This window comes from Phyllostomus discolor, chromosome 8 (assembly GCF_004126475.2).
Source record: "Phyllostomus discolor isolate MPI-MPIP mPhyDis1 chromosome 8, mPhyDis1.pri.v3, whole genome shotgun sequence".
Lineage (NCBI taxonomy): Eukaryota > Metazoa > Chordata > Mammalia > Chiroptera > Phyllostomidae > Phyllostomus > Phyllostomus discolor.
Genome location: NC_040910.2, coordinates 37,927,135 through 37,982,582, shown reverse-complemented (window position 1 = coordinate 37,982,582; position 55,448 = coordinate 37,927,135). Strand labels below are relative to the sequence as shown.

General features: G+C 56.1%; 2 protein-coding genes and 1 long non-coding RNA gene across 4 annotated transcripts; 1 reads left to right on the top strand and 2 right to left on the bottom strand.

Moving 5' to 3' along the window:
* Positions 1 to 3,294: 3,294 nt before the first annotated feature.
* BTBD2 (BTB domain containing 2) lies at positions 3,295 to 21,765 on the top strand. Of its 2 annotated transcripts, none has more exons than XM_028520573.2 (9): positions 3,295 to 3,693; positions 12,969 to 13,088; positions 14,962 to 15,118; positions 16,108 to 16,213; positions 16,470 to 16,667; positions 18,850 to 19,042; positions 19,326 to 19,413; positions 19,745 to 19,891; positions 20,675 to 21,765. In XM_028520573.2, the coding sequence occupies exons 1-9, from the start codon at positions 3,320 to 3,322 to the stop codon at positions 20,834 to 20,836; spliced, it is 1,545 nt and encodes a 514-aa protein (XP_028376374.1). In that variant the 5' UTR covers positions 3,295 to 3,319; the 3' UTR covers positions 20,837 to 21,765. The 2 variants fall into 2 exon arrangements, with proteins under 2 accessions (XP_028376374.1, XP_035888052.1); XM_036032159.1 differs by having other exon boundaries at positions 3,315 to 3,628.
* Positions 21,766 to 28,223: 6,458 nt separating this feature from the next.
* Positions 28,224 to 29,562, bottom strand: LOC118501984. Its single transcript, XR_004904650.1, has 2 exons — positions 28,490 to 29,562; positions 28,224 to 28,435 (listed from the first exon to the last, which is right to left on the bottom strand). It is a non-coding gene; the product is annotated as an uncharacterized LOC118501984 (long non-coding RNA).
* A 94-nt stretch (positions 29,563 to 29,656) lies between these two features.
* Positions 29,657 to 53,644, bottom strand: CSNK1G2 (casein kinase 1 gamma 2). The gene is given in 16 exon segments (XM_028519469.2): positions 29,657 to 30,537; positions 30,655 to 30,761; positions 30,845 to 30,928; positions 31,326 to 31,474; positions 31,593 to 31,677; positions 31,753 to 31,838; positions 31,904 to 32,138; positions 32,261 to 32,383; positions 32,385 to 32,410; positions 32,522 to 32,549; positions 32,552 to 32,593; positions 32,727 to 32,752; positions 32,755 to 32,766; positions 39,074 to 39,508; positions 51,192 to 51,290; positions 53,414 to 53,644. Coding segments are annotated over 14 exon segments (1,500 nt in total). The 5' UTR covers positions 39,258 to 39,508; positions 51,192 to 51,290; positions 53,414 to 53,644; the 3' UTR covers positions 29,657 to 30,224.
* Positions 53,645 to 55,448: the final 1,804 nt, after the last annotated feature.

Below are 55,448 nucleotides of genomic sequence, written 5' to 3'. Positions count from 1 at the left end.
CCTAGAAGCTGTGAAAATGTGACCTTCCATGAAAAAAAAAAAAGAGACTTTGCGTACGGGATGAGGTTAAGGATCTGAGACAGGAAAATTTTCCTGGATTTCCCAGGGTACCCAGGATCATCGCAAGGGCCCATGTAAGAGGGAGGCAGGGTGGTCAGGAGTCAGAGATGTGATCCAGAGATCAGACCCAGGAATGCAGCTACCCTTAGAAGCCAGAAAAGGCAGGGAATTATTCTCTCTGGAGCCTGCAGAAGAAACCAGCCTGCCCAGGCCTGGATTTTAGCCAGATGAGACCCATTTCAGACCCCAGAATGGCGCAATAATAAATGTGCTGTTTTAAGCCACTAACTTTGTGGAATTTTGTTACAGCAGCCCTAGGAAACTGTTACACATCCCCAGACATTTCCCCCATGTCCCTCCAAGTCTTTATTTGTGCTTACAGATAACCGAAACTACTCACCAGGCAACTGTTTATATATATAACCACATAACATTAGAGATTATTATAAGGGAGGCAAGAACAAAGTTACTTCCCTGTCTGTCATTAGCAAGAGGTGTTCAAAGCGGCTAGCAGGGCCAGCTGCATCAGTTACATGCTCTCAGCCACAAGTAACAGAAAGCCTGACTCTACTTGCTTAACTTCATAGACGTTTATTAGCTCAGAGAACAAACGGCCCAAGCCAAGGCAGCCTCCAGGCCCAGCGCGGCCAGAGCAGTTCAGCCGTGTCATTTTGGAGGTGGATTCTTTCCATTGCCCTATTTTGCCATCCTAGGAGCTAGTCTACAGAAACTTTTTCTGGAATCCTCCACCACATAAACTCGTCCTCTCATCTCAGTGGCCACCAGCACTGGGCACAGGCCCAGGTCCTGGACTGATCTGCCAATTGGCCGGTCATTCATGCCATGACAGCTGCTGTGACCTTAGATCTTAATATTCAACCAGAAGTTCTTTTATTTTTAAAAGATTTTGTTTATTTACTTTTAGAGGGAGGGGGAGGGAGGGAGAATGAGAGGGAGAGAAACATCAGTGTGTGAGAGATACATCATTGAACATTGATCGGTTGCCTCTTGCACACCCCCCAACTGGGGACCTGGCGCACAATCCAGACATGTGCTCTGAACCGGAATTGAACCGGCAGCCTTTCAGTTCATAGGCCGGTGCTCAATCTTCTGAGCCACATCAGCCAGGGCAGAAGTTATTTTAGATACTGTTGATATGACTATTATGATGTGAACTTATATTCTATGTTGACAGATAAAACAAGTAAGAAATTTCACAAGTTATAATCATGATCTTAAGAAATTTATATGGTTTACCAAATGATGAAAGAAAAGTGTGAAATCATTTCTAAAAAAGGGGTCTGCTAAAAAAAAGAAGGGGTCTGCAAATATTTTCTGTAAAGGGCCACAGAATAAATATTCTTGACTTCACATGCCATATGACAACTACTCAAGATTCTTCTGGAAGCCAGGGAGCAGGTAGACAGAAAGCAAATGAATGAGTGTGTCTACATGACAATAAAACTTTACTTAGGGCCCTGGCAAGGTGGCTTGGTTGGTTGGGGTGCTGTTCCAATGTAGCAAGGTTGTGGGTTCATACAAGTCAGGGCACATACAAGAATCAACCAATGAATGCATAAATGAGTGGAACAACAAATCAGTGTTTCTCTCTCTTTCTTAAATCAATTTAAAATTTTAAAAATAACAGCTGGTGGGCCTGGTTGGTATAATTACTAAGGACACCTGTTAAGGAGTATTGTTAGAGTTACACTGGAAATAGCAATATGAACTCACAGTCTTTAAAACTTATCAATTTTACCTGAGCACTGAAGTAGCCTTTAAATGGTCTCCCACCAAAAGTCTGTGTGCAATGCTTGGAGAGGAGTCCCCAGTATTAAAAACGCAGTCTTCAATACTCTTTCCCACCCCAGGGAATGAGGGTTCTTATGGAAACATAATAGCTGCTTTTATGTTTCTGGGCAAGAAGGTACAATACGGGCTGGAATATCTTGTTGTCAGCAATCAAGGATGTTTCTCCAAATTCTGGGAGGTGTTGAAGGCACCCAGGAGCCCAGCTGAAGTTATCTTTCATCAGTAACAATTATAGGTAGCAAGCTCTGGCTGAGTGGCTCAGTTGATTGGAACGTAGGCCTGTACAACAAAAGGTTGCAGGTTCAATCCCCAGTCAGGGCACATACCTAGGTGGTGGATCCAATCCCTGGTTGGGGTGAGTAAGGGAGGTAGCTGATCATTGTTTTGTTTTTCTTTCTCTCTCTCTGCAGTTTTCTCTCTCTAACATCAATAAACATATCCTCAGTTGATAATTAAAAAAAGATGCTGCTCTTTGTAAAACACAAAACAAAACAAACATAAAAAAACAAATGCACTGGTTGTTTATGCATAATAGGATGATAAATGGTGTTAATTTTTCCTATATTTTTCTGGCATTTGCAAGTTCCCACCTTTTTCATACATGCATTATATAAGATGAGGCTGCAAGGTGTTGAGCTAGGAGCGCTGTAGGATCGATCCACAGGGACCTGGCCCAGAGCACCCAGAGCACGGTCCTGTATATCTGTCCAGTCTTGGATGCACAGAGCATCCAATACAGTAGCAGTCTGCCGCCCAGCCTCAGTTTGCCCCTCTGTACAGCCGAGGTTCCCTCCACTGGGCAGGCAGACCACCCAGGGCTGAGGGCTGGGGCCCAGGTTCCCAGGTCTGGGATATGGACTCTGGGGTCCAAGCTCTGAGGTGGGGTCTGGATTTGGGATTTGAGTACCTGGCAGGATCTGGGTCCCGAGACTGGGTTCAGTGTCGGGGCTTGGGGTGTGATGCTTGAGATCTGGAGCAAGTGTGGGATCTGGAGCAAGTGGGCTGAGGCCTGAGGTCTGGGATGTAGGATCTGGGGTGTGGGGACTGGGGTTCAGCCTAGGATCCGAGGTCTAAAGTCCGGGACCCAGGGTCCAGGATTCGGAATCCAGCGTCTGGAGTCTGAGGCTGGGGGTCTGAGGAGTGCGATCTAGAATCCGGGGCTGGGGTCTGAAGTGAAAGGTCTAGAGTCCGGGGTGCGAGTCCGAAGCAGATGTAGCTGGTGGGGTCCCTGTCTGAGGTCTGGGATGTGGAGCCCCGGATCTGAGGTGCCGATTCTCCACCAGCCCCCGCCGCTCTTTCCGTCCCTCCCTCTCCCTCCCCCACCTCTCTCCCCACGCCCCCTCCTCGGTCCCCCCCTCCCGTCGCCCCTCCCCTCCCCTCCCCCTCCCTGCGCCCGCCCCAGCCAGACAGGCCGGCCCCGCCCGCCCCGCGGCGCCGCACCGACAAGATGGCGGCGGGTGGGAGCGGCGGCCGCGCGTCGTGCCCGCCGGGTGTCGGTGCGGGCGCGGGGGGCGGCCCGGGTCCCAGCGCCAACGCTGCCCCGGCCCCCGGCAACGCGGCCGCCGCCGCCGCCTCGGCTCCCGCTGCCCCCGGGACGTCCCCTCCGGGCTCGGGGCCGGGCGCGCAGGCCGCGGCGGGCGGGGAGCGGGCGGCCGAGGAGCCGGGGGCGGCGGCGCTGCTGCGCGAGCCGGTGTACAACTGGCAGGCCACCAAGCCCACGGTGCAGGAGCGCTTCGCCTTCCTCTTCAACAACGAGGTGCTGTGCGACGTGCATTTCCTGGTGGGCAAGGGGCTCGGCGCGCAGCGCATCCCCGCGCACAGGTGGGCCGCGCCGCTCCGGGACCCGGATCCCGGACCCTGGGACCCACCATCCCCGAACCCGGGACCCCGGACCCCTCCTCCCAGGACCCCGGGACCCGCTATCTCCGGGACCCATCATCCCCGGGACTCCACCATCCCCGCACCCGCCACCCCGGGACCTTCCATTGCCATCTCCAGGACCCCGGATGGTCTATCCCCAGACCCTGCCATCCCAGACCCTGCCATCCCAGGACCTGCCATCCCAGGACCCTCCATGACCCCACCAGGGCCCCTAAGTCTCACCACTTGGACCCTAGGACCCTGCCAGATCGCCGTTATCCCACATGACCCCTCCAGGACCTCCCCTGCCTTCAGTCACCCTCTGCACGCCCCACCTTCACTGGGCCCTGTGACCCTGCCAGGCCCCCACCCAACCCGCAGCCCCCAGATACTAGCCCTTCCCTGTTTCCAGGATCCCCATCAGAAATTTGTGGCCCTATAACTAACTGCCCCCAACCCTACCACCCTGGCCAGGATTTCCAGGCCCTGCGACTCCTACCAGCTCCTCCACCTTTGGGACCTGCCATCCTGCCCCAGAGACCTCCTCCATGTCGTGGCCCCCAGAACTCCTCCAGACTCCCCCTCATAAACCCAGGACCCCCAGATTCCTAAACTATGTAGCCCCTTCCTGTGACCCCCAGCCCCCTGACTCCCCCAGTGTCCTGACCCTCCCTAGCTCCCTTACCACCCTCTAGCTCTGACCCCCCAATCCCAGGGCCCTTCCAGCCCCCTGACCCCAGTCCCTGGACCTCCCCAGCCCTTTGTCTCCCAACCCCCAGGCCTCCTCTCTGGAAAAGGAGGCCTTGTTGGTCCAGGCCCCATCCCTCTGCCAGTTTCAGGGTGCAGCCCTCAAACTCCTGGGCTGGGTGGGCTAATGTCAGACACAGTCCTGCCCACTCCTGTCCCTCTGACCTTGCTTCCCATCACACCTCAGGGACCCCGGTGGGGAAGGCTCACTGGGGGACCCATGGGGGAAGGGGGATTGGGGGCTTTCTTGCCTCTCCTCTGGCGGTGTCCCCCAACCTGCTGCGAGGGTCCTCTGCCTCTCTGGAGCGTGGTCTGTAACCTGTGCCTTCGAGAATCTTGTTGGCTTCTTCTTGGTTACTTGTGCACAACTGAGCCTGGATTCCTGTCCTCAGAATGTTCCAGGCCTGTGGTCAGGTCCCCAGGACCTATCCTGGCTTCTCCCTGGTGTGTGTGCGGCCCTCTCTCCTGTCACCCATGTGGACTGCCCCTCTAAGCTTGGAGTAGGGGCGGGGGGCATGGTCCGTTTGCCACCTGTGATTCCCTCCTGGACCCCTGGCCGTCTTCATGCCCCTCCTGCTCCTAAATACTACCTAGTCCAGTCTAGGCTGTCCTGCCCACCTGACCCTCCTAGAGCCCTCCGGGGAGGGGCAGGTCAGTGCAGCTGGAAGCCGTACCCCCTGAGGGGACCTCAGGGTTTTGCTTGAGGGCAGTGAGGGGGTGGGGGGCCCCTACTCTGAGTGCTTGCTGACCTTGGAACATGTGTTAAGTTGTGCTTGAAGGTCTGTTGGCTGGTGGCAAAATGGGGACAAGAAAGGTGGGCACAGGGACCCCTGGAGAGAAGCAGAAGAGAGGCCTGGCTGGTGGCCCTGGAGCCTGGGCTCTGGTGGGAGAGGGAAGTGAGGAGGGACAGGTGTGACAGGTAGTGACACTTTTTGAGAGCAGGAGGCAGACACAAGGGCCCGGGCGTGATGATAGGCTGCCCTGCTCCAGGGTGGACACCCCTGAGCAAGTGGTGCTGAGCGGGACAGGAAGGAACGCGTAGGGCTCCGGGCTCAGGGAGATGAGGCCTGGAAATCAGAGGGGCCCCCAGCCCACTTGGGAGCCTAAGCAAAGCCTGAGCAGAGGGAGCAAGAAGCACCCTGGGCCACTGTGACCGCATCTGCTTTGAAGGGTAGAGTGGGCCACAGACACCATGGGAGACAACTGGCTTGATGGGGGCAGCAGACGGGGGACACAAAGGGTAGGGTTCGGCGTCTCTTCGGGGGAGGCATGTTCCTGTGGGGTGCTGAGGGGTAGCTTGGCAGCTGAGGAAGCGTGGGGGCCTTGGTGGGGTTTCCCGGACTCATGGCCTGAGCACCCCAGGGGAGGGCAGGCATGGAGGCCCACGCTGTGTCAGAGGGACGAGGCACCGCCGAAAGACAGCCAGAGGCAGTGGGACCGGAGCAGTGTGCCTTTGGGGTCTGTGGTTTGCAAGGGCCCATCATGACAGGAGTGGACGGGTCGGCCTGGGGACAGTGTGTGGATGGAGAAGGAGGGGTGCTTAGGAATGGCGGCAAGGAGCCACCCTGAAAGTGGGGTCCTAGGTGCAGCCTCTTCTGGGTGTGGGGGCGCATGCTTGCATCCCAGTGTTCATCAGACTGTCCTGCCCCCTGGACCTGTCACTTTCTTGGGGCACTTGCTTCACAAGTTTCATGTCACTGTGGGCTCTCTGCCCGGCTTCCCTGGAGCACGTCACTGGTACACACTGCCACTTCTGCAGCTGTGGGTTGTCCCCCTGGGTCCTGAGAGCTCCCTGGCCCTGGGTACTTGATGACTGGGCCAGGCCGGTGTCACTTTTTTTATCCCATTGCCTTGGCATTGGTGCCCCACTCTATGGACCCCCCTGTAGAAGGTTCTAATTGTTTTTCCTTTTTTGCTTTTGGGTGATTATTTTATTTAAATTTATTAAAACTTTACCTGTGGTGGTTAGGTGGGTGACTGCCCAGTGAGTGACTCTGGGTTCTCTGCCCCTCAGTTTCCCCATCTGTGACCTGGGACTGCCATTCAGGTGTCTCTGTCCTGGGACCACTGGGAGGAGTGACTCCATGACCCAACCATGTGCTTATCACAGCAGCCCAGGGCTCCACTAAAGAACCAGGAGCTAGATGGAGGCGGAGTTAATGTCCTGGGGGCGGGGCTGGTGGAGAGCGTGCTGTGAGTGGCAGAAGAGCCTCCTGGTTCCTGGTCAAGGGGGACACTGCCCAGCCAACTTTGTTGCCACTCCTCCTGAGGGGGCTGGGTTTGGGGACTTTATGTAAAGAATTGAGTGGAGAGCAGAGCCCTTCTCAGCCAGGCGGCCAAGGGTCAACCACAGGGTGATGTGTGCCTGTCGGACACCCTGAGCATGTGACGGGAAGGGCACCTCACCTGGATGTGCCTTTGCCCCCAAACTGTAACCCTGGTGTAGTGGGCTCAGTAGGGGCACCCCTCCAAAAATAGACGTGTTTGTGTCCTAATCACCAGAACCTGTGATTGGAACCTTATTTGGAAAAGGGACTCTGCAGATGTTACTCAGGTGAGGGTCCCAAGATGAGCGCATTACTGGGTGTCCCCAAACCCAATGACAGTGTCCTTGTGGGAGACTCCCAGAGGAGAGAGAACAGCCAGCCCTGCGATGACAGACGGAGAGACTGGGGTGAGGTGGCCACAGGCCCAGGGACACTGGAGCCCCCGGAGGCTGGGAGAGGCAGGAGGGGACCCTCCCTGTGGGCCTCTGGAGGGAGCAGGCCATGTGACGCCTTGAGTTTGGAAGTCTGGCCTCCAGGACTGGGAGAGAACAGGATTCCATCTGCAGCACTTTGGGTAGCAGCCTCGGAAACCTGTCTCTCCAGTCTAATCAGGAGAAAGTGCACAGCAAACCTGGCCTGGGCGTCTCCTGCAGGACACAGCGGTCGCTCCTCCAGACCGCCCAGGGCGTGAACACCAGCGAAAGGTGGAGAGAATGTCACAGTCTGGGCATCCTAAGGGGATGGCCATATGCCACCTGGGACACAAGACAGGGTCCTGGGGCAGAAAGTGGACATCAGTGCCAGCACTGGTGACATGGGAACAAGGCCTGAGACAGACTTTAAAGAGCAGAGAGGGAGAGGCTTATGCTAATTTTAAGGTGTGGTCGGGACCCACGGCTCCGAAGGCCCAGCTTAGGGTGGTCATGGCTGAGACTCAGAGTGGCCCCTGCTCTTTGGGTGCAGGGTGAAGTGGGGCTAAGGACCGGGAACAGAGGTTGGCATCTGTGACTGCAGAAGGGGCTAGCCCTGGGTGGGCTCACGTCCCGTCTCCTGCTCTGCTCAGCTTTGCAGCCTCTGCCCCACCACCCCGTGCTGTTGTGTTTCTTCTCACAGCGCTGTTTTCTTCTAACTTTCCAAAGCCCGAAGTCTGTACTGTGTTGCTCTTGGCTAGCTGTGGGCAAGGCTGTGCCTGTCCCCTGTCCTGCATCCCCAGTGCCAGGAGAATGCTTGGCATACAGTAGGTGCTCAATAAGTACATGTTGGCCCTACCTGATAGATCAAATGCGTACATTCTCAGGGCTTGCTCTGAGGAGGTAGCAAATGTCGTCAGGGTAGCATATATGTGGACACAGGCATCTGGCACTTGTGCAAAATTAACTCAGATCTCTTTCTTCACTCTCATGGAGAATGTGGCCACACTGAGGAGTCTGGAACGTGGGACAGTTTGTGTCCAGGGCTTCTTTTGTGATCTGTGTTTGCGTTAGTCCAGCAATACCTTTCTTTTTTTTTTAACTTAATTTTTAATTTATTTTTGAAAGATTTTATTTATTTATTGACAGAGGGAAAGGGAGGGAGAAAGAGAGGCAGAGAAACATGGCCAGTTGCCTCACACACGCCCCCTGCTGGGGACTGAACCGCACCCTAGGCAAGTGCCCTGACCAGGAATTGAACTGGAGACCTTTTGCTTTGTGGAATGACGTGCAACCCACTGAGCTACACTGGTCAAAGTGTGACACCTCTTTTGATGACAGTGGCTCTTCGGTGTATTTTGAGGATTGCTGAAGAAGTTCTCCCCAATTTTATTTTGTGTCGAGACCTTTGCAGCTGATCTGATACATGGACTCTTGCAGAATCGATCACCCCTCTGCCCGCCCCTCCAGCCCACAGCCATGGAGACATGGCGCTGACAGAAAAGTGTCTCCCTGCGGAACGCATCTTCGAGCGCAGCAGCGGCAAACGTGTGTGAGGAGCCAGATAGTAAATATTTTTGGTGGGCCACAGGGTCTCCAGCCCAGCTGCTTAATTCTGCCTTTGCAATACCAGAACAGGAACGCATATGTGAGTGAGGATGGCTGTTTTCCAGTGAAACTGTTTACAAAAACAAGTGGTGGGGAGGGTTGAGTCCAAGGGCCGAGTTCACTGGTCTAGTTGCTCCTTAATGATTTTGTGAATCAATTGATCAACTACTAAAGCAACTTAGTGGGGAATTGGTCTTCCCAGAGATGCTAGGAGAACTCCCAGTTAAAATATGGAGTACTGCCTTGGCTGGTGTGACTCAGTGGATTGAGCACTGGCCTGCAGACTGAAGGGTTGCTGGCTCGATTCCCGGTCAGGGCACATGCCTGGATTGTGGGCCAGGTCCCAGTTGGGGGTGTGAGAGAGGCAATCACTCGCTTGTTCTCTTCTACTTTGTTTTCTCTCCCTTCTTTCCCCTCTGTCTAAAAAATAAATACCATCTTTAAAAACATATTGGAGTATGTCTGGGGGCATGATCTCTGTTCATGTGCTCTGGGCATTTTCTCGGTGTCCTGGTGAAAGTTTTGTAGTTTCCAGCACTGTATGGCTCTGGTATGTTTATTGCTGAGTTTTTGCCTAGGTGTTTTGTTATTATTTCTTTTGGGGATAATCTTTTCCCCATTATGTTTTTTCTAGCTGATTATTGCTGGGAAGCTATAGATTCTGGGGCATATTTATTTTTATGTGATTTGAATTTATTTCTGAGCCCTCTCAGTGTTTACAGCCGTTCAGGAGACGCTGGCCTCGCCCTGTGCAGCGGACTTTCCCGCGCTAGTGGGACTGTTCCAGACCTGTGCGCTCCACGACCAGGCTTGTGTGGCTCCTGAACATTTGAAATGTGGCTGTCGAGACCAAGGACTCGACCCTTTTAATTAGTTTAATTTTAATTCAGATTTAAGTAGCTCTGTGGGGCCAATAGCAACCATATTGGCAGTGCAAGCTTAGAATTTTAAATTAGAGAATCTTTTTTATGGGCAAATCACTTCTGTCTGTCTCTCCTATTTCTGTCTTACATTTTTCGATTCTTACTGCATTTCTGACCCCCAGGCTGTTGCTCCATCACGGGGGGCAGCTGGCAGCCTTGGCGATGTTCGTAGTTACACGTGAGCCTCGAGATTGGTTTCCCACAAATTCTCATCAACAAGGCAGGGAACCTTCCCTCTGTTCCTTGTTTACTTGGTTTTCAGGAAGTGTGGGTGTGGGGCATCATTAAGAACTTTGCTGGATTTGGGTTTGTTTGATCCAATGACAGTGGAGAAGGTTTACCTGGCTGTCAAGTGTCACAGCCCAGTTTTAGCGCACCCATCACCCCAGAAGTTCCCTGCTCCCAACCCGGACCCCAGACAACTGCTGATCTCTGCTCTCCGCTTCTCTGCTCTCACTGGTTTAGGGTAATGTTTTTGAGATTTGGCGGTGCTGTGGAGTGCTAACGTAGAGTTGCTGTTTACTGCTGAAAGCCATCCTGTGGGCGGGCCGTGGTTTGTCCACTCACCAGGGGTGGGCGTGTGAGTCCCTTCCACTGTGTTGCCGTTAGGAGCGACGCCGCCGTGAACACGCATGTACTGCTCCACGTGCAGATGCGGTTCCTTTTCTCTTGGGCAAATAAATGCTCAGGGGTGGGAAGGGTGCGTCTCGGGCTAGCTCTTACCTTTGGCCTTGTAAGAAACCGCCTTCCCAGGTAGCCGTGCCATCTCCCAGCCCCTGCAGTGCTGAGGTGCCGTGGGCCTCGTGGATGAGCCGGAAAGGCTCCCTGGTCCAGTGTCCAGAGCAGCGGGTGCGGGGTGGTGGTGCTGCCTCCAGAATCCGTGCTCCAACGCCTGTGCGGCCATCTGGGCTGGGCTTCTCTTTGATGGAAGATTTTCTCTTCTTCAGGAGTTGCTTTGGTCGTTCGTGTCTTTCCAGGAAACAGTCCATTTCATCTTAGTTGTCACTGGTTGCCAGGAAGTTGCTGGGAAAGTCCCGCACCATCTCCTGTGTCTGCAGTGCCGGCCCCGCCCTCCGTCCCGGCCCCGGTGGCCTGTGCGCCCTTTGCTTTCCTGGTCAGTCTGGCTAAAGCTTTAGCGATGGATTTCTCTTCAAACAACAATTTTGGTTCCATTGGTGTTCTCTACTTTCCCATTCCTAATTTTCTCAATTCCTGCTCCCACTTTTATTAGTTGCATCTTTCTTTGAGTTTGATTTGCTACTTGTTTTCTAGATTCTCGAGGTGGAAGCTTGCCTTGTCGAGGTCTTTATTTAGTAAAGATGCAATATTTGACCCCTGAGCCCTGGGAACCGCACCCCTTGCATTTGGGTGTGCCTCGTCTTCATTCTCCAGGGTCCCTGGTCTTCCTTCCGTGGCCCCTGGGTTACCTGGAAGTGTGTCACCCCACTTCCAAGCATTCGGCGGTATCTCAGGGTTCTCTCTGTCGTTGATTATGATTCCGCCCCTCTGTGTCTGGGGAATGTGCCTGGTCGCAGTGGTTTTAAGTGTGTTTGTGTGGCCTCGCGTGCGGTCTGTTGTGCACGGTGTTCTGCGTGCGCCCAAAAGAACTCGACTCTTCCATTCCCGGGTTGAGGTTCTGTGCAGCCACTTGGTCGAGTTGGCGGATGCTGCAGTTCAGTGCTCCAGCGCCCTCGCTGCTTTTCCGCAGTCCTGTCCGTCGTTGAGGGCGGGCGTGCCAGCCTCCAACCGTGGCCGTCGGACACCTCCTTCCCCCCGTGAGCGCTGTCCTGCCCCGTGTGTTTTGGGGGCACTGTTGCTGGGTGTGCGCGTGTGCAGTGGCTACCTGCTCCTGGTGGGCTACCCCTTTTCTCCTGGACTGTTCCTCGTCCTCAGGTCCGTTCTGTCCGATATCACGGCAGCCCCTCCACCCTCTCACCACGCCGGCCTGCAGGGCACATCCGTTCCACCTTTCCGTTTCCATCTCCCTCGCGCCTTTGGGCGTTGGGCAGTGATGAGTGTCCTCAGTGCACTGTTCCAGGAGGCCCGTGAAGTCGGTTTGTCCTGTCTTTGCCGATGTTCGCTGACACAGAGGCAAGCAGGGAGAGCAGCCTTTGGCCCAGAATCCCGGCCCAGTTTAGTCTAAGGTAGGGTTTGGCCGGGTGCTATGTGAAGGGTGCCCCAGGCTCGAGCAGAGCACGCAGGGCTGGTGGCTGCTGACTTTGGAGACTTCCGAGTGGGGTGGCTGCTCGGGGACTCCGGGCAGGGATGTGATACAAGAGCCTCGCGGACCTGGGGGCAGGCACTCTGCAGTGTGCAGGTCGCTGGGCTGTGGCTCCTGAGCCGTCTGCACTTCCCTGGGGAGAGGCTGTTGCAGGGTGGGTCCTGGGGACCGAGGATGGACAGCACAGAGCTGGTGGCACTGTCCTCATGTGGTCACCACAGAGTCCTTCCAGAGACCCTGCCCCCTGGCTCCCATGGGTTCTCAGCTGGTTGGAGGGAAGGCTGGGTGCTCTTCTCAGCTTGTCTTCACCCACTGGGTCATCCTGCCCTGCGAGCTGAAGAAGCACAGGCAGGTAGACCGGAGCGGCTGAGTCACTGCTGGCAGAACTCACAGGATGCCCCACAGCCATTGCCTCCCAGTGCCCCTGTCATTCCCCTGACCTCTGAGCCCTGTCCCGCACACTCAGCCCCGCACAGGTTCCCTGCCAGGCCTGTCCTGACCCTCACTCCCCTCACGGCCCTGCATTCGTCTCCTTTCCACCCCACTACCAGGCTGTCTGCGCCCTTGACCTGTGTCTGCCTCCTTCTAAGAAAGCAGGGGCCCCAGTACCCAGAGGCCGAGCACAGGGGAGGTGTGAGTAGAGCAAGTGAGTGAGTGAGGGCGTGAATGAGTGAGTGTGCGAGTGAGAGCATGCATGCCTGAGCGAGTGGTGACCGGATGGACGGACGGACGGATGGATGGAGGAAGCTGGCAGAGGGCATTAAGCCGTCTACCATGGGGGACATGACTTCAGTTCTGACCTCACATTGCTCTTGGTCCATTGAATGGCCTTCTTGCTCTGCGATGCCTCTCTTCTGGAAGCCTCAGCCACCAGGATGCTCTGGGCACGGCGTCTGTTGGTGGGGGCAGCTGACAGCGGAGTAGCTGCTGCAGCACCTCCCAGGGTCTCTGGTGGGGATACTTGCTTCACACGCCCCTCCCCCCCTCCCACAGCCCCAGGCTTGGGTGATGGGGCTAGGCGGGCCACGTGGAGGGTAACCGGGTCCGCCCTTCATTCCAGGTTCGTGCTCGCCGTGGGCAGCGCCGTCTTCGATGCCATGTTCAATGGAGGCATGGCCACCACGTCCACCGAGATCGAGCTGCCCGACGTGGAGCCGGCGGCCTTCCTGGCGCTGCTCAAGTAAGGCTCTCCGGGGCCTCCCGGCTGAGGGGCGGGATGGGCGGCCTGGTCGTCTGAAATGTCGGGAAACAGACAGGGCTTGGGGAGGAAACAAAGGCCCTGGTGACGTCACCTCCAAAACCTGGCTCCCTGGGGTTGCCTGGAATGCGCCTCCACGGTGAGGGGTGGCTCTGGAGACCCCCACCCTGTTTTAATTTTTGTATGTTTAAAATGGACATTTAATCCGTTTACCACATATGGTGGTTCATTCATTTAAGGTGTACAATTCAGTGGTGTTTAGAAGTAATTTACAGATGTGTGCCACCACCTCCTGTATCTGGTTCCAGAACATTCTATCACTCCAAAAAGAAGCCCCATCCCCACTAGCAGTTACTCCCCAGCCCCCTCCGCAGCACCTGGCAACCGCGGACCGCTGTCTCTCTGGACGTGCCTGTTCTGCACGCTTTACATGAACGGCATCGCGCACCCTGTGGCCCCCTGTGACTGGCCCCTCCCCTGAGCGCCGTCCCGAGGCCCATCCACGTACTGCAGTGTCCTTCAGCCTTAACAGGGAAGGACATTCTGACACCTGCTACGACGTGACTGACCCTCGAGGACCTTGTTGGTGAAATAAGCCAGGCACGGAGGGACAGGCACTGTGGGACCCCACTCACAGGAGGCCCCTGGAGGAGTCAGGTCCACAGGGACAGGAAGTGGTTGGTGGGAGCAGGGGCTGGGGGAGGGAAGTTAGTGTTCGATGGGGACGGAGTGTCAGCTTGGGGAGATGCGACAGTTGCGGAGACGGACGTTGGCGACGGCCGCACGACAGCGCGCACGTGCCAGTTTGGTCCCCATCGGGGCGCGTCCGAGGAGCAGCCACTGAGCGCGTAAACCAGTGGGACAGCACGTTGATGCCCCCCCGCTTTGGGTCTCTCCCCCTTCCCTCTCTCTCAAGTCAGTGTTTACAAAGTGTGAATGTGCTTCATGCCACTGAGCTGTGCACTTAAAAATGGTTAAGGTGGTAAAGTTTACGTTATGTAGACTTTACTTTTAAACAATAAAAGAGATATCCCCCCAAACTCCCCAAATCAGGCAACAGGCTGCAGCCCCAAACCCAGACTCGGGGAGCACTGTCTCTGTCCTTCCATCTGTCTCCCTGTCTGTTTTTCTCTGGGCTTCGGTAAGTGCCACACAATTGCCCTCTGGAAGGAGGCAACGTTCCCTCTCACCGTTGGTGTGGGAGCGGCTCACTGGTCCTCCTGCGCGCATCAGGGCCTGTCCCCCTTCGGGGTTCCTCTGCACAGCTGACCTCGGGGTGGGGCCGTCCTGTGGGGGGCAGTGCAGGGTCTCCCTGACCCCGGGGACGCCAGCTGCTGGGCTGTGCTGGGCTCTCTGCTGCGCTCCCACCACCGTGCGCAGGACTCGGATTTCTCCGTGGCCTCACCATTTTTTGTCGACCCCAACCTCCGACCCACATTCAGAGTCAGGTGCTTGGTCACGGTGTCCACACGTGTCTGTGACCTGCCCACTCAGCTTTGCCATAAGGCCTGCCGTGCAGGTCGGGAGGTGTGGAAATGTCCCCGTGTCCCCAGCAAACTCGTGGCAGCCTTTGCCCTGGCATCCCCGCGTGGGAGGGGAGCGGGCCTGCAGTGCGGGTGTGTCCCGTGCTGGAGCATGGGTGCTTCAGCTGCTCACTGGTGTCCCCTGGTGATGGCCTTCGCTGGTCCGTCATGTCTGGGCCTGCATGTCTGCAGGTTAGAGGGCAACAGGTGGTTCTGGCAGGTCCCTCGGGGCCGGGCCAGTGGGGTGGGGGTTAGTGTGGGGTCTTGCTGGGGCTCTAACAGCACCAGGGTCCCTAGGGTCCTGCCTCACGGACACCGCCATCCCTCCCCAGGTTTCTCTACTCGGACGAAGTTCAGATCGGGCCCGAGACGGTCATGACCACACTGTACACGGCCAAGAAGTACGCGGTGCCTGCACTGGAGGCACACTGCGTGGAGTTCCTGAAGAAGAACCTGCGGGCGGACAACGCCTTCATGCTGCTGACGCAGGTGCAGGAGCTGGGGGTGGGGGGGACAGGGGTGGGGGCTGGGGGTTTCTCAGGCTTTGACACCCTGGAGGGTGCCCTGGCCCCCCGCCCTGATGGTCCCCTCCATTTTCTAGGCGGCCGTGGCAGCTTGTGGCGGGCGGGGCTCCCATGTTCATTCGGCTGCAGGTTTCCCGCTGTCTTTGCCCTTGATTCAGGGGCTGAGGTGTGGGGGGGAAGGCGCTCACGTTTCTGTGAGAAGGTCCATTTTGGGCTCTGTGTGGTCATCCGGCTGTGGTGGGGCTGCAGGGGACCGGGAGGCCTGGGCACAGGTGGGTTGCCCTCCCTGGCTGGTCATAGCCAAGTTAACTTTGCAAACCCCTCGCTGAGGGGGCACCTGGGCCACTTGCCGAGTCACTCTGAAGGGCCAGAGCCAGAACTGTCGTGGGGCCACTCCAGCCGTCCGCTGAGACAGGGGCCTCGGGTGGTGTGCTCGCCAGGCCCCAGGCAGAGAACGGGGCTGAGGAGTCAGGGTCTCAGCGCAGCCCCGCTTCCTCTGCACAAGGAGTCAGAACCTTGCTCTCTCCCGGCCCCCGCCCTGGGTACCTGGTCCAGAGCGAGGGGCCCAGGAGGGCCGGGCGCAGGGCTTTTGTGTCCCGTGGTCACTGGTGGCCCTCTCCCCAGGGGCTCCCGCCTGACCCAAGGAGTGATGGAGCCCGCCGCCCCAGGGGTCATCCCTGTCTGCTGCCCCTGCCTCCAGCCCTGGACTGCGGGGGCCCCGCTCTAGGGAGGCGGCTGCCTGGAGCAGGGTCCTTCCTTCTCTGGCCCCGCCCGCCCCACCCCAGGCCAAGGTTACTGCGTATCTGTGAACTTGGAGGAGATCTCCTGTGCCCTCGGGCTGGCACCGTGTGAGCACCCAAGCCCCAAGACTAGACATTTGTGACAAGTTTTAAACCACAAAATCCATCTCGGGTCCTGTCTCGGGGCTGGATGTTGACATACTGTCCCTCACAGGCCCGGCTCTTTGACGAACCACAGCTTGCCAGCCTGTGCCTGGAGAACATCGACAAAAACACGGCCGACGCCATCACTGCGGAGGGCTTCACGGACATCGACCTGGGTGAGGCCTGCGGGGCACCTGGGGGAGGTGCCCTTGTGCCCCGGACTCCACCATCTGGAGGTAGGGTGGGCGCGCTCCTCCCGCAGAGACTGGGCGCTGCTGGTTTTCGGCCTCACCAGCCAGACGGCTCCTGCCTGGCCCTGCCCTCTGCTGCCATCCGTGATGAGATGGCGAGGCAGAGGCTGTGCACGTGTGCTGACCGTCCCTGGCTGGGGCTGCGGCATCCACGTTGATGTGGCCCCTCTGCCCCCCTCAGACACGCTGGTGGCTGTCCTGGAGCGGGACACACTGGGCATCCGCGAGGTGCGCCTGTTCAGCGCTGTCGTCCGCTGGTCTGAGGCCGAGTGTCAGCGTCAGCAGCTGCAGGTGACACCCGAGAACAAGCGGAAGGTCCTGGGCAAGGCCCTGGCTCTCATCCGCTTCCCGCTGATGACCATTGAGGAGTTTGCCGCAGGTGATGTCCAGGGGACCGGGGCGGGGTGCTGCTCGGGAGCAGCGGGGCCCCTGGGGACCCTGCGTGTGACTCAGCCGAGTGTCCCGCCAGGTCCGGCACCAGCCTTGTGTCGGCCCAAGAGCCCTGCCAGGGACACAAGTGTGCCCCTCTGTGCTGACGACTCTCTTCTCGTTGATGGGGAGCTGGGACTGGGCACAAACGTATAAACACGGACTGGCCCCAGGTGCCGTGCGGCCAGCCCGCATCTTGGTGTCTCCTTCCCTCTGTGCTCCCGTGTCCACACCCGTATGTGTGAGTGTGCCAGCCACTGGGGGTCCCCATCTCGGACTCACACCCTGTGGGCCCCGGCTTCAGTGTCCTTGACGAGCCTGTGAAGGGGTGGGAAATGGCCATGGTCGCAGTGGCCCTGCTACGGGGCCTGGGGTCTGGGCCGATGTGGGGGTGGCCCTGACGGAGCCACCCACCTCATGAGGACGCCCACATCTTGGGGGCCATTGGGCAGCCAGCCTGGAACCCTGTCCCCCGCACTGGGCCTCCCCCTCCTGTCCGTCTCTGGGCTAGTGCTGACCCCGGTGCTGGAGCCAGACAGTCCTGGAAGGTTCCGTACGGGGCCTGCGATGCAGCTCTGTGGTCGGCACGTGTCAGCCACCCTGCCTCCCCCAGGCCCACGCTGCCCGGGCCCTGCCCCGGTCTAGGGTCAGCTGACTTAACGACAGCAAACATAACTGAGCGTATCTCCCGTGATGCACTGGCTGGGATGTGTGTGTCCTGCGGATGCGTCTTCTGTGATCTGAAAGTCAGACTTATTGGTGGTCCACAGTGTTACATCAGTCCTGGGGTGATGCCTCAGAGAATGTCTCTGCATTCTGGGAACACTAGGGCTGGGTTACTCTCTGTGGTGCTGTCCCGGGCACTGTGGGGTGCAGAGCAGCATCCCTGGCCCCCCACTTGAAGCAGGAGCACTCCCAGTCATGACAGCCACAGATATCTTCATACCTTGCCTGGTGTCCCCTGAGGGAGACCCCTGGGTACAGCGTCGGACTGTCCCGTGCTGAGACACCTACAGGAGGCTTGCTGGGCTTCCCTCTCCGTACTGGCCTTCACCCCCAGAGCAACTCTCCTCGAGGACCCCCGGCCTATCTGGGTGACAGACCCCCTGGGACTCAGGCCCATGTGACACAGCCCCCCTCCTGGCAGTGTCATCCCCTCAGGCCCTGTCTCTCTGCAGTGGGCCCCAAGGGGCTTGTCTCTCTGCCCCTGTGTGTTTTAGAGAACTTCCCGGCTTGGGTTCCACTGGAAAGTACCAGAAAGTAGAAGTTTGAACCCTCCTAGCTCCATGCTTCACAGTTGAGGTCGGATATATTTTTCTTTAGACACTTTCTATGCAGAGATTAAAAAACGATGGTCAGCATACTGCATTAGGTTTTCTGTCTTCCTTACTCACTGAGCGTGCGGACGTGCCGTGTCCGTATCTGCTGCTTTGGGCCACGGGAGCTCTGAGCCACGCTGTGGCCGGCCTTCTGTGGCCCTGGGCTCCGAGTTGGTGGATGAGTGATTCTTGTAGAGCTTGGGCCTGTGTCACACCTTCTGTTCTGGAGGCAGAACAGCAATGGGAGGGGTGCGTGCCAGGCCCCCGCCTGTCCGTTTTTGCATGTGGCCTCCACCGTCACTGTCGGGTTCCCCCACCCTGGCTCCCGGCCTGCCCTGGGCAGGTCCCATCGTCTCCCCGTGTGGGCCAGTGCTGCTTGGCCAGGCCCCCTGGCCACTTCCAGCAGGGAGTCACCCCTCAGCCACTAATGGCTCTGAGTGTGGACAGGCAAGGTGCTGCCTGCTCTGTCGACTGGGGAGGCCCGAGGGTGGAGCCTGGCGCCGGCAGGCTGACCCGGGGCCAACGAGGAGGCATTCTGTCCACAGGGGGCCAGCTAGTCAGAGCATTAGCCCCACGTCCGTGTCAGACCCCGCCCCAGACACCGAGGCAGAACGGCCCCATTTTGGGGCTGCCTGGACCCCTAACGTTTTGCAGAAAAGTCAATGTCACTTCTGAGAGATGCTGTGGACTTGAGATGCCCATGCACTCTGGTGTCTTCTGTGCCGGGGGGTCACCCAGCCTTCCCCACCCTGCCCTTCCCTGGCCCCGGGCCACACCCCACCCCAGTCTGACCACCGTTCCCTGTGCCTGCAGGGCCTGCGCAGTCAGGCATCCTTGTGGACCGAGAGGTGGTCAGCCTCTTCCTGCACTTCACCGTCAACCCCAAGCCCCGCGTGGACTTCATTGACCGGCCGCGCTGCTGCCTCCGTGGGAAGGAGTGCAGCATCAACCGCTTCCAGCAGGTGGAGAGCCGCTGGGGCTACAGCGGCACCAGTGACCGCATCAGGTGGGTGTGGAGCTGGGCCGGGCACTGGGGCTGAGAGGCTGGTGAGGGCGCTGTGTCAGGGTGCTGGGTGTGGGGGAGCGGGGTTGCCAGCAGTGAGGCACAGGCAACGAGCACAGCTGCCGGGGGCCCTGGGCAGGGACTTCCCGCCCAGGAGGCAGCCCCACTTCATGGGAGGCCTCTCGCGCCCAGCAGCGGAGGGGGCCCTGGAAGGCTCCGTGCCTGTGTGTGTGCTCTGGCCTGCTGGTGGGTTGTCCTGGGTTTAGCGCCTGTCTCTGTCCATCAGGTTCTCGGTCAACAAGCGCATCTTCGTGGTTGGCTTTGGATTATACGGCTCCATCCACGGACCCACGGATTACCAAGTGAACATCCAGGTACCTGCCGCCCTGGCCCTGCCTCCACATCTAGGTCCCATCCCCAGGTCAGGCCCAACCCCAGACACCACCCCACGCCCCACCCAGGCCCTGCCCCTCCCACTGTGTCCCCCGTTTCTCAAGAGCATCCCCCCCAGGTTCCCCCATCTCTCCCTTGTTAGGGTCTGTGCCATGACACACCGTAAATGGAGGGAATGTTCTGGCGTCTCAGGGGCTATGCGCCCAACCCCATGGGCCTCGTTAGGGGTCCCAGGTGGGACCCTGCCCTGCGGGGTCCCGTGGGGAAAGCAGGGGACCGAGGCCCCAGGTGAGCGGTGCCTGGCCCTCGCAGATCATCCACACAGACAGCAACACAGTGCTGGGCCAGAACGACACGGGCTTCAGCTGCGACGGCTCCGCCAGCACTTTCCGAGTCATGTTCAAGGAGCCGGTGGAGGTGCTGCCCAACGTCAACTACACGGCCTGCGCCACGCTCAAGGTGTGCCTGACCCTGACCCTGACCCCGACCCTGCAGTAAACCCCAGTCCCCGAATACTGCACAGAACCCCGACTTGGACCCCTGGGTCCCGGACCCAGGACCCCACCTGACACCCGACGCCAACTCTGGCCCCTGAGCCCTATTCATTTTGACCCTACCTGTCTTTTGTCTTTAATTTCCTGAAGGGCATAGGACTCTGGTCTGATAGTACAGTAGTCCCCCCTTATCCCTTATTCGTGGTTTCAGTTACCCATTGTCCAAAATATTAAATGGAAAATTCCAGAATTCATCAACTTTAAGTTGTGTGTTGTGCTGAGTAGCGTGATGAAATCTTGCTGCCCCATTCCATCTATCTAGGACCCTGACCCCAAATATGATCCCTATCAAGGACCCCAGCATCTAACCCTTCTCTGATCTCCAGACTTTATCCAGCACCACAACCATGCCCTTGCGTTGACCTTAATTTTGACCCCTAAACCCTATGCTGGATTCCACCATGACCTCCCACACTAACCCCTGCCTCGAAACCTAAACCTTATTCAGGACCTTGACCCCAGCTCTGATCTTTGACCCCTCTCCAGGCCCCTGACTTGAACCCTGACCCACCCTCTAGCCACCTGCGATGGTTGGGGCTCGGGGGGGGGGGCATCTGTTGTGGGTTGCAGGGTCTGCCCCCCTGAGGCCCCACAGCACACACGCCTGTGCAGGGCTCCGCCACCCCCTGCCCGGCGGGGGCCCTGGTCTCGGGGTGGTCCTGACCGCATTGTGGCCCCAACCCTGCAGGGCCCGGACTCCCACTACGGCACCAAAGGCCTGCGCAAGGTGACCCATGAGTCGCCCACGACGGGGGCCAAGACATGCTTCACCTTTTGCTACGCGGCCGGGAACAACAACGGCACGTCCGTGGAGGACGGCCAGATCCCCGAGGTGATCTTTTACACCTAGGCACCGGCCCCCACGCAGCCGTGAGGACGGCAGCCCGAAGCCACCAGAGACAAGTGGACCGCCCCACGTCCCATGCCAGCCCCCAAGGGCTCCCCATGCCATGCCCACCCCTGGCCATGTTTCTGGCCATCTCCATGGTGGTGAGCAAGGCTGCCTGTGGAGAGGAGCCGGGAGGAGTCTGGGCAGGCAGGGCTGTGAGACAATCCCTCAGGATGGGGGGCGGGTCCCTGGGTGTGGGCATCCAGCCCCCCGGCCCTGCCGCTCCTCCAGGCTGCCTGAGCAGCTGCCGGACAGGAGGATCGTGTAGGCCGTCATCTTGTTGTAACTGCACATAGCAATGCATCTTGGATTTCCATTTATCTGGTAGGAGATGGTGTGGGGGGCACCTCCAGTGCATTTGATTGGGGTCTTCCGGTCTGTTTACTGGGGACGCTCAGGCCACTGTGACCTCAGCCCCCAGGATGCAGGCCTGAGCCCCAAGGGATAGGAACCATGAGGGGCTTGTGCCCCTCAAGGCCCTGCAGGCTGGCTTTCCCGCCAGGTCCCACCCCAGCCCCTGGCCTCTCTGGACAGGCCTCTCCCAGCCCTGCAGCTGAGGGCACAGGTCTCAGCCCATCTGCCTGGGAGGGGTGATGCTGTGGGTCAGCCACAGTGGTCATGTGCCCACTGGCCCATGGGATCAGAGGGCATTGTCTGCCCGCCCCCCCTGTACATACTGTGTCCCCGCCCCACTCAGCCCCCGAGGGAGCGCTCTGCCCACAGGTGCTGGAGGGCGCAGCCCCTCCCCTGAACCCCAGGCCCTCCCCACGTGTTCCTGCCCCAGTGAGTCCTTCTGGAAACTATGTTCTCCCCGAAGCCATGAAAGGTGTGCCCTCTTCACGCCACACCCCCAAATGATTTTTTTTAAATAAAGGAAAAGAAATACCTGCCCTGACCTGTGTTTCTTCCTGTTGGAGCTGGCAGGACCCTGGCAACTCTGAGCCCTGGCACTGTCCTCTCTGTGGCTGTTCCCTCCCACGTAAGGGGACCCGGGACCCCTGCCTACATCTGGAGTCACTGTCTCTCAATAGTACATGGTACATGGAGGGCTCCGGGGTGGGTTGAGACCCTCCCCATGACCTCTGACCTGTGCACAGGAAAGTTCTTCGTGGTGGAGAGCAAGGCTGCCTGTGGAGAGGAGCCGGGAGGAGTCTCAGCAGGCAGGGCTGTGAGACAATCCCTCAGGACAGGGGCGGGTCCCTGGGTGTGGGCATCCAGCCCCCAGGGAAAGTTCTGGGGCCTCACCCTGCCCCTGCTGTATAGCAGTGGGGAACCCTGAGGTGGTGGGCAACATGGCCACGGCCACCAGCAGGGGAGCCACACCCTGGGACTTCCGGCACTTTTCCCGATGTCAGCAGGGACCCTGCTACAATGAGCCGTGCAGGGGTCTTAGGGTCTCTGCCATCTGGACCTGGGGCTGCACCTTGTGTATGGCAGGTGCCCGGAAGTGCTGAGTTTTGTCCCCAAGCTGCACCTGTGCAGGGGCAGGTAACCTGACCTGCGCAGCCCCTCTCTGACACTTCTAGGTGTCATGGCAACGTCCAACATCCATTTAAAAATTACCGAGCAGCCATGTCTGGTGTGGCTCAGTGGACTGAGTGCCGGCGTGTGGATCAAAAGGTCACTGGATTGATTCCCAGTCAGGGCACGGAGTACGGTGAGGGTTGCAGGCCAGGTCCCCAGTTGGGGGCGTGTGAGAGGCAACAGGTCGATGTTTCTCTCCCTCTTTTTCTCCCTCCCTTCCCCTCTTAACAAACAAGAAAACAGCATACTGAGTACTATAAAGTGAGAAAAAATACAAAGATTCACTCATATTTTAGAAATTGGAGTTATCAGAGAATTTATACATTCAAGACAGTGGAGGAAATGAACAAAATAGAGGCAGGAATGGAGAACTTCACCAGAGTCAGAGCATCTGTGTGAGGAGACTGCGGCAGCTGCTCCACGTGGGGAGACTGAAAGCACGTGGAGCAGACCTGCCCCCTCCCCAGGGCCAAACCTGACCCACCGGCCGCCTGAAACAAATGCCCCAGCGGGTCTGCAGGCCCATGGGTGAGAAAAGTAAATCCTGATTCTTATTTAAAAAGAGGATCTGTTTGGCCTTCTGGAACTGAGAAATGCACGATCTGTAATGAAGAACTCAGTGGCCAGGTGCAACAGACAGGACTAGCGAACTAGGGAAACGGCAATAAAAGATGTCCAAGGTGGAACACGACAGAAGGAGAAAAGCAAGAGCGAAGCACAGGAGACGGGGAACACCGGGCTGGCACCTGTCTGCGGAGTCCCGTGGGCAAGGGTGGGAGAACGCCACGCCGGCTGTACATGAAGAGATGACGCTAAGAATGTTCCACAGTCGATGGAAACATCACGCATCACGCTGGTTGACAGCTGTGGGACCAGCCCAGGGTCCGGTGTATGGCCAGGGAGGTGACAATGTCCAGGCTCCATGCCATGCTCCGTCACAACAAGTAAACCCTGCCTCTGCCCCAAGCCAGCTGCGAGCTGTGTGACCTGGTGACCTAATCCCAGATGCACGGCAGGGGAGGGGCGTGGCAGCGCCAAGCAGGCTCTCCTCACCAGTCACACCACCTGGTGTACCTGCGGAGGGGGCGCCTGCGCCAGCCTCAGCCCTGAGAGCTGCAGTGGCAACTATGACGCATAGGCCAGTGACTCCCTCCTAAGGGACAGCCAACTCTCCTGGCAGATCAGGGCTCAGCTTAAGCTGCCACACACGAATGAGCAGATCCAGGAGCTGCAAACTCTCATCCGGGGCAAGACAGCCAGTAGAAGGAACTTCGTGTTTCCTGGGGATCATTTGATCAGACTTGTTGTGGAAGCAAGACTAAATCAGCTGCCATAAAAAGAACAGATGGTTCCCTAGCTGATGTGGCTTAACGGATTGAGTGCCGGCCTGCGAGTCAGGAAGTCGTAGGTTCAATTCCCGGTCAGGGCACATGCCTGGGTTGTGGGCTGGGCCCCCAGTAGGAGGCAGGCGAGAGGCAACCACACACTGACATTTCTCTCCCTCTCTCCCTCCCTTCCTGTCCAAAATAAATAAAATCTTAAAAAAGAATGCATGGTGACCAACAGGGTATGAGTAGGAAGGCGTGAAATTTGAGAAGGGAAATTGTGGGGTCAGCATCATGAGAAGTGGCACCGGAAATACCGCAGTTGAAACTCTAAAGGTTCTTACACAACATGGATTCAGTGCTGTGCTGCCGTCTGCTCAGTCTGCTCTCCACTCTCCCGGTGCCCGGTCGGTCGTTCAGGGTCGTCCGGGGGCTCCAGAAACCACAGGTTTAACTACTGGAGTTCATCCTGTCACACCTACTCATTCTGGGCAGAAATACTTTGGAACAGACTAACTTATTCAAGGAAAATTAATGATGTTGTGTATATTATTAGTTACATTTTGAGTATCTCCTTGTTTTACTGATTCACTTGAGGAATGGCCGAAGAAAATTGTGTTAAAGATGCTGTGTAATTTTTGGAAGTGGACATAGCAAAAACAATATTTGAGGTTAATTTTATTTGAGTATTTTTTGACTTTCTTAAATTTTGCTGGCACCAAATTTAACAATGAAGCATACCCAACTTGGGGAAAAAATCGTCACCCAACGACATGCTTTTGATTTTAGAGAGAGGGGAAGAGAGGGAGAGAGGGAGAGAAACATTGATGCAAGAGAGAAACATCAAGAGAGGTTGCCTCTTGTATGAGCCCTGACCAGGGACCACACCTGCGACCTAGGTTTGTGCCCCGACTGGGAACTGAACCTGTGACCTTTCGGTTTACGAGTCATTGTTCCAACCAAACAACACCAGCCAGGGCAGAAAATATTTTCATAATATTCTTATGCAAATTGCTGATCCCTTGGTACATTGCAACTCTTCAAATTTATGAACCTCTCTGTTTGGAGACTGCTGGCAGCCATAAAACCTGAATGGGAATGAGTTCTTTACCCACTACAGTTTGCATTTTTAGACCTAATCAACACACAGAGAACACTCTGCCAACAGTGGCAGAACACACATGGCTTTCAAGTGCACAGCAAACAATGGCCAGAGTAGGTCACGGCCCGTATCATAATGCAACCCTAAACAGGAGTCATCTACCTCATGTTCTCTGACTACAGTGGAGCCAGACCAGAAATCAATCATAGGAAGACCACAACAAAAATTTCCAAACGTTTGGGGATCGAGAAACACCTTACGTAAACATATGGTGAAGAATAAACCATATGGAAACTAGGAAATACTTGGAACTGAGTAATATTGCCATCATGAAACACCAAAATCTGAGGACCCTGCTGAAAAAGAGAACTGGGGAAAATTTATAGCCTGGAAAAGAAGAGAGGTTTGAAAATCAAAGGTCAAAACTGTCATCTCAATAAACTAGAAAGTAAGCGGCAAATTCAACCCCCAAAAGAGGAGAAATAAAATATGACAAAAAGTGAACCAGAAAACAAGTGAAATACGATCAGCTGGTTCTCTGAGGAACCACAGCAATGCCTCTCTCTTTAGGAGAGAGAACACAGAGACCAGTGTCGGGGATGAAAGGGCCCCGCAGACGTTCAAGAGACAATACTGGGAGTTTGAATTCGGAATGGAAACAGACGGCTGAGGAAGACCGTAACTTCAGCTGGTTAAAAGAACACCAGAAAAAGGACACATTCATTACAGAAATCATATATAGGTGCAGCCACTATGAAAAACTGTGGAAGGTCCTCAAAAAACATCAAACAGCCACCATGACCCCGCAATGCCACTTCTGGGCACAGACCCTAGGGCAATGAAGTCAGGGTCTCAGGTGCCCATACCCCCACGTTCACTGGAGCATCATTAACAACAGCAAGGACATGGAGGCGGCCCAAGTGTCACAGTCGGAGACACAGATCAAGAAAAGATGATATGTACTGTACATACGTGCACATATAGTGGTAAGTATGTGTACAGATAAAGAGTATGATTCAGCCTTTGAAAAAGGAGGAAGTCCTGCTACTTGCAACAACCTGGATGAGCCTGGAGGACACCGTGCTGCGTGAGGTAAGCCCGACACAGAGAGACAAGTACCTCATGACCTCGCTCGCGGGTGAGATCTAAAACTACAGCTGCACTTACAAAACCAGAGAACAGCATGGGGTCACAGGGGTGAAGGAGCCCGGGAGATACTGGTCAAAGGGCACAACTTCCAGCTGTGAGAGTAAGCCTGGGGGTCTACTGTCCAGCATGGTGGCTGTGGTTAACGACACCATGTTGAGTACTGGATAGCTGCTGAGCGGACAGACCTTGTGTCCCCACTGCACACACAAAGGGTGATGGCAGGGTGACAGGTGTGTGAATGTCCTGAACTGTGGCGACTGTTTCACAGTGTATACGGACACTAGACCGTCAGTCCACAAGCCCAAAATTTTAAAGTCCTGTATAACTGTAAATGTATCAGAGATGTGGATGCTAGGAAATCGAGGGGCAGAACTGCAGGGAGAAGAGCCCCTCCAGGGGAGCAGAGGCTGGCAAGCATCTGCCCAGCAGCACTGCGCTGGGCTCGGTGGGTGGCTGGGCTTGCTCAGGGCAGCACTTTAGGGACAGCGGCCACCTAAGAGCCGATACTGGTGTGGGCCTGCAGAATGGACCGGAACCTGGAGGAGCTCGAGAAGCTTGACAGGTTCCCCCTGATGGGACTGTTCTTGGTGCTTGGGTGGTGAAGCTGGGGTGGGAGTGAAAGGCGGAGGGAAATCTGCAGCCTGCACTGCATGGAAACCACAGTCCTGCTAGGATGAGGGGCTGGGCAAGAAACACAGGGCAGGTCGAGACATAAACTCGAAGACATCTGAACTAGGGGTGAACGAAGCTAATTGAAGAGACCAGCCCCTCACCCAAGCTGCCTGGTGAGGGATGAAGGGCGTGCTTTCTGGGGAGAAATACGCCTGGCTTACTCTTTCACACACAATGTTTGCAATGCAATAAAAATTATGGAACACTGAGGGAGGAAATGCTGCCCATACACAAGGGAGGGAAATCGCCAACAAGTGGATACGCAGGAGAGCCGGCCGCGGGAATCGGATGGCAGAGACAATGAGGCCACTGCTGTAGCTCTGTTAGAGTACAGAGGGAAATGGGGCCGAGGGGTGAGAGATGGAAGGTGTCAATCAAGAAAGAGAAGGTACAAAGGGAGAAACGGAAACTGCAGAACTAAAAGTATCTGAAAAGAATTAACTGGCTAGACCGAGGGCAGACAAAACACACAAAGGAGAGCATTAGCATGGATGCTCCTTGACTTAAGACGGCGCTGCATCCAATGAACCCACCGTCAATGGAAAATATGGTAAGTTGGAAATGCATCCTATATACCTAACACCCCAGCCTGGCCTGACCCACCGCAAACACGCTCAGAGCACTGGCCACCCTGCCCAGCATCACAGGAGTGGGCCACACCGCACATTATTGACCGTGAAAAGATCAAAACTCAAAGCCCCAAATGAATTACCACTTTTGCACGACCGTTGAAGTTGGAAAATCTAAGTCAAACCGTCGTTAAGTTGGGGACTCTGTATACCCAAGATTTTCAGAATAATCCCCACCCCCAGAATGAACCAGAACAGAGTACCAGAGACCTGTGGGATCATTATAAGATGGTCCTACATACAGGTAACTGGAATACTGAAGAAAAGAGAGAAAAAAAAGGCCAAAAAAAAAAAAAAAAAAAAGATACTGGAAATGATAAAAGGAAACTTTCCAAAATTGATGAAATTTCAACCCAAAGATCTAAGAAGCTCAGCAAGTGCCCAGCAGGACACAAAGAAAACCACACACTGTCATCAAATAAAAATATAAAGAACAAACTCTTAAAAGCAGCCAGACAAAAAGGTACCATATTTTGAAAGCAAACAATGCTGACAACTCAGGTCTCATCAGGGAAGTCCTTAAAATCCAGGCCCCTTGCTTCATGGGTCCGTTTTGAAAAGCCTGACGACAAATTCTCTTGCCACGTACTCTGTCGTCTCTGCGCCTGCAGGCCCCGAGGCTCATCTCTGAAACCACCGTCTGAGCCGGCCGTCAGGTGTGTAATGGTCTCCTGTGTTCCCGGGGGCACCTCCTCCTCTGCCTGCTACGAAGCGTTTCCTTGAGCGAGTGTGAAACACGAGGTCGTTTTCCTCAAGGACTGGACGACACGCCTGCCTTCTCTGCTGGCCTGACGTCACCACCACCTCCCTGCACCTCATCCTCCGGGGCAGTCCCTCTCTGGCCCGTGTCTTCCTGTTTCTGAAGCCCTTCCCCAGACCTGACCCGGAGTCTTGGCACCTAGTACTTCGCTTCTAAAATATTTTTGCTTTCTCACATTTCCTTCTTCAGTTCAAGCCACTGTTCCTGTTGTTTCTTGCCCGTTTCTGTCCTTATTTTATGAACTTCTGATCCCAGATGTTTTTCACACCTCAAGTGCTGTTGGGGGCAAGCTTGGCCGGCCTGGGCTTGAGGTTTCTACCTGGTGAAGCGGGTTCCCCATCCACAGGGGCAAGGGCCACCTGCTGGATTCCCTACAACCCCCCCTCTGCCTCTGGCCACCTGCGAGTGTCTGCGGGAGGAGCAGGCCAGCCCGTACTGTGCTGTTAGGGCCACCTGGCCAGTCAGCCCTCCTGCCCGTGCACCCACGCGGGCTGTTGGAGGGATCAGAGTGGGCAGAAGGCCAAGACACCACACAGGGAAGTGTGAACAGGGTATTGTACACACCTGGTCTATTTTCTGGTGGTTCTTTGGATGGAAAATGCTCGAAGGGTCTGTTAGAAAGCTACCATTGTCTTTGAAGACCTGGAATCCCATTAAACATTTTTCAGGAATGATGACTTTAGCCCTGGCTGGGTAGGTAGTTCAGTCAGTTAGGGCATCACCCCAATATGCCAGGGTTCTAGGTTCGATTCCTGGTCAGGGCACATACAACAATCAGCCAATGAATGAATGCATCAATGAATGGACAACAAATCAATGTTTCTCTCTCTTTCTCCTTTCCTTGCTCTAAAATCAAGGAGGAAACCAACGCTGGCTCTTATCACTGCCACGCTGGCTGCTATGGAAGCCTGCCCAGGTGGCCCTAACAGCACAGTACGGGCTGGCCTGCTCCTCCCGCAGACACTTGTCATGATGGCAGAGGCTCCACGTCTGAGATCGAAGTGCCAGTAGGGCCGCTCCCGGTGAGGGCCTCCTTCCTGACCACCGCCTGGCTGCGTCCTCTCACGTGGAGAGCCAGCCCTGGTCTCTTCCTCTCCTGACAAGGACACCAACCCTATCGAGAGAGGCCCACCTTTTGACCTTATCTAATCCTGATCAGCTCCCAGGGGCCCTCCATCCTAACTCTATGCCCCTGGGGGAGGTAGGTGTCAACTTAGGAATGTGGGAAGACACAGTAGGCACACAGCCGCCGAGGAGGCCAGTGGTCCCGTCTGCACTCACAGCCTACCGTCCCGAAGCCACGGCAGCTGCCCTGTCTCTCCCGGGAAGCAGGCCGTTTCAGTGCTGCGCTCCACGTGTGTGGAGCCAGTGCAGTCACCCACCATCCTGCGGTTCGAGTACCTGTGACCTCCCCCATTCTCATCACTCAGTTGACAGTGGTGTTTTGGCCTACACCCCAAGAACACAACCAAAGTCAGCTCTTACTTTAGTTGTTAGTTTCTGACCATCCCTCCCTCCTGCCAACACCTCCCAGCCGGTCCCTTCCGAGAGGCGTGGGTAAAATCTGAGCTGCTGCCAGTCTCACACTAGCTTCTCATAAAGACCGATCATACTCAGAACTGGTTTCATTTTCTTTTATTTTTTAAAAAAAGCCCCTAAGTTCTATGGCTTCCAGGAAGCATCAGAGAAACGAAGTGCCATTTCTGTACACTTTGTAAAGCAACACCTAGATGCACACGCTGCTGCCAATGCCCCAGCGGCTCTGGCTGCCTGCACGCGGCTGCCTGGCCTCTGCCGCACCTGTGGGCTGAGACGGGGCTTTAAGGCGCTTGTCTCCTGTGGCTCAGCGGCACTGAGTGTGGACACGAGAAGCCCCAACACCGGGCAGAGCCCTGGCCCACGCAGCCACATGAATGGCTGCCCCAGGCGCCAGGAGCAGGCGCAGCAAGAACACCTGTGGGCCGTGCCGTCCGAGCTTTGGTGCAGCGTTTTGGTTGGGGTGCCTCCCCACCCCGTCTTCCCGTCTGATTTGGGGAGGCCCAGGGCAGGCTCACCCCTGGCAGCCATGCCCCACAGCTCCCCCTCGAGAAAATGGCCTTTGGATAGAGGGAGACAAGCTGGACTTTATGACACTAACAGGGCTGGCGGGCTGACGGCACGGGTCGCCGGCGCCTCCAGGTCACACTACTCACTTCAGCAGACATGGCAGGAGGGGCGCGGGGAGGGCGGCCGCTGTGTTTTCTTTTCCTTGTTTTAAATAGTTAATGCTCTTGGAAGGGAGGACTAGACACAGGTGTAGAAATTTCGGCCAAAGTCTTACGTGAAGGAAGTAACCCACGTGGGGGGTGGGCAGCTCGGGGCCACAGTCTATGTCCTGGCTGTGGGTCACCCAGACAAGCTCCCCCAGGAGCTGCAGCAGAAGGGTATGGGGTGCCACCGCCAGGGTCACTTGTGTCTCTGCAGAGATTTCCTCTTTCTCCTCTTGAAGAAAACAGCAGCACCTGGAGCAGGGAAGGGGGACACAAAAAGTGGGCATGGGTGGGACAGGGGCAAGCTGGGCATGGGGTACCAGCGAGGCCTATGCCATCTCCACCCCCAGACGCTGCCCTGGGTCTTACTTGGTGTCATCTGCCACCTCTACCTCTGCGGGCGCCGTGATGGGGGCATTGGAGTGACCGGCGGTGGGGTCGTCCGCATTCAGCTCCCCGTTGGTAGAGTTCAGCGCCTAGGCAGGTGGGTAGCAGGAAATCACGCGGGCTGCAATCCCCACCCTCCAGGGTTGCTGGCGTCCTTGGCCTGGCACCTCACCTGGTTTTTGCTGTACAGCTGGGCTTTGTCCCTCGGCTGAGTTTGCGCAGGCAGGTCAGTGTGGACTGTGCCGATGGGCGTCGGCTGCAGGATGGGCAGGACAGGGTGCTGAAGTCCAGCACCGCTTTCCCCACCAACCAGGGTTCACCCGATCTGCACCAAGGCTCTGGGTGCCTGGGGCCTCCTCCATGTCCAGGCACAACCACCAGGTCTGGAGTCCTGCCTCCCATACCCAGGGGCCCCTACCATATGCAGGGCAAAGCCCCCCACGTCCAGGGTCCTGCCCTGCCTCTCCCCATGTCCAGGCCCTACCCCCTGACATAAAGGGTAAAGGCCACACAACCAGGGTCCCACCTCCCCTATGCCCAGGGACTGTCCACATCCAAGGGAAAGCCCTCTACCTCTAGAGTTTCCCACTATACCCAGGGTGAAGCGCCCATGTCCAGGACCCACCCCACACCCAGGCCCTATCCCCACATACCAGGGGCTTCCCCGCCCAGTCGTATTCATAGTCAAACACGAAGCCGCTGCGGTCAAAGAGGTCGGTGAAGAGCTTACGCAGATAGTCATAGTCGGGCTTCTCAAAAAAGTCCAGGCGCCGCACGTAGCGCAGGTATGTGGCCATCTCCTCTGAGAAGAGCCGGCAGGGCTGGGGGTGGATGTGGGAGGGGGGCATGCAGGGGAGGGGGCTGGGGGCCCAGGAGAGAGGCGGTGAGGAGAGGGAAAATTAGCCAAGGGCCGCCCTTACCTGGGAAGCTCTCGCAGAGCACCTCGATGGGCGTGGCCCGCTTGGTGTCCCCGATCTTCTGGTAGCGCTCCTTGAGTGTGTCCGCCTGTGGGGAGAGTGGTCAGTGCCATCACTGGGAGACATGACGCTCCCACGTCCCCACTCCCGTGGCGTGACCCACCTTGAGCCCCTGCCAGGGCAGGCTGCCACGCAGGAAGTACATGAACATGTGGCCCAGCGCCTCCAGATCATCACGGCGGCTCTGCTCTGCAGGGGACAGCAGGTCAGCATGCTCCTCCCACCCCACCAGCTCCCACCTGTATGCCACTTACCCTTGCCTAGGTGTGTGTTGATGCTCATGTAGCGCGCGGTGCCTGTCAGGCTTTTGTGCTCGCGGTACGGGATGTGCTTCTTGGTCTCGGGGTCGATGTACTCCTTGGCCAGGCCAAAATCGATGATGTGGATGGCATGCTGCCGCTTGCTGCCTGGCCGCCCCACCAGGAAGTTCTCCGGCTTCACATCGCGGTAGATGAGGCTTTTGGTGTGCACATACTCCATGCGGGTGATCTGGGGGTGGGTGGGCCAGTGTCCCCATCTGCCCAGGCCCTGCACGGCCCCACTCCCACCCCTCTCCCAGCCACAGTCCCGTCCTGCCTCGCAGCCAGGGGTGCCACAGCCCAGCCCCGCACCAGCTGGATGGCGATCATGAGCACGGTCTTGAGCGTGAACGTGCGGTCGCACAGGTCGAACAGGTCCTCCAGGCTGGGCCCGAGCAGCTCCAGCACCATGGCGTTGTACTTCCCACACGGACCCGAAGTAGTAGACCTGAGGGACACCCTCTGCGGACAGAGCATGCACAGATGCCTACAGGGGCCTGCAGCAGGCACCCACTGCCACCCACTGCCCCCCCACAACGGACCCACGCTGCCCCACTGTCCCCATCCGGGTACCTGCGTTGCTGAGCTGCTTGTAGAAGCGGGGTACTCTAGGTGCAGCTGCGGTGCCCGGGACTTGATGGGCTCCTGGAGCGACAAGGAGGATGAGGTGAAGGGTAACCTAGAGCATAGCATGCCCCCTCCCTCCTGCCCCAGACCCCACTTAGACGGGCTTCATGTGGGGGGAGCCTCTGCTGTTGGGGGAAGAACCTGGACTCACCAATTTGATAGCTCCATATTCATTGTATAGAGATTCTTTCCTGTGAAGGAGAGAGGAATCAGCACAGCGGGGCCACCTGGCCCTCAATTCCCCCACCCCCAGCAGGCAAGGGACCCTACATGACCTACCCGCTCCAAGGGGCCACCTCTTGTTCCCAGTAGCCCCCTTGAACTTGGCCCTGTCCTCCCGGGTCCTGGAGTGAAAAGGACACCCACAAGATACCCGCACCCCTTAGGGTCCCCGCTGCTCCGAATGCTCACATCCCAGGGCCCCACCCTTACTGCTGCCCTCCCCTCCACAGCCTCCGCTGCCACCCTCTCTGTACTCCCGACCCCAGCCCCCATCTCACCCAGGCACTCCTCCTAACCCCGCCTCCCTCCCCTCCAAGCAGTATTCCCCAACTCATGAGCAGGAACCTCCCCCAACAAGCACACCAATGTGCTCCAATTCTCCATCAAAATGGAGCAAAGACCCCCAACTTGACCCATGGCCCTTCTCAGCACCCCAATGAAGCAAAGGGAACCGAAGACACCCATGTCCCTAAGTATCTTCCCCTTCCCTCATCACTCTACCCCTGGGTCCCCCATGGGTACAGTCCACTCAATGCCTCCAAATGGGGCCTGCAGACATGTGGTAAATAGCCCAGATCAGCCATATCCCAGCCCTCCGGTGCCCACCTAGTGGGTCCCTCCCACCAGCGGACCTCGTCCTTGCCTCCCTTGTCCCTGCCCCCCTCCCATGGTTCATCCCAGCACCTCCCTGTGACTGTGGAGTAAAGATCCCTGGCTAAAACCCTACATCCACCCTGTAAAGGTTGGTCATGACCTGGAGAGGACTCACCCCAGGTGCCTCGTGCCCTCCTTCTGCATCCCCACCCTGGGACTGAGATCCCCACCCCCGTGTCAACTGTGTCAGGTGGTAAGACCCTGCCCACAGTGCTGGCAGGCAGGAGAGCTTCAGGCTGGCTTCTCCAGGCAACAGAACCCAGCAGACCAGTGTAGGGGACCAGTCCCCCTCAGGTTACACTAAGACCACCTGGAGCAGGCTTTGCAAAGCCACCCACCAGGATCTCCAGGTGCCCACCAAGAAAGAGCTCATGTGCCCAACCTCACAGAACTGAACAAACATGAGTTCCAGAACCTGATGAAATCCAGCTTTCCACCTGTTACGTTTCTCTAATGCTAACAGAGCCCTAGCTGGTCCAGCCACCAGCCCCTCGTGTGCCTTAGCGAGTTAGTGTGCAGTGCTGTGTGTACCTGCACTGCCATCTCTGGTCCAGCGGGGCCCCTCCCGTCATCCTGTCCTGACTCTGTCCTGGGACCACAGTACTCTGAGAGCACAGCCCCACACCATGTGTCTGTACCACTGGGCCTCACCTTGCTCTCTGCCTGCTGCAGCAGACAGCCTGGCCGACCATCTGCACTCTAGCTATTTCCGCCCCACCCCACACGGCAGTAGACACCGCAGTGTTCAACCTCAGAGGCTGAGGCCAGGGTTCCCCAGCACATAAATCTGCTCCACTGGTCGTGGTCACTGCCCCATCCTTGCATGCGCCGAGGTGTCCACATCACTGGGACACCCGGCAGTGGGTATGTCTTCCACTCCGCCATGGCTATTCTAGGGCCTGGTTTCCATGGTGGTTCAGAGTCAGCTTACTGACTTTCTCAGAGCTCTGCAGTGTCCTGGAGTCTGCAGAACTGGAGACAGCAACATCTCATACTCAACCGTCTTGTACACCCTGGAACAGACTTCTCCCAGAGATGCTTTGTGGTTCTCAGAGAGCTCACCCAGCCTCTGTCAGATTTATTCCGGAAATGCCTGATGAATTTTGGGCACTCTTACAATTAGCACTGTTGGTGTTCGAGTGGTGCAATCGGTTAGCGCGTGGTATACAGGTTAGCATTTTAAACAAATCAGTACAGAAGTCTTTATTTTTTCTTTCACCCTCATCATGCCATGAACCCACAGGGAACAAGTCCCGGCAGCTCGGGCTCCTTCCCGCAGTGCGCTTCTCTAGGCGGAGCAGGCTGGCGCTTCAGTTGAACCCTGGTACCTTTCTCTCGGCTTCCTCCTTTTTCTGATCGTTTCCTTCACACATCTGAGGAACTATCTCAACTCTGAGAGTGATTAATATGCTCAGTACGTACATTAATTCTCTTGGCAAGACCCTTGAGCTTGTTTGTGTACGACGCCCACCGCATGCTGGGTGACACCGTAGACTCCCCCAGTTTTGCCATGGGAACGTTTTGTGGGGCGTTCCTTTTCGAACAGTGCCCATTCCCTCGATGTCTGCAGTGTCGCCTTTCTTGCAGATTCGCAGGCATGTAGCCAAAGGAACTCCACGTTTTCTAAAAGCCTAGAGAACGTACAGGGGGTACCTCCCCTCTTTCCCTTTGTGTTAGTCATTCTGGTGGATTACGATGGCGGTTCCGGCCAAAAAGAGAGCTCTTATGATTAGCATTGTTTTTAACCCTTCATTGTCTGTCATTGCTTGAGCGGAGAACTGCAGCTGGACTCTGTGCGGGTTCGACCAGCAGCCTTGCTATGCTCACCGCCCCCCCCAACCTGCTTGCTGAGATTCCTCTCGCTGACAAAGGCGTGATTGGGGACTGTCAGCTGTAGTTCTTCTTTCCCAATCTTTTTACCCTGTATTTCTTCCCCTCGCCACTGTCCGCTAAGAGTGAGGGGAGGTGCCCAGTGGTTATAATACACAACTTTTCACAACACTAACAACCAAGGCAAGCAAACCTGCTCCTCGTCCTGGCTCCTGGGTTTTGATAAAAATAGGTTGTGCCTGTTGAGTTCCCTGCACACCCCCCGCCCCCCATTTTATTATGGAAGTTTCAAACACAGAAATAAAGAACTGTGTGGTGAACAGCCAGCACACCCTCACCACCTAGACAACACAACGAACAATCCACTGTCGCGCATCTGTCGGTCATGAATCTCTGATTTGCAGATACATTTTTCAGCCATCAGTAGCGGCCCCTAAGTGCTCCAGCCTGCAGGTTAAGTTCAGTGTGTACTTAGAGGTGTTGTCTCTCCCATTGGACGTGACATTTACCTATGAAATGAACACACCTGAAGTGTGCCAACTGATGAGCTTTGGCCAACACATGGCCCCTGTGCACCCCCTACCCTTATCAAGACACAGAGTGTCCCCACCACCTCCACCTGCACAGAGGTGGGGTCATCGGCATGCTCTCTCCTCCTTGGCTCCTTGCACATGGCATGATGGGCTCAAGACTCCTATGTTGTGTGTCCCACAGTTCCTGTTGGCAGCTGAGTGGGAACCTGCCACCAAGGGACATACCCAGTCAGCACAGGGACACCTGGGTTGTTTCCCGTTTTCTGTTACAGCAGAGCTGCAGTGAACGTGGCCTACGGGCCTTTCTGTGGGCAGGCCGGTCACTTCTCTGAGTGTTGCTGGCTCACGCCACACACGTGGAGCACAGCGCAGGCTGGTGCCTTCCGTGGTCCTCGGGCATTCGTCATGTGCCTACGGAAAGTGTCTGTTCAACTCTCTTGCTCATTTTTAATTAGAGTGTCTGTCCTTTTATTATCAAGTTGTCATCCTTTCACGTATCCTGGACACCAGCGCTTGTCAAATGGTGCTCTGAAAATATTTCTTCCCAGTCTGTGTCTTACCTAGTCCAGCTCTTAACATTATGCGATAACATTTTAAACATTCATGAAGTCTAACTGATCCTTTTCAGTAAACGGGCATTTTATTTTGTCTCGGTGACAGAAATCTCATGTTTTGACTGTGCATGAGTTCTAAGGAGAGCCAAAGTCCTTGGAGTCCAGCCTGAGGTTAAAGTGTGCAAGTGTGTGTGTGTGCGCGAGCATGTGTAAAGTGCTCACGCGTGCGCACACACAAACGCACCTGAGGTCCGTGGATTTAGATTTCTGAAGTACTCAGGTGCTCTGGGCTCTGAGAGGCTCACCAGTGCTCACATACAGTTTTAGCTGTGCACGCAGAAGGTGCAAGGCTCTGCAGGGCCTGGCAGAGATGGCTCCCAAGGGGCTGTGAGCAGAAGGAAGATCTGGAGGCCATGCAAGACGGGAAGACACAAGAGATGCAGTCATCCAGAGCAGGGAGGCTTCCGTGAACTCCCCTAACCTTAGAAAGTGTCATTTTAAAATTTTTTAAATTTATTTTTAGAGAGGGGGAGGGAGGGAAAAAGAAAGGGAGAAAAAATCAATGTGTGAGGGAAATATCCCTTGGTTGCAGCTCACACACCCCCAACCAGGGGACCTGGCCTGAAATCCAGGCATGTGCCTTGACCAGGAATTGAACTGGTGACCTTTCACAGTTTGTGGGACAGACCTCAATCCACTAAGCCACAACAGCCAGGGCATGAACTTCCCTAACCTTAGGCTAAAAACCCAGAAGGTACACAGGAGGCAACTCCAGCCCATGAGTAACATCTGCTCACAACCTGCCCTAAGAAGCCAAAATCAGTTCCCAACGGAGTCAAGATAAATCCTCAGCACAAAGTCCTCAGGCTTAAAAGTCTGTGACATGTGACACCCCTCACAATGTCCAATATACAATAAAACATTACTAGATACATAACAATGAGGAAATGAGGGCTGTAACAAGAAAAAAGTCAAAGGCACCACATATGTGGGCATTCTTTTTGAAGATTTTATTTATTTATTTTTTAGAGAGAGAAGGGAGAGAGAAAGAAAGGGAGAGAAACATCAATGTGTGGTTGCTTCTTGCATGCCTCCTAATGGGGACTTGGCCCACAACCCAGGCATGTGCCCTGCCTGGGAATCGAACTGGCGACTCTTTGGTTCATAGTCCGGCACTCAACCACTGAGCCACACCAGCTAGGACGTGGGCATTTTGAACAGGTACAAGCATGCTCAAGGATTTAAAGAAAAAGATGGGTAAAATGAACAGATGGAAAATCTCAAGCAGAGGGAAAAATATAGGAGTCAAATGGAAGTAAAAAATACTGTGTATGAAATAAAAAATTCACTGGATAGCTCCAACAATAGACTGGACACTACAATGCAGGGAAGAAAAACTGTCTAGACTGAAGCAAAGAGAAAGAGGCCAGAAGACCATGGAAAAGAGCTTGAGGAACTGGGGGACAGTATATCCACCCCTAACGTATGTATAATTGGAACCTGAGAGTGAGAAGACAGTGAACTGAGGCAGAAAAAAAAGAAGAAATAACGGCCAAAGTTTTTTCCAATTCAATGAGAATGTGTCACTATACAGACCCGAGAAGTCCAGTGAATCCCAAGCAGGATAAACCCAAAGAAAACCACACCTAAATAGTGCAGAACCAAAACCTGAAACCAAAGAAAAGCTTCAAAACAAAGGAAAAAGGACACATTAGGTACAGGGATATAATGTTCAACATTAGTCACCGAGGAAATGCAAATAAAATCCACAGACAGCACTTCATACCTACTACAAGAAAAAGCCTGACAACCCCAAAACATTGGTAAGGATGCGGGGTACCCAGAACTCCCATACGCTGCCTGCAGATGGAAGTGCACAACCACCCTGAAAATGGAGCCAGCACACCTCCCTGGCGACCCAGTTCCTTAGCAAACACTCACACACAAGGGCTGGAGAAGGACGCTCAGGGCAGCTTTATCCACAACAGCCCAAATCTGGGCCCAGCCCAGCATCCCTGAGCAGAACCGATGAACAAAATGGGGTGCAGTCGCATAAATGGACAGAGTAACAAAGGGCCACTGGCTACTGACACATGTAAAACACAGACACTCTCAAAAACATGCGTGCGCACACGCATACCCTAATGGGGAAGCAGGGTAGCTCCATCCAGGGGAAGCTGAAGAGGTAGCCACCGTGCTGCTTGGGCCCCTCCGTGCAGGCCAGGCTAGGGGCATGGGCCACATGTTCTGGGGAGGTACCTGGCTCTCCCTCTCCCACTGGTCTCAGTTACTGATGCGATGGCCAAGTGCCCACTCTGCATGCCCCTCCCACCAGCAGAGAGTTGTGCCCAGCCTGATAGTATGTAGGCTCAGAAACTCCAAACCCAGGGCCACTGACAGCTGAACAGGCAAATGCCGAGCAGGAGCTGAGCTTGTAAATTGCTCCAGTTTAGACACTGGCAGCACCCATGTCAGCCCTCCTGTGTGTGGCTCAGACACCCCAACAGAGCTGGCCCTCAGACACACAGGGGCAAGGCCAGGAATCTACCCCCCTTACCCAACCCCCTCCTTGGAGAACAGAAACTCACATGCACTTACCCGTGTCCTGGTTGCAATAATGAGGGAGGCCACCTGTGAGTGGCTGTGACCCCACTGGGCAGCATTCCCCCCACCCCATCCCTTGAATGCAAATGAGCGGGGCTCACCTAGCCGGAGTTCCCCGAAGTTGCCACAGCCTATCTTCTTCCCGACCCGGAAGTTGGGGCCCACCATCAGGACCCCAGAACTGGTCCCCGTGCTCCGGACGCTGTGGCTGGTCCGGCCGCCAGCCTTGGACATTCTCCGGCCCTCCTCCGACTCCCCTTTCCCTCCTTTCTTGTCAAAATCCATAAGTTTGTGGTACCCTGGCCTCTCCACGGTGACTCTGCTGCTGTACAAATCCCGGGTCTGTGGAGACCTGAGGTCGCAGGCGGCTCTTCGGGGCTAGAACACCATGGCGCCTGGCAGACTCCTGGCTAGTGAGACGTGGGTGCTCGCAAGGGCCAGGCCGCAGCACTCCTCTCGGTGGCCTCAGGGTCGCATGCAGGGAGAGGACACATTCTGTTGATAGGTCCTGCTGCCTCAAATCTCGTGGCTCCCAGCTGGTGAGAAAACAGAAACATGGGTCAGAAGACTGAGACCCACCCACCTGCCCACAATTCGGCCCAGGGTCCAGGGTCCAGAGCACAGTCCGAGGAGGCTGGCACAGTGGGATGGCATTCTGGGCAGATACATGAAGGCACAAGTGTGGCTTGTAACTTTGGGGGTGTGGGGGCAGAGGCCACCGTGAATGCCACATGTCAAGGTAGTGTAAGATGCAAGTTGCTGCGTGCTGGCCCGCAACACAGCTCGAAGACAACTGCACTATGAAGAGTGACAGCCAATCAAGTGACAGAAGCCCCAGAACCAGGAGGAGAGCCTAACCTGGATGCAGAAAGGGGCAGGAGCCACCCAGCACAAAGCCCCTTCCCCCAAGGCAAGGGGTCGCTCCTCTGAGGATGGAAGATGACAGACCACAGAGCACCGCCTACTAATTGAGTGCCAGGCCAGGTACAGGCACAGTAGCAACTTGGACATGGTGGCACCATGAGGCCTTGGAGGAGAGGACCCCAAGGGTATCTCAACTCATGATATGGGGCTCCCTCACCCTGAGGCAGGAACAAAGCCCTGGGAATGATGGAAGTGGACAGAAGTGGGGGCCCTCTGAGAACCAGGCCAAGGACAGAGCCTGCTCTTGGCCTTTCACTCTGGCTCCAGGAATGGCTAGTCCCAAGCCTCAGAGACAGAAGGAGCAGGAACTCCACGGAGGGGAACCCCAGCCATGTGCTCATGGAGAGGAGGGACCACAAGACAGCAAGGGCCCAGAGGTGCAGCACACACATTCACCTTGCTGTGCTCTCACACATGTGCACACCCCCTCCTGTGCTTACATACCCACATACACACACACCCTTTTTCCATGTTCATACACATGTACCCCACACATATGCCCACACCCTCCCACGCTTGGCAGTTCTCTCCAGAGGGGCTGCATGCATAACCAGGCACAAGAAGGTGCCTGACCTGCATGTGACCCTTGGGCCTGAGCACAGCCAACATGGAGAAGGGATATGCCCTGAAAAAATTGGAGGTTCTACATACATGTCGGTCCTGGCACCGCACAGGCTGTGGGGAGACAGCAGCCAGCCAGGAATGAAGATTCTGGTGTACTTGCTGCCCTACCTGGGCCTGCAACATGGCCCCCAATGACCCCTACTACAGGATGCCTGGGCTCCAGGTAGCCCCTTACACAGGCCAGGTGTGCAGTCACTGGAAGGGAGGTGAAGGGCCTGACTCCTCCCCAAGGACACCAGCCCCTGCCCTACTCACCCCACAAACAGGAGCTGCCACCCCAAACCCAGTGGGCAGCAGAGACTCGCAGGGGCTGTGGGAGGCGCTGCTCACTCCCAGCCACATGGGGGCAGTCTGGGTCCTCTGCTCTGAGCCAGATGGGACCTGCAGCGGGTAGCAAGAGTGAGCCATGCACTGGACAGTGGGGGAATGCATGGAAGAAAGTCCAAGGTGGGGGTAGGGCCAGAGCTGAATGCCCAGCCTAGCACACCTGGGTGGAGGCAAGTGACCTAAAGCCTAAGGGGAAGGAAGTATTTGACCTCAGTCCCAGCGCAGAAGCTAAGAGTAATTATCCTGGAGGAGAGGACCTCCCATTCCTCATTAGGCCTCAACTGCACCAGCATGGCCCCCATTTCCACATCCCCAGAGGGAGGAAGGCCCTCCAGGGGAGTGGGCTCCACATGGACCCTCACAGCCAAATTCAATTTTGTGCTGAAATGATCCCCAGAAGGCCCCTGGAAGCTGCTGCCCCACCCATGTCCACACTGAGGTCTCATAGAGAACGCTCCACTTCAGGGCCATCCGTACTCGTCCGTCAATGCGCACCTCAAGGGAGTTACCTGCCCTGTTCTTTTTGGGGTCCTCCATCTTGTCAGGGCCAGGGGCTAGCTCCCCTGCAGGGGGGCCCCGGAAACCCCCTTCTCTGACCATCTCCAGTCAGTGATGTCACAGTCCCTGGCTGACATCACCAGCACAGCCCCTGGGCAAGTCTGAGGGAGCTGTGGGCAGCCTCCCTCCCCAGGGAATGGCCCCTCACAGGCTGCACAGTGGACCCCACTGTAACTACAGCCTGGGATGCACCCAGACTCAGGTGATCCTGGCTACGGCCCATTCTAGGCAACTCTGGACACACGCGTGTGTCGCCCCCACAGTAGGAGCCCACCTCTGCCTGGGGACTTAGTGATAGAGGCAGGACCTCCTCCCCAGGATTCATCCGGGTCCAGCAACATGGCACCCCAGGAGCCACGATGAGCTCCCAGTGTGCCACATCCTGGTGTCTGCACACTGCCCCCATACCCCCACAAGAGGGACAAGGACAGAGGAGACATACCCACCCTGGGGCTATGCAACATGCAACATCACGTCATGGCAAAGAGGAAGGAAGTGCCCCATGATGACTGCACAGGAACCAGCTGCCCAGCCCCTAGGGACAAGGTCAGTGTCAAAAAGGATTAAGCAGAAACTGGTCTTAGTGCACCAAATTATAGACCAAGGGCAGCGAGGAAATGTCCAGACCTAGGGTGGGGGTGGGGGAGTGGGAAGTACCACCAGCAGGCAGCATGGACATGGCACTGAGTGTGGCATGCAGGTGGCCTGAGATCTTGTATCAGTGATCCAGGGCGTGGGCGCCAGTGCTGCCCCAGAGGGCACGCAGAGTTCCTATCTGAAGTCCTGACTAGAATGGATGGAGGAAAAGAAGTAGGCCTCTGAGAAGGGACAGTTGTCACTGCACCCATCACGGAAAGGTGGACTAGATGCGTCAACGTTCTTGGGAGAGGGCCAGAGATTCACAGGCGATGGTCACGAGGTGGCATGATGCTCCCACACAGTTCTGGAAAAGCAAACACGGCCACAGGTGGCAGTGAGCCCATGAGGAGCAGAGGAGATTACGTACTTCCCTTGCACGCTTTCAACAGACTTGAAATGTTTCCAAAATTAAGATTACAAAAAGACAAGGCTGCTACTACAAACTGTGCCACCTCAGACCATGGCAACCAAAAACCAAGCACAACAGTCTGGGTTGTAAAAGTGCGTCTCCCGGACAGGTGCAGACATGGGAGCCCATGTGGCAGCTCTGGCGCTGGCTGGCACTAACTGCAGCACCGGCTGTGACTCATGACGGGCTCCACCAGAACCTGCTGCGATGCTGCAGAGAACACGGGGGGACAGAGTTCACTGGGCAAATGCAGGTAACTTGGGCCAGGCCATGGGCCCACGGGCGGGAGGTGCCCACGTTTGGCACATCTGAAAACGTCCTACTAAAGAGCTGAGAGGAGGAATACGAGGGGGGCTGGGAGACAGCCAACAGGGAAAGCATACTCTTGCCTGGGGATACGCTGCTTGATGACAGACGCCTGTTGCCACCTGGGGCTTGTGCACACCACCCTGGACAGTGGCATGTCTGGCACATGCCATGATCTCAGTGTGTGTTCCTGACAGCTGCTCTCTCCCAACATGCCCCACAGACACCTGGTCAGGCCCTCATCGCACCTTACACTGAGGGATGTCCCGGCCCACATGACGGTCTCTGGCAAGGCCAGACCCATCCTGGGCATTTCTGCTACGTGGTGTAACTACAGTTTCAGCAGTATATCAGTCCTTGGCGTAGGCTGAGATGTGTCCCCTACAAGACAGTTCCTAACCCCTGATGTCTGGGCACATGACCTTATTCACAAATTAGGGTGGGTCCTAATCTGTAACTGGTGTCCTTATCAGAAGAGACAGAGACACACAGGAAAGGAAGGCCACGTGACAATGGAGGCAGAGACTGGAGAGATGGGGCCACAAGCCAAGGAACTCTGGCACCCACTAGAAGCTGGAAGAGGCAGAAAGACACTACCCGCATCCCAATCCTCCTGGAGAGAGTGTGGCCCTGTGACAGCTTGATCTTGAACTTCTGGCCTCAAAGGACTTCTCAGTGGAAATTCCTGACCAGCACCCCAGCAGGAAGATAAGAGTCAGTCAGTGTCAGCAGTGAGATGCTGTGTGGACAGCAGGGGCCCCAAGGTGACAGATGAGCAAGGCATGCATGTCCTTCAGTGTGACGAATACCAGAAAACCTAAACTGGGGATGTCATGCAGGACATGACAGTCCCCGGCCCCCACACAGGGAAGAGGGAAACCATCTCAGCCAGAGGGGCCTAAGAACGTCAACGACGGAGTCATGTGTGATCCTGATGGGGGCCTGGGGTAGAGACACGCCGTCAGGGGAAACTGAGGAGAAACCCAAGTAAATATGGACTTTACTTATTAATGACGCCTCAGTCCAGGCTCCTCAGCTGTGATGAGGGCACCACGCTGACAGAGGGCACGGATGGGGCGTGGGGACACCGTAGTGTGCACCTGCTTCACAGTAATTCTGTGATCTAAAACCGCCCTAAAATAAAGTTTATTTTTTTTACATTTTTTTTTTATTTTAATCATTGTTCAAGTACAGTTTTCTCCCTTTTACTCCCAATCCAGCCCACCCAACCCAACCCTTCCCACTTCCCTCCCATTACCACCCTCCCCCAAATAAAGTTTATTTTTAAAAACCCAAACCTACAATCTCCTCTGGTGGCCTCCTTCCTGTCCTTCCCTCAAGCACAGGCGCACAGCGCCCACTCACAGTCCCTACTCGAATGTCACCTGTGAGGCCACCTCCGTAGCCCACCAAGACCCCACCCCTGAACCCTTCAGCCATGGGGCAGCACATATGCAGTCACTGTATACCTGCCCCTTGACAATGAGCTCCTCAAGGACACGAGGCCTTTTATGTGGCACCAGAGACCGGCAAACAAGTGGCGTGAGACAGACCAACAGATCCAAGAGAAAGTGGGCAAAGCCACAGAAGAGGCACAAGATGGCCTCACAGACACACGGCGCTCTGCCTGCCCAGTGCACAGGCAGAACAGAGTAACAGAGATGCTCTCACTTCTCAGCCCGTTGATAAGTAACATTCAGTAGCAGTGAGTGTGGAGAATGGGGACTTTGATTTTTAAACAGGAACAATGGCATTTAGGTAAATGAGGCTCTCTATCTAGGCCACACAACCAAGAGGAACGACCGAAGCAGCACCAGTGACAGCCATGCAGGTGCAGCCCTGTCCCCACCCTCTGCAGGGTCAGGAAACAGCCCATGCACAGAAAGGAAGCGGCAGATGGTGCAGCCCCACAAAGCGGTTCCTGCAGGTGGGCGAAAGCCCAGGAAGTGGTCCCCGGGGCTGGGCTCCACGGCAGTACCCATCTCTCTACCCTTCCCAGGCCTGAATCCACTTTCCTTCCGCCCTGTGAGCACGGCGAAAACAATACTTTTGCATTTCCTAAACTCAGCCACGGTGGGGAAAGGAGGGTGGGGAGGGTGCTCTCAGCCTCCTGCCTCCCTTCTCAGAGCTGTCAGGGTGGGGTGGTGTGAGCAGATGCAAAGCTTGGGAACACACAGGGTTGGAGACTTCATGGCTGGAAACTCTGGTGCGATCTATGCTGAAGTAAATGAAAGGGCCCCCAAGACACCTGCACACTGGCCAGAGTGCATGCAAAGTGATACTGCCTAGCCCCCAATTTTACTGGGGTGGACCCAGCATTATCTACAGGGGCCAGCCCTCCTCAAGGGACCTGACCACTTCCAGGATGGGGAGAGGGTCTGCCAGCTCCCTTGGGGTAAGAAGATACCCTTTAAATAAGACACATCTCCCAGAACTGGACACATCACTGGACTGAGGGCCAGGCCAGGAGGATGGCCTGAGCCAACACTGGAGATGCTAGGCAGCTGTCCTCCCAGAAGGGCAGCCTAACCTGGGCCCAGCACACCCGCCTGGGACCTCATACCAGCAGCCCCCTACGGACCTCCGTCCCAGGCTCCATCACAGAACCCTCACCCCAGGCTCTCGGAAGCACCACTTCAGGACCAGACTGCGACCTGGCTGGAAGCTGATAGGCAGGAGTGGGCACAGCCTGGGACGGAGGGAGCCCATGGCCACTTCCCAGGGGATGTAGGTCTATTGTGCCAGGTCCCCTTTATAAACAGTCGTGTTTTCAGGTGTCTAGAGGGACCTCAAGAGTGAATGGCACCCACCTCTTGGGTGCTGAGTGGTTGTTCAAAAGCAGTCTTTATGCTTTGCTGTGAGGTTCGCTGTCTTCAACGTGCACACCTTGTTTTTGCTACTTAAAAACCGAGAACAGGATGTTGGTTTGTGGTCTCACTTGCCGGGACACCAGGTCCTGGTTTCTTCAGTCACTTGAAGACTCAGACACACCTCCCTGGGAGAGCACTGAAGGAAGGGTGGCCATGAAACCCGCCATGGCCAAAGGCCACAGGCTGTCTGTCCGTCTGTGAAAGTCTCAAAGTGCAGGACCCTGCCTAGTGTGGCCGCAGTGACTGGACACAGGACTGGCTCAGAACTTCTGACTTTCTGGAAAGTGCAGAGCAGCGGACAGGCGGGATTCTGAGCACTGCTCAGGGTTCCCAGACTCTGAGAAGGAAGAGCTGCCTGGATAACAGGTCAGAACCCAGGACAGGACAGAACCGGACTAAAGAGAAGCTAGGGCACGAACACTGAAACATGAATTGGGAGGGTGGGGGTGGAGGGATGTGGAGAAGTGAACCTTCATCCATGACAGGCAGGATATAAAATGGTGCAGCCACTGTGGGAAACAGGCAGCAATTTCTCAAAAAAAGTTCAACAGAGATACCAATAACCCAGCAACCCAGCTACTCGGTGAGTGCCCAAGAGAACCGAAGACACACACCTACACATAATGCTTACACAGTACGATTTACAAAGGCCAAAAGGTGGACACAGCCCAAATGTACATCACCTGACGAACAGATAAACTGCTCCATCTGCACACTGGAATGTCACTCAACCATTAAAAAGAGCAAAGCTCTAACACTTGCTACAACATGGGTGAACCTTGAACACATCACGCTCAGTGCGAGACGCCAACACAAAAGGCTGCACACTGTGTGATTCCATTTATGTGACACGTCCAGAACAAGGAAACCCACAGAGACAGGAAGTGGATTCCTGGTTGCCAGGGGCTGGGGAATAACTGCTAAGGGATCAGAGTTTCTTTTGGGGTGATGGAACATTCTGGAACTAGACAGAGGTACTGGCTGCACAACACTGAAAACACAAAGTCACTGAGGTGTCTACAGTGAATTTTATGGTCTGTGAATTACATCTCAAATAGAAATGGGGAGTATATAGTATCTCAATAAAGCTGTTTAAAAGTCACAGTGAGCCCTGGCTAGGTAGTTCAGCTGGTTAGAGCATTGTTCCAATATGCCAAGGTTATAGGTTCAATCCCTGGTCAGGGCACATACAGGAATCAACCAATGAATACATAAGTAAGTGGAACAACAAATCAATGTTTTTTTTCTCTTTTTTTCTCTCTCCTAAATCAATGAAAAAAATTAAAAATTAAAAAACACAGTGAGTGTGGCTCCAGCTGGCAGCTTGGAGAGCAGGGTTGGTCCCTGCACAGGTCAAAGTTCAGCCGTCATGCAGGGTGACTGGCAGAGCCACACCGCCTGCCCTTGGGCCCCTGTGGAACAGGCTTCTGTCACAAAGGAATCAGAGGTGTGTACCCACACAGAGTAAGAGGCACAGAAACTGGCCGGACAATAGGGAGAGGAGGGGCTGCCTCCTGGAGGCATGAGAGCTTGACAACAACAGGCCAGCCTCAGCCCTTCCCAGCAGCCTTGAGTGAGGCCCGAGGGTGCGCAGAGGGCCCCCAAACCAACCAGGACAGGTCTGGTCCCTGGGTCGAGGAGCTCACACAGCACACCTAGCACTTCAAACCTGGTCAGGATGACTGCACGGCTCCCGCTCACCGGCACACACATGAGGCTCACACACATCTGTAAACACACAGGGCTCAAACCTCAGGGAGCTCAGAGAGTCAGCCTCCCTGGGCACATTCCGGGGCACACCCTCCTCACACAGGTGGTCCACATAGCACTGGTGACCAGTTAAAGACCTGGAGACCCCAGAGCTGCCCAGTCCTATCGCTGGCCACAGATGCGGCAATACAGCTGTCTCATACTGATGAAGACACGGCACCCCAAATTTGGTTCCCCAGGATAAGCCCTGGGGCAGAATAGGCCCTAAGGTCTAGAGGGTTGGATCACAGTCACCTGAGGCGCAGCTAAAACCACAGATTTCCAGCCTACCCCCAACATGCTGGTGCAGGTGGCCAGGTGGGGCCTGAGGACCTACGCCAAACAACTGGGGTAGGAGTCACCACTCAGCTGTGAGGTTCCACCTTCCACCTGGTCACCCAGCAGCCCACCTCGAACCTAAACCAGAGCCCAGCACACCCACCCAGGCATAAACGTGCAGGCACCCCATCACCACTAAAGCTTAATAAGCAACGAACAACTTCTAGTGTAAGTGTATCCCAAGCAGTATTTGGGACACACTCATACCAAGCAATTTTGGGTTGTTTGTCTGAAACTCAATTTGGCTGAACACCTACCCTGCTGTATCTGGCCACACCTCTAGGAAGCTGCTCTGGAAGCTGTTCTGCCCCTGGCACCTGGCACCCTCGGGCTAAGGCCTATTTGAGGGGCGTGTAGCCCACAGCAGGGCTGACAGACCAGCCAGCAGGACCTGCTGGTCCCAAGGATACCATTTTCTATTCAAATCTGTGTATTTCTTAAAACCAAGCATTTCCGATGAAAATTTAATGTCCAAATACTGATGAACTCTCAGCGTAAAATACACTCAAGAAAGAATAAGCTCTCTTAACCATTACATGTTTAAACATATCAGGTTAAATAAAATGTATTAAGATAACTTTCACCGGTTGCTTTTGGCTCCTCAATGAGGCTACTGGCATACTGGGAAGTACCCACAGACTCACATCCGGGCTACCATTTTCACCAGGGATCTTGAATACCTGTCCCTCCCGCAATTGTCACTGCCCATGAGCCAGGTACCATTGTGACCCCATCAGACAGGGAAGCTCAAGCCTGGGACTGAGAAGCACCTGGTGTTCCCACCGCAGTCCACCAGGTGAGGGCACAAGCCACAAAGTGCACTGGGGCCAGCGGAGCTGGACCTCCTGCTTTAGAGGGAGGACAGCAGAGCAGCTGTCCACTGTGCTATGTGCTCTCCTAAAACAGGGAGTGTGGTCTCCTAATCAGCTAGCTAGCTGTCTCCTGTCCAGCAGGTGTCCGGAAAAATGGCATGCCCCATCTGTATAGGAAGCCAGAGAAAGCAGGGCCACAGGTGTAATCCACCCCTGACAGCCTGGAGGTGGGAACAGGGCCAGGAGGACGCAGAGGACCCAGGGGCCTCATTCCCAAGGGCAGAGCGGCGAGGCTGGGGGCACCAGACCCCCTCACTGGCCTCCCCACCTTCTTCCTTATTCTTCCAGTTCCTGGAGGCGAGAGCAGGATGTCCTTTTGGGCCTGACAACCCCCTGTGGTTGTCATGACTAGAGCTGCTGTGAGGAAAACCCCATCCCTGGGAGGTCCTTGAGACCCAAGGCGGCCTCATGCACCACATGAGAAAGGCTCTGTAAAAACCAGACCAGGAACCTTTCTAGAAGCAGTGAGCCCCAGGGTCTGTGCCAGTCTCTCCGTGAGCCCCCAACCCATAATGTTCTGTGTGGGATTCCTTCTCTCCCAGGCACCCGGTGAACTTGGGAAAATGTGAGAGGCACTGGCTTAGCTGATGAATAAGTCTAGAACGCCGCCCACAGGCCTCTGAGCTGCTCGGCTCCCTCCCTGCTGGGCAGTCACGGCTGCTCCCTGGGGTGCCCACTGTCCATCACATGCCCACCAGCCTGGCCCTGCCAGGACCACAGCAAGCAGAGGCCCCCATGACAGACAAGTCACACTTGCCGACTCAGGGCTACCTCCAAGACAAGGTTCCCATGGAGGCTGAGAGCCCTACAGTGATACTGCCCCGAAACTCCACATCCTCAGAGAGAGATTTCTGGGTAAATGAGGGTTGGTTACCTTTAAGCACAATTTTTTTAAAGACTCTAAGATGAATCGTGGACCAACATAAAGTCATGGCACATAACGACATGTTACACACATCTCTACCTTCTAAGCAGCAACCACCTGCTCCGGGGCCACCTCGGACCCCACCATGGCCCAGGACAACTCAGAGTGACCCAGGACTATCTTGGGCACCCAGCCTGCGCCTGGGGCCCCGGCCTGCGGCTGGTGGGAGAGGCTCTGAGGAGGACAGGCCCAAGGACCACGGGCGCTCTTCCAGTCTTCCGAGAACATCCTGCCAGACCACGGGTGGCGAACACACGGCCCTTGGGCCAAATCTGGCCCTCCACCTTGTTTTATCCAGTCTGGCACCTTTTTTCTACCCAGTGGCAGCACCAAGCTCCTTGCCCCTAGTTAATGAGTAGTTACATTTATACAGTCCTAAAATTACATTCAGCCCTTTAAAGGCAACCGCAAGGCTGATGTGGCCCCGGGTGAAAATGAGCTCGACACCCCCCTGTGCCAGACTCTTGCTTCTGGAGGGGAACCTGCTACAAGGACAGAAGTCCTGCCCTGCACAGCCAGTGCACCCTGCATTCTCTGGCATTCATCTACAGGGGTAGCTACACCCCAAGTAAGCAATGCTTGCCCTGCCTTCAATGGGAACCTTCTCACACCTGCGTGAGCTCGGCCATGCACGTCCTCCCTCCTCATCAACATGCTTCTGTGGAGGTCGCAGTTATAACCTAGGAGCAGACTGCATCCCACACCTAGTGCACTACTTCAGTTGACTCTGAACGCAGGCCGACAAGACCTTACAGCAAGGAGGCTGCTTTTTACCATTACTCAGTCTCCAAATGCGCATGCCACTGGACTCCTAGACAAGAAAGGACCTGTGCTGAGGGGGCTGGCTTGAAAGGGGGAAGGCTCTGAGGAGGGGCGCTCACATTGCCCTAAGGAATTCTAGGGCAGGGGACCCCAAACAGGATCTGGAGAGGGTCTTAGGCAACAGCAGAGCCAGGTGGGGACACAGTAATTTGGGCTGGGCCCAGGCCTGTTTACCAAAAGGCCTTGCCTTGCCCATCCATGCACTGAGGACTCAGGAGGGTACCCAGCAGGGCTCTACGAAGCTCCCAAATGGGAGGGGACAGACGCAGAGCTGCCTGAGGCAGGGGCCTCCCAGACCAACTAGGCCTTAGCTCAGGAACCACAGCAATGCCAGTATAGACACACACTGCCTGCAGGGACAGTCCCCACCAGGCAGCCAGGACTCAGGACAGCAAGGCCTCCACCGAGCCTAACAGCTGCCACTGACAGAAGACGAAGCCCCCTTTACTGCTCCACCACCAGAACCAGATCCCAACCATGTGCCGGGCTCCTTCACAAGGACCTGACTTCTCCTTTGGGTTTAAAACGAAGGTAGCCAACCCACCCAAACCACCAAGGCCAGAAGTCTGGTAGCCCCTGGCCACACTGTAACGCGTGCCCTGCTCCAAAGGTGCCCTGCCTCTCCGGCCCCACCCATTCACCCTGGGTTTTCAGAGCCCAGAAAGAATATGCCAAGACAGGGACCCAACCTCACCACAACTACACTGATGAAGAACCCTGCTGCTCCTGAGGTAGCCTGGGGCAGCTCCTGGGGACCCAGAAGGGACAGCAAAATTAACCATGGGACAAGCAGTATCCCAGGGCCGATGTCACCGTCCCTAAGTTCAGCCTTGCAGGGACCTTGCTCAGACCTACCAGTAAATCCCCAAGGTCACAAGTGGCTCCACAGCTGTCCAGGATGCCTCTCGGCTGGTCTGCTTCCCAAATTACTGGCTGGCGTGCTGGCCCCCCAAGCTAGGGTGAGCACATAGGAGGGTTTTCAGTTTTAAAAACCTCACCTGCTTCCTCTTGTTACCCAGAGAAAATTACTACATAATCAGGACAAGAGTCAGATACAGCCGAACCAGCCATTAAAGCAGTCAGTCTGCACAGGGTGGCTGTCACAGCACAGGAACACCCAGAGTCAGGTAATGAGATGCCCGTCATCATCTGCTTCAGAGAAATCAGAGGGACTGGAACCAGACAAGAAGCCACTTTACAAGAAAAGGGCTGACTGCCAGTGGTGCACAGACAAACCAGACCTGTGACGTCCCTGCTGCTGGGGTGGAGAGTCCAGCCAGCTCCTTGTAGAGAGCCTCCCCACCCGTGACATGGTCACACCTCCACCTACAGCAGACACAACTGACCCCCTAACCTGGGACCGGGCCCACTCCCAGTGCCCCAAGCAGCCCTGCTATTCCATTCCTGAGAGGCATGACCAGAGAACCTAAAGGAGCCGGCGGGGGGTGGGGGGTGGGGGGGGTGGTATACAAACACTTGGGCCCTGGAGATGGCAGATGCTGCACCAAGCCCCTGCCCATCAGCCTGCAGAGCCCAGAGTGGTTCCCTTCTCAGAGCACAATTTGGTGGAAACACAGCAAAAAACAGAAACTGACTACTGGCAACCACAGCAAACTTCCCCCTTTCAAACCTGTGAGCCTGGCTCACAATCTCTTCTTCACAGGGGTGACTCTATTCCTTGTGGTGGCACCCCTTCTCTGATCAGAGCAGCTCCTGGTAGGTGGTTTTCCCTTCCATCAGAGCCTTTGTGCTCCCCCACTCATCTCACTCCCACAAGCCTGGGCTGGCAAACGCCAAGGGAGCCTGTGTGTGCCCCCCACTCCAGCTGGGTCAAAGGACCCAGGGAGCCAGAGCCACACCAGATGGAGCACCACCGGGTGGACATGTAGCCACTCCTGGAGTCCCAGACACTGGCTAGGCCTGGGTGCCCTTGTGGAAGCAACTGGGAGAAAATGCCAGACTCCACCTACACGCAGGAAACCCTCCAGGGCCATTTTCTTCCGACAATGCTGGGAATAATTCCGCTGTCCAGAACCTCCCAGGATGACAAACTCGACATCACTGCAAGCCTTTCTTTTAGTTTTAGGCCCCCAGCCACTAACCCAACTAAGAAAGTTGGGGTAGAGGAAGCAGGGGAAACACTGTCCCAACATGGCAGGAATTAGTAGTGGGATAAGTGTGGCCAGCAGAGGAGGTGGACAGACCTCCCACACCCCTCTGGGATCTGAAGCCTTTCTAGACAACAAAGCTAGTGGTGAGGGTGGAAGGCAGAGGGCAAAGTCAGGCTGAAAGCTAGGAGTTCCTGAGCAGCACCCTGCAACAGGTCACCCCAGTTAAGACCTCTCCTTGCTGCACACCCCTTGCCCACCCAAAACCTTTCCTCTGGGCTCTCCCTGAAAGACCTTCAACACTACAAAGAAAAGGGAAAATGTGTGACACTGTGGGTAGGGATGTAGGGACCAGGTGGGCAAGGGTCCAGGGAAGAGCACTGGAGGAGTGGGTGTCACGGGGAGTGCGCAGTGAGCTTAAGCACTGGCGGAAGGTGGGGTGGGGCTAAGTGGACAGTGGGGACAGCAGGGTCTGGAGTGAGGAATCAGAGGACACAGCTCGGTCTGAAGCTGAGGGGTCAGTGAAGGCATCTGAGTCTGGAGAAAGGGGTCAGTGTGAGCAGCTGGGCCTGGAATGTGAGAGATGGCAAGGCCTAAGCTTGGGGGTCACTGGGGGGACAACGTCGAGAGACCAGAGAGAAAGGAGTGAGAAACAGAAGTCTAGAGTATGGGGGTCAGTGCGCTGGTTCAGTGGAGTGGAGTCCGAGTGTGGTGTGAGGGTCAAGGAAGTGTTGGGGCAACGTGTTCCGGATTGTGGGGTCAGTGGGAGTTGGGGTTAGCAGGACTCGGAGTGCGGGGGTCCGCGAGTGGTACGGACCCAGAAATCTGAAGTGCGGGGGTCCAGAGCGTGGGTTGTAGGGGTAGCGGGGTCCGCTGGGTGTAGGGGCGGCGGGTCCAGGGTCCGCGGGGGTGGGGCCGCAGGACCGGGCGCGTGGCCGCGGCAGCCGGCGAGGGCGCGCGCGTCGTTACCTCTCCTCCTCCGCCGTGGCCCCGCGACCAGCCGGCCGAGCTGGGTGGCCCAGAGTCCCTCAGCAGCGCGGCGCGGGCCGCCGCTCCGGGTCCTGCTCTCGCTCCGGCTCCGGCGCCCGCTCGAGCCCCCCTCCCCCACCACCGGCCTCCGCATGTTGGGCGCGGGCCGTCCCCGCCGCGCGGGCGCCCGGCTCGCCCGTCTCGCAGCGTCGCCGCGGCCCGCGCTTACGCCACCAGCGTCGCGGGGAGGGCGCGGCGCCCACTGCGCAGCCGCCGCCGCCGCTGGGCACGCGTCAACGTCACAGCGCGGGGTGGGGACCAGCGGCGCATCCGCCGCTTTGCGGCAGCGGGTAACGCCGAACGACGGTTGCCGCGCTTTGCGGCTGCTCGAAGATGGTCAGGCCGCTGCCCGTGGGGCCACGAAAGTGTTACAGCTGCGAGGGAGCTTGAGAGCCGAGAGGGAGCCTGGCCGCGCCCACCCTTTGAGGGGCGGTTCTGTTGCTGTCCACCGAGCTCATCCAGCCGTTGCCATAGCAAGGCGTGGCCTGCCGGCCGCCTGCCGCACTTCTGTGACGTCACGGTCTCGCCACTAGATGTCACCGCCGGGCGGTGCCGGGGGCGTGGTCAGCGCCAGTACCGGCTAACTTCCGGGGCAGGAGGCCGGAGACGGGCTAAGTGGGGCCGGGAAGAGTAAAGGATTTTAGGGCGTTAGGTAAGCGGTGTGGCCGAGTTTCGCTAAGTCCTAATAAGTGGTAACGTCAGCGAGTAGTAAAGGAGCGCTCAGCACGGACCGCGTCCCCCGTGGGTCGCCCAATGCACGGGATGCTACTGTGCTGTCCTGCGGAACACAGGTCCTGCACGCAGGTGGCACTCAATGCCCACCGCTCACCGCCCAGGCGACAGGAGGCCGGGGGAGGGGGTGACTGGCCATCTATACGCTGTGAGGCCCTCTTCCACCCAGGACAGGATCTGGATAAACTGTGCTGTCCACCCGCATGCCCCGCGTACCTCCTGGAAGCATTTTAACGTTGGGAGGAGAGCCTTCCATTCAAGTGTTTATTAAGTGCTTGCAATCGGCTCTGAGAATAGAATGGTGAGTTGGACTCTGCCGTCGCTTGCTAGGGAGTTCTCAATCCCGGGGAGAAGTGGATACAGGACGTTAAATAAATAGACACGTTGGTTTCAGAGGGTGTTTCAAGGTGGCGTGGGGCAGAGTGACTGGGCCGCATCATAATGGGTAAAGCTACATGTCATCAGATGGGAGGAAGATCCCTTGGTCTTGACTATTGTCCCACTGACTAGAAGCCAGATGAGGTGCAAAGAAAAAGTAGGGGTAGGATCCCTGACCAGGAAGCTCAGTTGCCGAGGTATGTGGCTCAGTTACTTGGGTGTCATTCCCTAAAGCACCAAAGGTCGCCAATTCAATTCCCAGTCAGGCCACATACCCGGATTGTGAGTTCAGTTTGTGGTTGGGCTGCTTACACGAGAGGCAACTGAGCAATGTTTCTCTCCCTCTCTTCCTTCCCCTCTCTGTTAAAAAAAAAAAAAATTAAAAACTTTAAAAAAGAAAAAGTGGGTAGGATAATTCAACTGGAATGGGACAGTGGAATGGCAGTGGTTTGGCGCCAAGCCAGGCCCTTTCGGAGGCAATCTTTCAGGTTTGTTCTGCCCCAGTCCTTCTGCAGTCCCGCTTTCCACAGCAGGGCAGTGGCTCTAGGGGGCCCAAGCCACGCCCCCCACCCCGCTCTCCCCCTTGTCCTCTCTCACTGCATCCTGACTCTCCAACCTGAACCATACCAGAAAGGAGTGTGCTTAAAATCAACTTCCTTCTCCAGCCATGCCAGGGCAGACTGACTCTCGCTCACTGCTGTGCCTGCACATAACACTAGGCACTCAGTCTGTGTATGGCGGATGAAGGAAAGAAGGAACGAATGAACTCCAAGGTCCTCCCAAATTCTGGCCTTCCTCAGACTTCCCTGTTCCATCTTTTCTCCTCCACTCTTTGGCATTCAGGCATTTAGGAAAGCCTGCTTTC

What these genes read in the sequence shown, in the direction of transcription:
- BTBD2 (XM_028520573.2), top strand. Translation starts at nt 3,320, where the DNA reads ATGGCGGCGGGTGGGAGCGGCGGCCGCGCGTCGTGCCCGCCGGGTGTC. An exon ending in CCTTCATGCTGCTGACGCAG is followed by an intron (nt 15,119 to 16,107) that starts GTGCAGGAGCTG and finishes TGTCCCTCACAG; the next exon opens with GCCCGGCTCTTTGACGAACC. An exon ending in CATTGAGGAGTTTGCCGCAG is followed by an intron (nt 16,668 to 18,849) that starts GTGATGTCCAGG and finishes CTGTGCCTGCAG; the next exon opens with GGCCTGCGCAGTCAGGCATC.